The following is a 52,929-nucleotide window of genomic DNA, read 5'->3' as shown; positions in this document are numbered from 1 at the left end:
CTCATTTAATGATTAAAACCACAATAAATTTAATTACTACTACTATTGTATATTCTGAACTTAAGAGAAAAGACATAAGAAGGGATTTTTTTATCCCTTACTTTTTTGATCAATGTCATCAGATTAAATGAATAATTACTGAAATTCATACCAAAACAAGAATAATGATTAGATACTAGTGTGTAGGCTACAAGTGTCTAAGCTACACAGCAAGATAAAAACAATCCAAGGGTAAATTTTATAAGACAGAAAAAAACCACCCCAGAGATTTTACAATAACTGAAAAAGATCAAAACATAAGTAGAGAAAAACCAATTAAGAGGAACCTCTTTATTACACACTTGTAATTATTAAAAATGGAGACCGTTATTTTTTGGTATCTTGTGTTCTGCATTCAATTTTTCAAAACCTGATTTTGGTTATCCAAAGTGTTCTCCCACTTCTTCCCCACTCACCACCATTCAAAGCACAATTGAAGAACAAGCTATTCACTAGGTTCTAGTGAAAGACTTAATATCAAAGAAATTAATCCAACAACACAAATAATGATAGAGAGTTTTCAAAGAAATACAATGAAAGCAAAATATATAAAGCATAATTTAATCTTCCAGATGATTCAGAAGGCGCCTCAATATCCTAGTTCGCCATGTTCCTCATGCTGTGTGTTTACGTGCCTGTAACAGAATTCTAGTCAGTGAAATTTTAGACAAAAAAATGTTTCAAATCCATGTAGCACACACAGTATCAAGTAATCCCACATATAATTTGGAAATTTTGATGTGTATATTTGTACTTTACAGGGCACAATATATATGTTAAGAAAACTTTTAGGCCCTAGCAGGTTGGCTCAGTGCATCAGCCCGGCATGTGGAAGTCCCGGGTTTGATTCCCTGCCAGGGCACACAGGAGAAGCGCCCATCTGCTTCTCCACCTCTACCCTCTCCTTCCTCTCTCTCTCTCTTCCACTCCCGCAGCCAAGGATCCAATGGAGCAAAGTTGGCCCAAGTGCGAAGGATGGCTCCATGGCCTCCACCTCAGGCGCTAGAATGGCTCTGGTTGCAATGGAGCAACACCCCAGATGGGCAGAGCATCGCCCTCTAGTGGGCATGATGGGTGGATCCCAGTCGGGCGCATGTGGGAGTCTGTCTCTCTGCCTCCCTGCTTCTCACTTCAGAAAAATGAAAAAAAAAAAAGGAAAAATAAAGAAAATTTTAAATTTTCAGTTACAAATGAGTATTTTTAGCACATTTAGTCATAGCTACTTGTTTTAAATTATCATTTGATTTTTGATGACCAAATTATATTTGACCATAAACGTAACTTTAAAATAACATTAAAAAACCATGGTTATAACACAACTATGCAACATTCAATAAAGAAAGGAAAAGTCACATACATGTATTGTATGGCACTGAAGTTTTCAAAGCTATTCTTTTGAATGGCTTTCATTCACCTTTTATATTGATTTAAAAATGTCTCCGTTCAGTGTGCTTACAGAAAGGTGCAGTCAGTGTTGATCACACAACTGCCTGAAACCATCCAATGCTGATCACTGAACTAGTATTATTATTTGATGATCCTGACAACCATAACTGTACCACATCTAAATATTCAGATGTAGCTGACTACAACTATGCAACTGTAGAGAAACACTTAACCTAAAAAAAAAAAAATCTGAAGCAAGTGTCAACTGAAAATGGCTGAATCACTGTACCTTTTAAACAAAACCGTCAATCTTATTTTTGCTATATGGTATTTGGTACTCTCTGATTCAGTAGTTGGGGTAAAAAAAAAGTTTCTGTATTCAAACATATCTACAGAATATCAATATAAAATGTGTGAATATATACATTTAATACACACACTCACACACACACATACACACACATATCTAAAAAGCAGCACTTAACCACATCCCCATTTCTCACCAATGACTCAAAGAATCATCTCTTACTTTAAGACCAGCTTAGATGTTATAAGGCTGCAACATATGGCTAGAAAGGTCAAAAACAAGCACCCACACTCAGGCTGGATTAAATTGTTCCTCCTCATGATTACTGACAAGTGGTAATACCATTTATATTAACAACTATTTCAATAACTTAGAATTCAGAGTATAAAACCAGTGTCATTCAACTCCCTTGCTGCTTAAAGAACACTCCCCTCCTTCCACTCTAGTTCCACTAATGATAACAGGGCACACCGAACCAGGCTGCACTGACTTGTACAAACGACCTTTACTCTTAATCTAAACAAACATGTGTTAAAACATTCTGAAATGCTGCATCCTTTGATTTCTTCATTTTTTCAATTGCCCGATGCAGGTCTTGTTGTTGCACAGGACGAATTTCATCTTCATCATGGCTAAAATGCAAACAAAACCACCAAAAATTCAAATAACTTTAGAATACACCTCCCTAAAATATTTTACCATGATTAAAGAATAAAATCTCTTTCCCATCCAAGACCTCAAAGACAACCATAATGAAAAGCTCCACGTAAACTCTTTCGGTGCATACACAGAAATGACCTATGCATAGATAGCATGCACAAGTCTTAACGAGGGTTTTAAAAAGTACTGACTTATAAGAGGTAGGAAGTTAAAATGGCTATCTATTAACACTATAGGTGTGGTACCTAAAATCACATAATTCACACTAAGACTCTAAGTACAGAATATTATATAAAGGTGTGTCAAGTTTACTGACATAGAAATATTAATTCCAGTCAAGGAGTCAAACATAATTCCCATGAAAACTGGAATTAAAAAGTAGCTTTCATATACATATGAAATATATATGAACATATATATGTGTAGCTTTCATATATATATGTGTATATATATACATAGACACACATTCATATATATGTTTAGCTTTTGATGAACTAAAAATAAAAGTCTTTGCTATTAATAAAAAACAACTAATCTAAGTCCTCCCCACTTCAATAATAAGAAAAACAAAATACAGTATATAATGTCTCCTTTGTAATTTATAGGCACTTGGATAAACACTTTTGGTAAAAAAGTTATGCAAACCCAAGTCTATGAGCCAGATTCGTCACACTGAAATAGAAAATTGTCAGGGCTTTGAGGACAGCAGAAAAACAGGACTTTCGTTATTAATGTGATTTTATTTAAGCAAAATTTATTCAGAAGTTGTTTTGATTTTCTCCTCTTAATCTTATTTATAAGAATAAAAAACTCTGGCAGTTAGATTTGCTACAGAGGTCAAAGTATTCCCAACATTAGCTCTGGAGTAGCTGGATCAATCTGGCAATAAATATATAAATGAAGTCGCCCTCTGCATGACAGAGATCAAAGGAGCACTAAAGAAAGGTCCAGAAAGACTGTAGACACAGCTAGGGTTAACAGGGTAGCTTTCATGCAAACCTCTCTAGACCAAGGGAAGCAGTATCTCTTTGGCAATTGAATTCTAATTAAACACAAGAATACAACGGGTAAATCCAGGACACCTGGAGGGAAAGCCTCAGGGGGATGAGGACGTGAGACAGAAACAAAGGGGCAAGAGCTGGAGAACTAACTCATTCAACACAAGCCCCCAAAGGACACGAGCTCGCCAGTCACAGAGTCTCTGTTAAGAAGGCTGATACTTTGAACAGGGGTTTAAAATGCAGTGTCATACTGACTCAGGACAAGCAGCCTTTTGGAAAACTTCCTTAAAGGACAGGGTTCATCAGGGCTGAGTGATTCCAGTAGAATATCATCTTTGCTGGAATAAGGCTGGTACAGAATTGGTTTCTCAAACTCGCAATGCTTTGAAACTGCTTTCAAGTGAAAGTTGCTGCAGTAACAAATGGTTTATTTGTTTAGTAAATACATTATTAGTAACAAATTCAAGTCTAGTTCACAGCAAGGCCCACCATTTACATGTAAAATTTTGGAGGACAATATGAAAAGAATCAGGAATTTAAGATGAAAAGCACCCCTGGACGACCAGAGGGTCCTGTTTTCCTAGTGGAGGTGGGCAAACCCAAGGATCCATCAGCTCTCTGTGGCTGAGTCCATGGACTTTTCAGGAGAAACTTAGCTTTTTTCCCCTATCTCTTCATTCTGGACCCTCCTCAAGACCCCACCTCACCAAACTCATTTTCAGAACTCACCATTAAAAAAAGACAATAAAGTTGGGGAGACTGTTAATCTCAGTTTATCTTTTATTCCATAAGCAGAGTTGGCATTGTAAAGCAAAAACAAAAACTAGCCTAAAAACTCAAAAAGGATTTGATAAATACTAGTGATCAACTCTATACACACATACCTTTCTTCTGATGTAGAATTAACATATTCCCTGACACAGAGGAGGGCAGCATCTCGACACATCTCTTTTAGGTCACTTCCTGAAAACCCATCCGTCTCCTGAGCAACTTCTAGAAGGTCCACATGCCGATCCACCTTAAACAAATATATAAAACACACTTAAAAATATGCTGCAACAAATATATCTACACTCTTCTTAGAATTAAAGAACAGTAAGCATATTGGAATAGCACAGGAGAATCATTAAAAAGTATTTTCAGTTTCTAAAAGTTCTTTTAACCACAACAGCTTAAAACTTAGGTATAATAATGGCACTATTACGTTAAAAGGAAAAATTATGTCTTTTAGAGATAAAATTAAGATATTTACAGATGAGCTATGATGGGAAAACATGGGAGATGGGGAAGTAAATGTAATGTGTGGAGCAGAATTAGCCATGGGGTTGATGGTGGCTCAAAGGAGGAAAACCGCTGGAATACAAGCATCTCTCACTATGGGAAGGAATCTTACCTGATTTCTTAGTTTGGACAGCAAGTTCAAATGGTGAATTCAAGTATGAAGTTTGGGATAGTGAGGAATACATTATGTTATTAAAATATACTTGGTTATTGAGTTTTGGGGGGAAAAGTGGCAAGAGTTGAAAATTCCTTTATAAATGTGGGAGTGGAAAGACCTCTTTAATTTAGATTCAAAATCCAGAAGTCATAAAGGGGAAAAAGGAAACACCCCAATAAAATCAAAAGATTAACTGGGAAAAATATTTTCAAACCATATAGTCAAAATCTCCCTAATATAGTCGAGTTCTAACAAATCTACAAAAAAAAGATCATTGCAATAGAAAACTGAGCAAAGGATATGAATAGTGAATAGGTATTTCACAGAAATATAATCAAGTGGCTCTTAAACATATAATGCTCACTTCATCTCTACAGAATACAAATTAAAATTAAAACTATAATGAGATACCATTTTCTACCTATCATGTTGGCAAGAGGTTCCACAACATTTGGTTGGCAGCGCTACAGGGAGAGAGGGATTCTAATATTGCTGGTGTAAGATTAACTGGGCATGAACCACTTGGCAACAGCTACCAAAATTACAAGTGTCTAGTAATGCCTCTTCTCAAAAACTCACCCTACTAATATTCCTGCACAAGTGTTAAATGACGTATGTACAAGGTTATTCAATGCAGCATTTTATAATAGGGAGAGGTTGGAATCAACCAAGCTGTCCTTCAATATGGCACTGATTATTCCATACAATAAAATCCTATGCAGAGAAAGAGCATGAGAGAGAGACAGGGAGAACAGGTGTGTATGAGCGTGGGGAACAGTAAGAAAACTATTTAATATGGAAAGATTTCAAAGATAAGTAAAAAAGCAATGCATAGAACAGTATACACAGGGCTTATTAATATGGTTTATGTAGAAAAGAGAAGAGGAATAACTGTATTTTAGTGTGCTTGTAGGGAGGGACTAAGACATTTTCCTGAATGCCATTTAATACATTCATTTAATTTTTGTAACACATGACAATATTACCTATTTTTTTAAAAACCTTAAACACAAAAACCATTGAAGATGTTAACTACCACACCTTTTAAAATCTCAATTCCAACTTCAAAAATGTTGCAATTAAATAAAAAACAAAACCCCCAAACTTCTGTATAAAAATAAACATATCTTATATAATTGGAAAACAGTCTGAAAAGTATCAAACAGGGTTTTAATTTGTAGATATAAAAACACATGGTTTTTTTAAAAAACAGATTATCTTTCATTAGTTCAAGTATACCACAGCTATTGAATTACATGATCAGCCAAGAGTTTTGTGTGTGTGTGAATATATATATATCAAGTTTAAAGCAACATTATTCTCAGCTTTTTCATTTCTCTCCAAAACAATTCAATGAACATAAACATAATATTTATAGGATAGGAAAAAATTATAATTTTCTACTTACATTTTCATTTTTCAAGATGAGTTTCAGGATTGCTTCTCTTTGTTTTAGAGCCTAAAGCCAGAATAACTTATAGTTAGCTTTTTAAAAAAAGTAAGATCGACTATTATCCTAACATTTCTTCCTTCCTTATAAACTATCTGACAATACCTAATGAATGACAGAAATTCTGACAGAGGTTATGGAAATACGAACTAAAGTAAGATTCTAACTTCTACAGTAATCATTTGTGGTTGTCCTACTGCACTATGTCTTCTTATTCTGAATCCCCAATGCCTCACACAATGTCTGAGAGAGAACACGCTTTCACATGTTTCCTGAGTGAGTAGATGGACACCTATTACTACCAATGTCTTTCCTCGTCACTCTGCAAATCTCCTTTTCTTCATTTAGGAAAGTTCTGAAAACACCACTACATAAAATTCTTACCAGTAATTGAAAAGATGGCAACAATATCATGTCAGTTCCTCCATTTCAACATATAACTTTCATGGTTCAATAATTTATATGAGTGAATTTTTTTTTTACAAGTTACACATACTTTATTTACTTGGTTGAGAGCCTTCTCAAGTTACACACAGTGCTTTACATAGTTGATCTCAGCTTTGTTCACACTGATGCTCGAGACCGCTCAGTGGCTGCTGGTTTGTTTTCTGTCAGGATGAAGGTGGGTACTTTCAGATAAAATCTTACTTTTTAATTCCTTCTTGGCCATTATTTCCTGGAATCTTAGTTTCGTGTAATTATACCTACAGTGGAACCAGTATCCTAAAGTTACCACGATAAATCCTCCTACTCCAACATTATATGATAGTCTAATTCTACTAGTTAAGAAAAATGTCCAAGGCCAGCTACGACAGGTCCTAATGAACCATAGAAGAGCGAGTCCCGGGAACAGGGAATGTTCTCGACATCTACAATTCCTAGGAGCTTAAAGGGCTCCCTGAGGACTTCTCTGTGCCCTCTTATCCAGTTTCATTTTTTTGTGTGTGTGGTTTCAGTTACCCATGGTCAACTGTGGTCTGAAAATATTAAATGGAAAATTCCCCATATATAAGTGAATTTTTATTTAGTGTTGGTAGAATTTGTTCATATATGTCCTCTCAATGATGCTACATGTTATTATACCAGAGAATAGGAGCTGTTATAGAATATCTTACTTATGGTAAGTATAGAAGCTTTTAAGAATCATTATGGCTGAAATCATCCCTATTCCCACAATCATGGGGGAAAAAAGAGCTGATTACAATGATCAAATCAAATGACCTGAAAAACCAAACCAAATCCTGCTGTTTCCATAACTCAAGTGTGTTAAAAGTATGAAGGCTAATTTGGTCTTCAGTGCTTTTCAACCGCCAGTCCTCATACCAGTCTGCCAGAGATTTTGTGCCAGTCTGTGAAAGGGTTAATCACTCTCATGTATGAAGATTACAGACCCAATGATCTTAGTCAAATTTGTTTATGCTCAGGGTGATTTCTACCTTAGGTGTCCCCAAAATAATTCCCCTATTTTCATTGGCTGCCACGGGTAAAAAGGTTGAAAGCCACTATAGGCGATCACCAAAAACTACTTTTTAAAAATAAACATTTAACTAAGAGAGAAGTTTTAAGGAAAGGTTAATCATATACTTTGATTTCATATAGTTATACAATGAAAAAATTAATCTCTAAAAACAGAATGAAAAGAGTTATAAAATCCCAGTTTCTACATTAACAATATTCAAATTTATAATAAATTTGTGAAATCTGTTACAACTCATTTTGATTACCCACAAAACTATTAAACTTGGAACTTCAGTAAAGTGTACATTCCATGCTGTATATCCTATGCTCTATTCTACCGTATTCTACTTTGTTTTTTATTGGACTACAAGCAGAGATTCTATCTGTGTAATCTCTGTCTTCAAACCACTGAGGTAAACTATTTTTCTGTAAAAATGTCCTGATGTCTAACAAAATAAAATCAAAGTTCCTGTGTGAAGCACACAAAGTTCTCCCTAGCAGTAGTCTACCCATCCAGTCTCATGATCTACTGTTCTTGGTGCCCTAATTTAACTACCCCAAAAATCACAGCTTAAACATGAGCTCCCACAACCTTCTTGCCTTTGTTCATTTTGGCAAGAAAGTCTTTCCTTGTCTCCCTTGCCCGTTCATTCCCTAGCATCCTTCAAAGCCCAGCTGGACTCTAAATTTCGTCAAGTCCTTAGGCAGAATTATTAGTTCTCACAGTTCTTTAAACATACCTTTGTAAAATACTTTTTACGTGATTTATATGTCTGACTACACTGCAACAGTTCTTTTGATAATTGAGGCATGTTCCTTTCACCAGAGCCTTGCTGTTATCTGATACATATTAATGCTCAATAAATACTAGCCATACGAAATAAATTTATATAGTCTTCTACATCAGGTTAAAAAAATCCTCTTCATTGACTTATCAGGTAAATTTTTGAATAGAGTGGTTACGTATATGCATACCTTCAAAGGTTGTAGCCATAGCAAATAGTAGATCAGAGTAACTTTCTAGAGCAGCGGTTCTCAACCTGTGGGTCGCGACCCCAGAGGGGGTCGGGTCAAACGACCAAAACACAGGGGTTGCCTAAAGCCATCGGAAATACATATTTTATTCAATGGCTTTAGGCAACCCCTGTGTTCTGGTCGTTCGACCCCCGCTGGGGTCGCGACCCACAGGTTGAGAACCACTGTTCTAGAGGCTACAACCATCAATCTGTAGGAAACAGGTTTACTGCTACAAACTGATTTTCTGATAAGTTACAAAATATAAAGTGGGATGAACTTTAAGCCAGATTGTAATCAATTATATTTACTTCAATACTTAAAGGAACCCCCTAAAAGTTCCTCTACATATCTATACAGTTAACACACTCATTGTATAGCACACATCTTCTACTTGTTTTTTTTTCTTTTTTGATGTAAAGGCAAAGAAAATTCAAGTTCTGAGTATTCTGTGCAAAATTTAGAGTGTCAATAAATAATAATTATCTACTTGAGAGTACTTAACAAAAGAATGATAGAAAGAATAGTACTATTTCAACACCACCCTCACATTCTCATTAAGTTAAAATATAATATCTTAGCTACTGGGTAATTAATCATTAATCCTGTTAAAGGATTACTACTGTCAATAATTAATCAAATAAATCCTAGTTGTTTACTCTGTCAGGCCTTCTGAACAGAATAGTTCTTTAACCTCGACTCTCTTAATTTCATCCTATTTGCTAAGTCAAAATTATAATTTAGTTTTTCCTATGTATCTCCCATAGGTAACTTGCTACAGTCTAAAGAAAACCACTACCCTGGCCAGTTGGCTCAGTGGCAGAGCATCAGCCTGGCATGTGGATGTCCTGAGTTCAATTCCTGGCCAGGGCACACAGGAGAAGCACCCATCTGTTTCTCTACCTCTCCCCCTCTCGCTTCTCTTTCTCTTTCTCTCTCTCTCTCTCCTCCACTCCTCTTATAGCCATGGCTTGACTGAAGCAAGTTGGTGCTGGGCACTGAGGATGGTTCCATGGCCTCTGCCTCAGGCACTAAAAATTGGCTCTGCTTGCAACTAAGCAATGGCCCCAGATGGGCAGAGCATCGCCCCCTAGTGGGCTTGCCGGGTAGACCCAAGTTGGGCACATGCGGGAATCTGTCTCTGCATCCCCTCCTCTTACCGAAGGAAAAAAAAGAGGTAAAGAAAGCCACTAAAGTGTCTAGACAAACTTTAGGTAAGTATATACTTTGAGGAGAAGCAAATAATATTGGTCTTAGGGAAGAAAGAAGAAAAAAAGAGAGTCTAAAGAACAAAGAAGGAATTATGTAGATTCTTGCTCTATTCCTTCCCTGCCTATCATAAATAAACACTATTTTTTAAAGATATTTAGAGAGAGAGAGAGAGAGAGAGAGAGAGAAGGGTAGGAGCCAGAAGCATCAACTCCTAGTATTTACTTCTTCTATGTGCCTTAACCTGGCAAGCCCAGTGATTTGAACTAGTGATCTCAGCATTTCAGGCCAATGCTTTGAAATAGGTCAGGCAATAAGTGCTGTTGTTTAAAAAGTAATTTCTGCCCTGGCTGGTTGGCTCAGTGGTAGAGCATCGGGATGGTGTGTAGATGTCCTGGGTTCAATTCCCAGTCAAGGCACACAGGACAAGCTACCATCTGCTTCTCCACCCCTCCCGCTCCCCTTTCCTCTCTCTCTCTCTTCCCTCCCACAGTCATGGCTTGATTGGTTTGAGCCAGCTGGCCTCAGGCACTGAGAATGGCTCTGCAGCCTTCACCTCAGGGGCTAAAAAAAGGGCTCAGATGCTAAGCAACACAGCAACAGCTCCAGATGGGCAGAGCATCGCCCCCTAGTGGGCTTGCTAGGTGAATCCTGGTCAGGGCGTATGTGGGAGTCTGTCTCTCTGCCTCTCCTCCTCTCTCTAAAAAAATAAAATAAATTAATAATTTCCTTCTGCCTAACCAGGCAATGGCACAGTGGATAGAGCATCGACCTGGGACACTACAGACCCAGGTTTGAAACCCTGAAGTGGCTGGCTTGAGCACAGACTCGCCAGCTTGAGTATGGAGTCACCAGCTTGAACATGGGATCATAGACATGACCCCCATGGTCACTGGCTTGAGCCCGAGGTTGCTGGATAGAGCATCAGGTCACTGGCTCGGCTGGAGCCCCCCAGTCAAGGCATGTATGAGAGCAATCAATAAACAACTAATACGACGAAACTATGAGCTGACACTCCTTATCTCTCCCCCTTCCCGTTTGTCTGTCTGTCTCTCAAAAAAAATAAAAAATCATTCCCTTCTTGAAACCACAGATAAAAACCTTAAATAAGTGAATATTTAACTGTTCATAACAGCAATTAAAGCCACCTACAGGCTGGTTGATATGAAATCTTGTAGGCATTCTTCTCATTATAGCTGAGTCAAGATCCTGAGGACGATTAGTAGCTCCCATCACTATGACCTAAATATATAAAGAAAACAAAAGTAATAAATTCACCAATAATATTCCTTTTAGGTTGTTATTTAAAAAGGGCTTAAAAATATAGAAATTTACATGATATTTAAACCAAATCTTCTGTAAGAAATCCAATATTAATACAGTACGTATTACTCAAATACTTATTGCTACATATCAAAATTAATCCTAAATAGATCAGGTGATAGCAAGGTTGGCAAGATTTTTAATAAAAATCTACTGTATTTTATAAAATATGATTACTCAATGGCTACAACATTAAACAACTGAAAGCCATTTATGTTATAGGTTAGGAGTATATACAAAGGGATATTTCAGGTCCCTGAATTATAATATTAAGGAGAGAATCATTTCCCGTAAGTCTGACGATGCTAGTAATAGTAACAGATATGTACTTTTTCCTGTACATTTCACATCATTATCTCATATCATATATTAGCACTACAGGTGACATCTTCTCAATACAAGTAAAACCTCAAGCAATTCAACTTTAAACAAGGGCAACAGAATAAGAGTAAACAGGAAAATTATGGGTAGAATTTTTAAAAAAAGTTGGTGACCCTTGCCAACCTCTGGGCTAACTGTCACTTATTAATAAAGGATAGAGATGAAAAATTAATACTAATAAAGACAAAGACATACAAAACAAGTTAATCTCTGAAGGGCTTTAAAATTACCATTACCTTGATATTTCTGTATCACCAATAACAGCACACATTAGCTATACAAAATGAAATTTACTGGTATTCTAATGGAAAGTTTTAATTCTTTAATATTATTTTATTTCAGCTTGAGGTCTTAGATTTCTGAAATACTCAGAAGGCTAGCCCCAACCAGATAGCTCAGTTGGCTGGAGTACTGTCCCTAACCGCAAAGGTTGCTGGTTCGATCCCTGGTCAGGGAGTATAAAGGAACAGCTTGATGTTCCTCTTCCTCCCCCCCCCCCCGTCTCTCCCCCTGCCCCCAATATCACCTCTCTTGCTGATATCAATAAATAAAACATTTTTTAAAAAGTCTAAGTCCACAGCAATTCTGAAAGATCCATTAAATCTTCCATTCTACTTCTATTCTACATTTAATGGTATTTAAGAGCCAAATTACTTTTAAAAACTGTGAGAGGTTGCCACCTAGAGGGGAAAAATAAAAATACAAATATAAACGAGAATGTTAGTTCTATAATCAATTTCGCATATGGTTTAAGTGGTCCTATAAAATCTAAATATTAATGCTTTTACCTGTTTTCTTTATTGACTACAACTCTATAAAATTAATAAAATTTTCCACTAATGTAAGCCAAAGAAAAGTCCTGAAGTGATCAAGTAAACTAACTGCATAGGGTAAAGGATGAATATAAGCACATTTAAGTGTTTAGAGGGAGATTCAAAGTGCTATAGAAGCATGTTGAAAACTGACCATATTAGGTAGCAGAGAATCACAAAAGGACTGTGGGTGAGGCAGTACCTGAAAAAAAACTGGGAACAGGCTGTATTTTGAAAAACAAAACAAAAAACCCCAGTATAAAAAATGACATACTAAAAGTTAGGATCAAGAAATCCAAATAAATCTAGTGCAACATGGTCTAATACACATAAAATAATAATAGTTATTCATGACAAAATTTGCAGTTTCACTTAAACAACTTCTTTTATTTAGAAATTAAATTTAATGGAGTGACATTGATCAATAGAGTACATAGGTTTCATGTGAATATCTGTCGCATTTCAACTGCTGTGTTAAGTGCTCACAAATTTTAAGAAGTGGTTTTAGGGGCAAAAACAGGTAGCCTTAATTTAAACATATTATCTTTATCTAGTATAAATAAGCTAAAAGTCAAAATCGGAAGCAACAGTAATTTTTTAGTATTAAGCAACAAAATAATGCACCTTTTAAGTATAAGTCAAGAGTTTAAAAATCTTTAAAATTTTTATCATTTAACATTTAAAATAATCAGATCTAAATTTATGCCTCAAAACTTTAGGTCAATGTTGCCTCAGTTTATCTCGTACTTTCTTCTCTCATCATCCAACAAACACTAAAGGCAACTTTCCCTCATAATGAAATTGTATTTTCATGAAGGTGATGTAGAAGGAGGGCATGTGGTTTAACTTTCCTCCTGAGAATGATGTATTTTCTACTTCTGATTTACGGTAATGATGAGAGACCACTTCCATAAAGCTGGAACTCATGAAGTACTACAGACTGAGAAGTGATGCAATATTAGAAAACCCACTCAGCAGAGTCAACCTTGGTTCTTAGACAAACATATAAAGACATACACCCATATGAAATTACTGAGATTTCATGGTTCATGGTCAGCTACATGAATCTGCGACCTGAATTTACCTATTTGTGTTGGGGGAAAACCTTAGCAAAAGACAAATATAAAATCCTCTTAGCGCAACAAACCTTCAACATAGATAGCTTCCAAAAATTCACACACAAAGTTCTACCAGATATGATTATTTTCCCCACGAAGTCACAAAACACACAAGGAAATAACCATCATAAACTCACACATATGACAGAACCAGATGGAGGAAAATTCATGAATAATTATTGAATATAGATTATAAAGTAAGTATGCTAATCTATGAATCTATGTGAAGGAATAAAGGAGGAATAAAAAAAATCACATATCAAATATTTATGTAGTAAATATACACAAGGCATTGTTATAAGCACCTTACTCCTATGAGTTCCTTAAAACCGCACAATAATACTGAGGTATATACAATCCTTCCCTTTTTATAGATATTAACTCCCCTACTCAGAATGATTACATAATTTGACCAAGGTCACACAGCTGGTTGATGCGAGGGCTCTGGTTTTCTAATCCAACAGGAAACATGAGTTGATGGGCAGAAGGGCCCATGATAAAGAAAATGGTGATCTTGATAAAGAATCAAAGAATTTCTAGACCTGAAAAACTTAATGAATGAAATAATATACACTATGAAAGGGTTAAATAGCAGAAAAAATCCACCTTAACTCAGAATGATCAAATTATAGAGGTCAAGAAATTACCTAGATTATAGCACAAAGAGAGAGAAAATATAAGAAAGTTAAAACACATGGATTAAAACACATAAGGTACACCCAAACTGGCACTCCACAAGGAGAGCACATGAGGAATGGAAAAGAAACGACATTTGAAGAAATAATTTTTTTAGACGTAACAAAAGGTGTGATTCTAAATATAGTTTTTTTAAAAAAGGGATGAAAACAGATTACAAAGTAGAAAATACCTGATAAAGTTTAAACATTCAAAACTTTTCCAAGAAATGTTTTACAAAAAGAAAAGTAAAAAGGTTCTAGAACTTCCATTTCCAACAATATAGAAAAAAAAAAAAACATGCCAGATCAAATTAAAATTTTTTTCTCTTAAAATGCATCATTTGTCTGATCTATGTTGTGGCACTGAATAGTATTGACCTGGAAAGCTGAGGTCACAAGTTTGAGGCCCCAGGCTTGTGAGCGGATGCTTCCTGCTCCTCCCCCTGCCTTTATCTCAATATATACTCTAAAATCTTAAAAATATATCATATATATATATATATATATATATTCCGAAGTTAGAAGCAGGGAGGCAGTCAGACAGACTCCCACATGCGCCCGACCGGGATCCATCCGGCACGCCCACCAGGGAGTGACGCTCCGTCCCTCTGGGGCGCTGCTCTGTCACAGCTGGAGCCATTCTAGTGCCTGAGGTGGAGGCCATGGAGCCGTCCCCAGCGCCCTGGCCAACTTTGCTCCAATGGAGCCTCTGCTGCGGGAGGGGAAGATAGAAAGAAAGGAGAGGGGGAAGGGTGGAGAAGCAGATGGGTGCCTCTCCTGCGTGCCCTGACCGGAAATCAAACCCGGGACTTCCACATGCTGGGCTGACACTCTACCACTGAGCCAACCAGCCAGGACCTAAAAATTTTTTTTAAATTTAAAACAATAAAACACATTGCTGATCTAGCAAGCCAGTCTCGACTATTTACTCACAGGCAAAGAATTAAGTGAAAATGGGAACCCAAAGAGGTAAACTGAATAATAATAGCTGGCTTTCTCCTTGGGGGTATACCAACGGACCTCCGTTTTGGTTTTCACAGCTTTGGAGCAAAAAGAAACAAACCTAAAACAGAAGACTATCTTATATAAAATCGATATTCTAAAGAAAGGTGCATGTTTCAATAACTAATGAAAATGGTAAAATAAAATTAAGATAAGTAATGTAAGAACTGACAGTAAAGACTATAAGGACGACAGTACGAGTCAAAGGAAACACACCCAGAGCCACCAGTCACTTCCTCTTCCTTGGCATAATGGTCCTAAAAATTCTAAGGAAAGGCTTCAACCTGGGTTTTTTTCTCTTGTTACATCTGTTTCAGGCACTCAGACAATCTATTAACACTTTTTTAAACATGAAGACTTCAAAATGGATAAAAATGTTTATAAATCATATTCTTTCAGATATTAATTATGGAAAAGATATCTCAAAAAAAGCCCCTAATTTTTCTTAACGCCACCAGCACCACACCTCAAGTTTAAGGCACATTTCTTTCAAATACCTGGCAGCTGTGATCAGTATCCAGCCCATCCCAGAGACTCATAAACTGAGCTTTCATCATGGCCGTAGCTTCATGGTCAGAACTTGAACGGTTTCGTAGAAAGGAATCTAGAAGGGAAAAGTCCTTATGTTAGAATTAATGAATTGCCCTGGCCAGATGGCTCAGTTGGTTAGAACACTGTCCCAAAGCACAGAGGTTGTGGGTTTGATCCTTGGTCACGGCATGAGCAGGGACAGATCAATGTTCCTGTCTATCTCCCCCCACCCTTTCTCTCTTTCCCCATTTCTCTCTAACTAAAATCAGTAATAATAATTTTAAAACAATGAATGAATTATTTATTCTTTATATAATTTCAAATCATTTAACCAAAAGCTGACAATTTCATGAAAAATTAGAAGGAAAAGGGTTCAATTATGCCTTTTTATACCTTATTCTGATGTAACAATTTTGGCAAATTACTAGGCAAATTTAAAGAAAAACAACAACCACCAATTCACAATCTTCATTTCTTTCCCAAAAATACATTTGTGCTAACATATAAAAAAGAAGCAATGGGCCTGACCAGGTGGTGGCACAGTGGATGGAGCATCGGACTGGGACGCAGAGGACCCAGGTTCGAAACCTCAAGGTCGCCGGTTTGAGCACGGACTCATCTGGTTTGAGCAAGGCTCACCAGCTTGGACCCAAGGTCACTGGCTTGAGCAAGGGGTCACTTAGTATGCTATAGACCCCCTCCCTCGGTCAAGGCACATATGAGAAAGCAATCAATGAACAACTAAGGTGCCGCAACGAAGAATTGATGCTTCTCATCTCTCTCCCTGTCTGTCTGTCCCTATCTGTCCCTCTCTGTCTCTGTCACAAAAAAACAATTTTAAAAAAAGCAAAGGATCCAATACTGAGAGGCTAGAAAAGGAGCAACTAATGTCTTGGAGGAAAATCTGTGTACTTGGGCCTTAACTTTCCAGATAATCTGTACCCTTTGTGCTCTTAATTATGGTCATATCCTTTTCCTCACACTTTCCCTGGTAATAAATAAATGGCATTAGAAAATGTCAAAACACTATTAAGTGGGAAAATGGTGCTAGAAAATGGACTGAAACATACAAGCTGGCATGCATGTATATATTATTATGCATGGTAAAAAAGGCAGTAACTTTGGTATTGCCTAGTGGCACACTTACGAACAACCTGAATTTCCTGTTTTCAATTATTCTGTTTTCCAAATTATCTACAATGAACATGAAATGCTGTTAAGAAATAGGGAAACATTTTTCTTCTAGAATGAAGAAAACAGGCATGGATTTTTAATTTTAATAAACTCCAACTTAACCATTTTTTCTTTGATAGCAACAGAGAAAAAGGATAAATTACTTACAAAGAAATAATACGTTACAAATATTGTAGAATTCTCAAAAGCAACAAGAAAGACTGAAAGACCATGAACTTCTAGCTTCAAAATGCTGAAGGAAAATAACTATTGTTTAAGAGTGGAGGAAGAAACAACAGATTTTTACAGACAGTATTCACTATCTTTGCTAAAAGAACAACAAACTTCAGTAGGAAGGAAATTAAATCCACAGAAAGAGCAGATACAAGAAGCAAAAGTGAGCAAAAAAACCTGGCAAAGATGTGTCACTAAAAAAGCAATGCCAGTATAAAAATAACCGGTATAGAGGGTATAAAATAAGAAAAAATGCTACCTGACCAGGTGGTGGCACAGTGGATAGAGCATCAACCTGGGACGCTGAGAACCCAGGTTCAAAACCTCAAGGTCACTGGCGTAAGCGCAAGCCTACCAGCTTGAATGTGGGATAACAGACATGACCCCACAGTCACTGGCTTGAGCCCAAAGGTTGCTGGCTTGAGCAAGGGGTCCCTGATTCCACTGGAGCCCCCTGGTCAAGGCACATGAGAAATCAATCAATGAACAACTAAAAGTGTCGCAACTACGAGTTACTACTTCTCATCTCTCCCTTCCTGTCTCTCAAAAAAAATAAATAAATAAAGGGAAGAAAAAAAATGTTAACTAACAACATATAAGAAATGAGAGGAATGATTAGTATTCAAGAGTTCTAATGTCCTTGTATTATTTGGGAGGTAATTATTAGCCTAGACTTTGAAGACAAGTAGATATGCTAAATAATTCTCTTCTAAACTTGTAGCACAGAAAGGGGAATAAAGAAAACAAAACAGTACACTAGATTGGAAAACAAAAAAGCACACAATAATGTGGTAGAAATAAATCTGTCAGCTATCAAAATAAAGGCCAACTGATCACACTTCCAAGTGAAGTGTCTTAGATTAAAATTTCAAAAAAAATCTAGCTATGTTCTTTTGTGCAAAATGTACATCAAATATCCAAAATAGGTGGAGTAGATCGATGAGAAAGATACACGAGGCAAACAAGTAATCAAAACTATATTACCTAGATCTCATTTCTATATAGCCTATCATTACATATGATTATAACAGTATAATTCAAAGTTATAGTTTTAATTACTACAGCTTTTATTATATATATAACTTATTTTACCAGGTACAGAACAAAAATATTAATGATCCATAAAATAACAGAAAAAGTCCACTAATAATTAAAAGCCATGGCACAAATAGAAAGATGATCTATATTGTAAATCCATATGAAAAAGAATGAAATGAGTTTCCTACTTCAAACTATAAACATTTTTTTATTGATTTTATAGAGAGAAGATAGGGATAGGGGAGCAAGAGGTATCAACTCATAGTTGCTTCACTTCAGTTGTTTTTTTATTGCTTTTGTATGTGCCCTCACGGTCAAGCCCAAGGCTTCGAACCAGTGACCTCAGCATTCCAGGTCAACACTTTATCCACTGCGCCACCACAGGCAAGGCCAAGCTATATATTTTTTAAAAGAAGAATATTTATGGGGATAGTGAAAGGATATGTAAACTAGACACAAAAAGTATAAATCATAAAAAAGACTGATAAATGTTTTTGTTTTTTTTTTGTTTTGTTTTGTTTTTTGTTTTTTTTTCATTTTTCTGAAGCTGGAAACAGGGAGAGACAGTCAGACAGACTCCCGCATGCACCCAACCGGGATCCACCCGGCACGCCCACCAGGGGCGGTGCTCTGCCCCCCAGGGGGCGATGCTCTGCCCATCCTGGGCGTCGCCATATTGCGACCAGAGCCACTCTAGCGCCTGAGGCAGAGGCCAGAGAGCCATCCCCAGCGCCCGGGCCATCTTTGCTCCAATGGAGCCTCGGCTGCGGGAGGGGAAGAGAGAGACAGAGAGGAAAGCGCGGCGGAGGGGTGGAGAAGCAAATGGGCGCTTCTCCTATGTGCCCTGGCCGGGAATCGAACCCGGGTCCTCCGCATGCTAGGCCGACGCTCTACTGCTGAGCCAACCGGCCAGGGCAAGACTGATAAATGTAACTACATTCAGATTTAAATCTCTGCAAAAGAAGTAATCATAAAGTGAAAAGTCAAACCAGTCTAGGAGAGTTGCATTCATAATGAACAGCAACAAAGAATTCTAAGAAAACTCACCCCCAAAACCCAACAATTTAAAAGCAATGAAACCCAAATGACTAATCAACTTGTTAAAAGATGCTCAAATTTAATATTAAGCAGGAAAACCCATATTAAAACAATGAGATAATTCATGCTATTAGGTTGGCAAAAAGTAATGATAATGTCTGAAAAAACAAATTTTAGGGAGTATCACAGTCATGAAAGTGAAAACAGGTACATGTAATCACTTTGAAGAACTGCTGGTCCTCGTGAGGGTGAAGATGAACACAACACACAGCCTAATGGTTCAACGTCTAGGCATCTACCCTGGACAAACAGACGTGCTTGAGGAAGCATGAGCACAGATGCCTACTGCATTGTTCCTGAGAGCGAAACACAGAAAGAACTACTGTACTAAGTAGGATAATGAACAGACTCATTCTGCAACACAGAAATTATACACAGCATATCAGGATGCTGGTTATCTCTTCTGTTTATGAAGACCTAAAAAAATGTTAAAAACTTAATCCGGTTATCTAAATACAACCCTTAACAGTGACGTTTTAAAATGCTCCATCAAAAACATAGCATACCTATTTCATCTATAAAAATGATGGAAGGCTGCAGCTTTACGGCAAGGGAAAAAACAGCAGCAGCTAATTTCTGAGATTCTCCATACCACTTATCTGTCAGTGTTGAAGGCTGAAGGTTAATAAATCGACAGCCTGCTTCTTTGGCTGTAGCCTTGGCAATCAATGTTTTACCACAGCCTGGAGGCCCGTAGAGAAGAACACCTGGAAATTAAGATGTGATTTTATTATTTCCTTTAAAAGAACAAGATATTTGCTTTAGTTTACATGATAATCAACATAGCATTAATTCTGCCCACACTAAAATTGTTCCCAATATTCACTTTTTATTAATCTTTTTTAATGAGAAAAGGAAAGAGCCATATTCTACATTCTTTGTCAGTGATAACAAGTATTTGAGATTACAGCACCTTGTACCTCCTCCCTTCATGAAAAGGTCCAGTTCAGGATATAAAAGGCAATCATCTTGACATCCAAACTCACGACACTTGATCAATGGTTGACAAAATCATCTAACACCCTCCACCTTCAAAAGCTAACAGAGCACTACTGCATACTAACAGCCCAGAGAAAATCGACTTCTCCAAAACAGATTGTAGTAAACACTGTTTTGCTAGTGCTCAGAGACTTAAGTTTTAGCCAAAAAGACATGTACCTTTTTCCAAACAGATAATGGTCTCTTCCTAAAAGAAACAGAGATGACCAGTCACTCCTGCTTTAATTCCCAAGAAATAAAACTGTATTATTAACCTGTATCTTCACTGACAGCAGTTTGCTCTAAATACAATTTAAGGCACTTCTTTTATATAAAATAAGGATCTAAACAGGTTGGGGCCTTGAGCATTTTGGGAATCAACAACTGTTTTTCAAATAAAATCAGATAGCATTTTCTAAGCTAACAGAGCACTAAAATTATGGCCCTATGTGTAGATTAAATGAAGCTGAAAACATACAGAATGAGTGCAGAAGCTTGAAATTATTACATTTATCATTTTGATCACACAATTTAATATGGGATGCAGATCTACTAGCAAACTCTTAATTATTACTTGAATCTCCGGGTTTTTAGAACTGTGATGGAACAGTCCTCACATTTTGTAGATTTTGCAGCTACACCATCACTTCATAAACTTATGCAGGACTCAAAATGTCTTATTTGTTTCAAAGTATTCATTTATCACTTTGAATATTTTATTCCTAACAGTCTAGTTTTGGTACTCCGTAGCAGGATTAAGTGTTTCCAATTATTTCTCTTCAGGGATTATAACCAGTGTTATTAATCAAGCAGTTATTTACTAATTCTATATGCAACAAAAGCTTTTGGATTTCATGATCTAGCTGTAATGAAGTACACATGAGGAGCAGTAAATGTTTCCTTTTGAACCGGGTGGTAGTTACATGAGTATTAGCTTTATAATTAATCAACTATTTAATCCCCATTTTTTTATATATGTTAACTTTCACAAAGACGTCTCATCTGAAATGTTCTCAGTGAGTCTAGCAATATTATTATTTGAAAATGGCACCAATCCTTTGTTGAAGTGGAATCCACAGTGTTAATATTTACGGAGGTTGATAAATGAATGGTTCTGCAAACAATGAGGCATTGAGCTGTAATTTTGCAACTTTTCAACCAACTTTTTGAGCTTAGTCTGATATTTTTATAACCATTCTCAGAAAAATTAAAATGTGTTTATCATTTTGTACTCTGCAGAGGTTTGAAAATTCAAACCCCCTTTTAAGATAAATGATTTTAGTAAGGACTTTATTTCATAATCACTGCATGCAATGAAAGATTTAGAATGAGGAAGAAAAGAAGTATTGGGACAAACATCCAATTTTGAGGTAATCCTCATTAGTGATAAGTATATTAATTACCTTATTAGTGACCAACTTTTCTTTCTTTTCTGGATTAGGTTATTGACTTTTAAGCTTTAAATTAAAAACTTGTCCAAAGAGTGGAAAAATAATCTATAAAAATTAAATCTATTTTAACATAAAGTACTCAAGAAGGGAGAATATAGGCCTCTATGGTCTCAAAAACTCAATTTTTCAAAAAGATTTTTTAGGTTTTCTACATTTTTAAGAATGCATCAAAAAGCGAAACAGCATGAAATTCACAAACATAAAACTTACGTGCCAAAATAACTACTGAATTCAGAGTTTATAGAGGGAGCCATGAAGTATTCAAATGAAATTTTGACTGGTGTTAATTTTTAAATGTTTAGGTGAGATAAAAGTTACCTTTTTTTATTATTATTCATTTTAGAGAAGAGAGACAGAGAGAGAGAGAGAGAGAGTGAGAGAGAGAGAAAGGGGGGAGGAGCAGGAAGCATCAACTCCCATATGTGCCTTGATGCGGTAAACCCAGGGTTTTGAACTGGCGACCTCAGCGTTCCAGGTCGATGCTTTATCCACTGTGCCACCACAGGTCAGGCCTAAAAGTTACCTTTTTTATGCAACCATGAATATATTATGGTATGTTTGAATAACAAATTAGTGGCATGACTGCTCCAACTTTGTCTGTATGTGATCTTATTAATTACGATCTCCCATGCATAATAAATAGTACACAATAAGTCAATTCTCATATTATGTTTTATAGTCTGTGAGGCAGTGATCACTTTCAGCCTCGATAGCAGTGAACTAAGGATAACATAAACTTGGCAATAAAGCAGTGACTCTAATCCAGGTAACCTTTTTCCAGTCGAACAACGGACCAAGTGTGGTACATAACTGATTTCATACTCTCCTTCTGTACCCTAATATTTGATTTATATTGTGGGTCAAAGCTAATCAATGATTTTTAAAACTTCTGTTTGTGGTAAAAAAAAATTTCAAAACTACAAAGCTGAAAAAGCTCAAATAGTAAAACTTTAGATTACATAATCAGGAGATACTTATACAACTTTTAAAAATTTAAAATACATATAGGAATCACCTTTAGTTTCAGGTAACACTTTCGAATAAGCAGATTTACACATAACTGTTGAAACAGCCTTTCCTAATTTCCTATTTGCTGTGCTAGTTGGAGCTTTACATCAAGTCTAACTGGTAAAGTCACCCAATTACCCGGACTAGGACATCGCTGATAAGAAAAGCTTTCTCCAACAACAGATAAGAAGACATTTGCCTGTTCTAAATCTACTAATATCGTGAAACTGAGTAAGGAATTACCTTACCCTTTTGATCTGGGCTCAGATAAATCATTAGACATTAACTTTGGGTGGAAAAAATCAAAATAAACTAAATGCTTTTTGTTAGGGGGGAAAAAACAGTTTGCTATTTCAGAAAAGTAAAAGAAATACCTAGTAAACAGCTTTGTTGTTTTAGTTAATGAGAGGAACATGACACTTTGGTGATAATTTGTCATTCTCTATTTACCAAAATCAAAAATTATCTACTTTATTAAAATGTATATGTATTGGCTTCCATTACCTTTAAAATACAGCTGCAAAATTAGTAAGATTATAAGCAATTACAACTTATACAAAGTACTATTTTGATACCTCTAAAGATCCCTTTTTCTAGAGAGAGAGACAGAAAGAGAAAGAGAGAGAGAGAGAGAGAGAGAAGTGAAAGGCATCAACTCATAGTAGTTGTTTCTTATATGTGCCTTGACCTGGAAAGCGCAGGGTTTCGAACGGGTGACTTCAGTGTTCCAAGTCAGTGCTTATCCAGGCAAGATCTTATTTTTTGAAAAATATACTTGCCTAATAATGAGTTCAGTCTTTTTTTTTTTTTTTTTTTGAGAGAGAGAGAGAGAAGAGATGAGAAATATGAACTTGTAGTTGCATCACTTTACTTGTTTACTGATTACTTCTCATACGTGCCTTGATGAGGGATGGGGGGACTCCAGTCAAGCCAGGGACCCCTTGCTAAAGCCAGCAACCATGGAGTCATGTCCATGATCCTACGCTCAAGCTGGCAACCCCAAACTCAAACCAGAGACCTCGGAGTATTGAACCTGAGACCTCAGTCATCCTGGTCAAAGGTCTATCCACTAAGCCACCACCAGTCAGGCGGAGTTCAGTCTTGACTATCAACATAAATCAAACTTACCTAGTTTTGGCAAAGCAATAAAGGGAAGCTTCCACTGGATGAAAATAAATAAGCTAGACTGTACCATTTGTATCTGAAAGCCATGGTAACAAACTTCTATTTCACTGTCAAGTACTCTGATTAAAATTTGAATAAACAATAATCAAAGCATTACACTTAAGGATGCAGTTATAAGCCCTTTCAATTCTTGAGTTCCAAGGCTTTCAAAGTGATTGCTAACTAGGAACAAGAAAATGATTCCTTTAAAAAGAAAGTGTATTTAATGTCTAGTTCATCTGTAGTTTAATATTTCCTGTAAAAAAATTAAAATCCCTGCACTAAAAATAATTAAGTCGAAATAATTAAGAGGGGAAAAAGATCACTAGAATTGTGAAACAATAAAAGGAAGTCTTACCACACATTTGAAATCTATATAATTTTATTAACCAATGTAACCCCAATAAATTTAATTTATAAAGTTTTATCTTTAACACAACCAAAAACCAATGTTGTGACTTTGGATTTTTTTTTTAAACTTGATTTCTCCAGTTTTCATTTACTTGTTAGCAACTAATGAGCTTCATATAAAGGGATTATTTTGCAATGTAACTATAGGGGAAATATATATTATACTTTACCTTTTGGAGGCTGCAGAAGCCTGGAATTTTCAAACAAATGCTTCTTTTTGATAGGTAAGATGACTGTGTCTTTCAGATCCGTAATGACATCGTCTAAACCTGCTATATCACTCCAAGTAACCTGGTAAAGGTATGGTCAGCGTCAATTCTACAACTGATGGATATATACCCACTGAAGTAAAAAAATCCCTCCAGAATGGCAAAATATAATCTGATAATTATACATAAATAAAAGATTAAAATTATATATTGTGAGTCAAGACTTTTCATAGCAATAAGAAAATTTAATTATTATGTCACTGAAAAAAAAGAATTTAATAGTCCACTACTTTTTAAAAAAAAAAAGCATTAAAATTAAAAAACTTAATAAAATAGCAAAATTTAATTTAAAAAATATTTTGAAATTAAAAAGTACTAGGTCTGGCACTCAAAACTCTTCAGGGACTTAAGTGAAATTCACTCCATTTAAGAGGAGGAAACACCCTGCCAAGAAGACTGAGAAGCCCCTCAGTTAACTGAGCACTGTTGAGCGGGAAGAGTTCACCAGAAGTGTGCCTAATTCATACATGATGCTGTCAAACGTAACAGGAATGAATTTTAGAAATAAAGCGTATACCCATCAACTGGATTTCTGAATTCTATTAATCTAAAGTAAAACTGTGTTAAAACTTGCCTTTAAAAACAGTAAATAGGGGATACTTTCAAAATAGACCCAGCTTACATATTTTAAAGTCTTCTGACTCAACTTTAAAAAACTTTTTTGGAAAATAAACTAACTGAAAAGACCTTAAAAAAAAAAAAAAAAAAAAATATATATATATATATATATATATATATATATATATATATATATATAAACAAACTTAACTAATATGGCTGAGTAAAGGGTCTGAACATGGGGCCAGTAAGAAGCAATATTCACAACAGACTTACTTTCTATATAACAAAAAAAAAGTGAAAAATTGCATCCAAATCCAAAATAATCATCATCTACTCTCACTGAGCTATAACAAAAACCCAGTCTGTCAGCACAGCTTCTCTCAGAAGTGAATATATGTCAGGCCTCAAAAAAGTACCACTGTAAATTTATAAATGGTATGAAAATGGAAAATTAATTTGGGGGGTATATATGTCTTTGTGCACACAGATAATAACAGACATTGCAGATTTTTATTTTCTAGATTTGGGAATAGAATTATCATATTTCATTCTATTTATTTATACCTCTTATTATAAAATATTCACATATGGGCAGAGCATCGCCCCCTGGTGGGCATGCCGGGTGGATCCCAGTCAGGCGCATGCGGGAGTCTGTCTGACTGCCTCCCCGGTTCCAACTTCAGAAAAATACAAAAAAATAAAAAATAAAATAAAATATTCACACAGGCTTTTATAGTTTATAAATAACATTAGCCTGATTCTCAAAATAACCCTTTTTAAGTAGACAGAGCAGGTATTAGAAACATGCGATCCAGTATAATCCCCACAAGGTAATTGAGACTCAAGATGAAATAATGTGCCGAGGCCCTACGTGGAAAAACCGGGATTCAAAATCTTGCCTTGCCTACAATACTTCATATGAAAATCTAAATTTAAACTCCAAATTAAATATCCACTTATGACTTAAAGCAATACATTTTATATGCCACAAAGATAAATATAAAAAAAGCACAAGTTTCACTAAACAAATATACACAAAAGGAAGTAAGTTAACATAGCAAGACTAAGATTATTATCCTTAGAAAGGCCTGCTTAGAAGGCAGGCCCCAGGCTGGAGTATGGGAACTTAGGTTTTAGAAGCATTCCCATCATTCCCTGATAAGAACAACTAACTCACTGTGACTAAACTGTTTGTGCAAACAATATGGTTTATGGCAAATACCTGTCTTCTTACAGAATTTTGGTAGATGTTAGAAAAGTCCACACGACTAGCACCAATTAAAACTCTGGGCATGGAGTCTCTAATGAGATCCCTGACAGATAGCATTTTCCATGAGTGTCACAACTTGTTACGAGAGGAATCAAGTGCATCCTGTATGACTTCACTAGGAGAAGATTCTTGGAAGCTTGTGCCAGATTTCCTGTGGACTTTATCACTTTATCCCAGGACCCTCTTTCCTTGCTGATTTGGCCTTGTATCCTTTTGCTGTAATAAATCACACCCATGCGTACCACTACGCTGACTCCTGCGATTTCTCCTAGAGAATCATCAAACCTGGTTGTGGCCTTTGGGACCACTGAGACAAAATTCTGGACAAAAAAAAAAAAAATCTTAAATAAGATTCACGATACATACATGCATGTTAAGAGGGTCTACAAGATGAGCAGCAATACTCATTTCATATTCTGAAAGCTTCACATTTTTCACACCAATTTGCTTCATTAATTTCTCTGCCTAGAAAGGAAAAAAAAAGTAATGTCCTTTAGTTTGATATTTAATACTGACACTTCAAAACAGGTATATGTGAAATCTAAAAAGCAATGAACAGACATACAAGAATTTTCCAGAAATGTTCTAAGCTCCTTGATCTCATCCTCTCCCACTGCAAGTCCTTTTGGTAAAGAAAAATTTGATGGTTTACTTCACAAAAATGAGGACAATTTAAACCAGCTCCTGGAAAATGAGGGGAAGTGAGATAACAGAGCTTGTGATTGAAGAGATATATACAAAGCTTCACACTGCTCAATGAGACTCTAAGGTCCAACTTTATTTCTTTCTCCCAGTAGGATCATCATTACAGATACAGATGAAACCTCAAAATAAAAGACTGAGGAATTAAGGATATCAAGAAATGGACAAGTAGAATTTCTTTACTTAAATTAACAGAGTATACCTGACCAGGCGGGGGAGCAGTGGATAGAGTCTCAGCCTGGAATGCAGAGGACCCGGGTTTGAAAACCCAAGGTTGCCAGCTTGAACACAGGCTCACCAGCTCAAGCATGGGGTTGCCAGCTTGAGCATGAGATCACAGACATGACCCCATGGTTGCTGGCTTGAATCCAAAGGTCACTGGTTCAAGTAAGGGGTCACTGGCTCAGCTGGAGCCCCCTAGTCAAAGCACATATGAGAAAGCAATCAATGAACAACTAAGGTGCAACAATGAGTTGATGCTTCTCATCTCTCTCCCTTCCTGTCTCTCTCTCTCTCTCTCTCCACTTACTAAAAAAAAAAAAAAAAAATTAACAGTATCTAAAAATAGGGGCCTAACTTCTTTCAAATTACCCAGAAATCTACAACAGTTGATCTAATTTCAAGTTGTTCAGAGACGCTATGCCTTTTAAAGTCAATTCCTGGGACTAGGCAACCAAGTATAATAAAAATACTGACTTAGAAGTATACTTACATATATTTTTAGAGCTGTGCAAAACTAACCTTAAGCCTATGAGCTTTATCAATGCAACAGAATTTTCAATTAAAATAAAAATCATGATAATAATGATAAACATTTACCCAGTGTGCCAAATATTATGTCAAAATACTACAAGTAGATTAACTCATTGAATCCTCAGAGTGAGCCTATAATATAAGATAGGCACAATTTTTTCCCACCATGGAAAAGAAATATCCAAATTTAGCTCCGTAAGTAATTACCTTAGGTTAAAAGTGAGCCAATGAAAGAGGCAATATACGAATCCAAGCAGTCCAACACTAGAGGCCATACTCTAACCATCACACATATTACTTTGGTCCACTAACAAGTTTTTAATAATCTGTAACACGTTCAAACTTCAAATAAGTTAGCATTTTTAGAAATGAAGGTACTCAGCTAAATCATGTATTTAACTAAATTTTTGTGTCATCTTGTTAGGGGTACTCTTGCTCTAAAAGGAAATTTAAGCCTGACCAGGTGGTGATGCAGTGGATAGAGCATCGGACTGGGATGCAGAGGACCCAGGTTTGATATCCCAAGGTCACCGGCTTGAGTGTGGGATCATAACCATGACCCCATGGTCACTGGCTTGAGCCCAAAGGTTGCTGGCTTGAAGCCCAAGATCACTGGCTTGAGCCCAAGGTCGCTGGCTTGAGCAAGGGGTCACTCACTGTGCTGTAGCCCCCCTCCCCATCAAGGCACATATGAGAAAGCAATCAATGAACAACTAAGGAGCTGCAATGAAAGTTGACGCTTCTCATCTCTCTCCCTTCCTGTCTGTCTGTCCCTATCTGTCCCTCTCTCTGACTCTGTCTCTGTCAAAAAAAATAAAATAAAATAAAATAAAAAAATATATATATATGAAGAAATTCAAATCACACTGTACTCTAGTTATAGACTGGTTAAAAGATTAGGATGTATGCTAATCATATCTTAGTAATAACATTTTTTTTTATTGATTTTTTAGAGAGAGAGGAGAGAGAGAGACAGAGAGAGAGAGAAGGGAGAGGAGCAGGAAGCATCAACTCCCATATGTGCCTTGACCAGGCAAGCCCAAGGTTTCGAACCTGCGACCTCAGTGTTCCAGGTCGACGCTTTATCCCACTGCGCCACCACAGGTCAGGCAGTAATAATATTTTTAAAAAGTGCTATGAACCACATATTATTCCTATTTCAGCCATTCGCCTATAGTTAAAGGATAAAGCTGCCTTTTCCAGGTCCTTTTATTTCTCTCTTATAAATATCTTCTCTTTCACTGACTTTAAATCTTTTATGTGTCAGCTATAAAAGGTATCCAATTTTAGTATCTGTAATAACATTAATTTCATTCTTCTTTTTCATTATGATTTTATAAATGTAAAGCCATCCCACATGTGTTCTTTTTGGGGGCAATGCTTTAAATCAGTGATTCTAAATCGAGGGGTGACTTTTGCACCTGAGGGGACATTTGGCAAAGTCTGGAAATACTTCTCATGGCCACTTGGGTGAGGGGAAGGATGCTACTGGTATCTAGTCAGCAGAGACAGGGATGCTGCTAAACATTCTAGGAAGCACAGGATAGCCTGTCCTCTACTCTCCCCACCAAATTATCTGGCCCCAAATGTCATTAGTGCCCACTTGAGAAACCCTGCGTTTTCCCCATTGGGTAGTTACCCTTAAATTTTTACTCCAGGCCAAAATTTCCTCTTGCTTTAAATAACAATCACCTTTATTTATATCTAGGATTTCCTAAAAGAATTTAGGAAAACTATGTTTTTTACCCTATAGAGATAGAAACAGTAGCCTGGCCTGTGGTGGCACAGTAGATAAAGCATCGACTTGGAATACTGAGGTCACTGACTTGAAACCCTGGGCTTGCCCAGTCAAGGTACATATGACAAGCAAATCAGTGAACAACTAAAGTAAAGCAGCTATGAGTTGACACTTCTTGCTCCCCCACCCTTCTTTCTCCACTCTGTAAAATCAATAAATAAAATCTAAAAAAAAGAGAAATTGTTAAAGTCAAGTTAACTAGAACCTTTTCCCACAATAGCAGTTTCATTCAGCAATGTGTTCAGGTTGCATTAATAACATTGACAGAAAAGAGAAAATAAATTAATGTTTATTGAGCATATACCACATGCCTGGCACTGTGCTGGGTACTTTAGAATCAATCCTTTAAACCATGCTGAGAACACCTATTATTACTCTCATTTCTCAGATAAGGAACTCAGGGTCAGTTAAGATATTACAAGAACTGCAAAGACTACACAGCTAGAAACTGGCATTACCAAAACTCAAACCCTAATTTATCTAAATTCAAAGTTCATGTTCAGCTGAAACATCAATATTCCTCATTTAGGAGTACAGAACATGGTTTAAAAAAAAATAAATGAAGCCCTGGCTGGTTGGCTCAGCGGTAGAGCGTCGGCCTAGCGTGCGGAGGACCCGGGTTCGATTCCCGGCCAGGGCACACAGGAGAAGCGCCCATTTGCTTCTCCACCCCTCCGCCGCGCTTTCCTCTCTGTCTCTCTCTTCCCCTCCCACAGCCAAGGCTCCATTGGACCAAAGATGGCCCGGGCGCTGGGGATGGCTCTGTGGCCTCTGCCTCAGGCGCTAGAGTGGCTCTGGTCGCATCATGGCGACGCCCAGGATGGGCAGAGCACCGCCCCCTGGTGGGCAGAGCGTCGCCCCTGGTGGGCGTGCCGGGTGGATCCCGGTCGGGCGCATGCGGGAGTCTGTCTGACTGTCTCTCCCTGTTTCCAGCTTCAGAAAAATGAAAAAGAAAAAAAAAAAGAAAAAATAAATAAATGAAAAGAGAACACCCCAAAACACCATACCACTACCAAACTCTGTCCCAGGAATCTGTCAGCCAATCGTCTAGCTTTGACACATTTAACTGAGCCTGTATTTCTAAAATGTTTTAACTAGAAAAACAAAATTATAATTGGACTACCCTAAACATGGCCTATGTTCATGTGTTGATTTATCATTTACAGATTAATAACAATTACATTTTCTAGTCACCAACATCTGCTTGGTTTTGAATGGGTCCCTCCAAGTAGTTGTCTCTACGGAGGGAAAATGGTGAACTGGGTTCTGAGGGGAATCAGAGGGAAGAGGTCACTGACCTCTTATATTTTACTGTAGACCCATCTTTTTAAGTCTTTCATAGTATTTTTTACTGATTTTAGAGAGAAAGGACGGAGGGAAAGAAAGAGCGAAACATAGATTTGTCATATGCATTCACTGATTGATTCTTGTATGTGCCCTGACCCAGAGGACTGAATCCCCAACCTTGGTGTATTGGGATGATGCTCTAACAAACTATGTAAACTACCAGGCCAGGGCTGTTTCATAGTATTTTTTATTCTTTCAGGCTATTTCACTTTTTCCTCCATGTAAACTATGATTTTAAAAATTAAGAATTGGAGTAGGATATAGTAAACTAATATTTTTGCTTAAAATGGGGGGAAAGAAAATGGAGAATAGAGCAGAAGAAAAGAAACACTCATTTCATTCAGGTACTAAAAGATTATAAAAATTTTTCTTTTGGAAGAATAATTTTAGAAAGTTAGAAATGGAATTAACAAGTGAAGAATATAAAAAGAGTGATAAACTATGTAAATGTAGGTTCAAAAGCATTTACTGAGGTCACAGCTAAAATACTTCAATTTAAGTGTAGACCGAGGAAATCACTGATAAAGCTTTTAAAACGTATTTAAATAGAAATAGCAAAGAATTTGAGTATTTATCTTTATATTTAAATTCTAGAAAATATACTTTCTAGACATGTGAAGACAATCATCTTAGGGTTAGTGCACTTAAATCTCTTCTTTCCAATTTTAATGTATGTATTCTCAAAGTTATTTGGCAAGACACCCAAATCAAATATCATCTTCTCCTAAACTTTCCCTATCTACCAGTTTCTAGACACCTATAAAGATATAATGAGTCTTTGAGGACTCCAGACAAATCTTGGATTCATTTGTAATATATCTTTTTTCTTTTCCCATATCATCACAAAGTCCTTCCAACATCCATTATTATCCTTTTCACTCACTCCATTCATGTTGTCATCTTACTATACCTAGGTCTTTGCCAGGACTATTTCCATATCATGCACTTACTCAAAAATTCTTAATGGTATACTACTGCCTATATAGAGGACTTCAACTGGTCAATAGCATATTTCAACAGTTAGCCAGGGAGGTAAGGAAGGAAAAAAGGGTAACAGAGAGGCTATATAGCCCCTGACCAAAAAGAAAGCATACCTCCTTCTTAGTTCATGAACTTCTCAAATGCTGTGGCATTTACCAGCCTGTGTCCAACCACCAAACATTAAAAAGACTAAGGAAAAAGTAGAGCTCTGTTCTCTGACTTCACAGTGAAGGTCCTTTATCATTTAGTCCCTTACCTTTCCCTCCAAGTTCTACTAGTTAGTTGCATAAACACTCGCAGGGGCAGTCAACCTTTTTATACCTACTGCCCACTTTTGTATCTCTGTTAGTAGTAAAATTTTCTAACCACCCACCGGTTCCACAGTAATGGTGATTTATAAAGTAGGAAAGTCACTTTACTTTATAAAATATATAAAGCAGAGTTACAGCAAGTTAAAGCATATAATAATAATTACTTACCAAGTACTTTATGTTGGATTTTCGCTAAGTTTGGCAGAATAAATCTTTATAAAACTTACTATAGGCCCTGGCCGGTTGGCTCAGCGGTAGAGCGTCGGCCTAGCGTGCGGAGGACCCGGGTTCGATTCCCGGCCAGGGCACATAGGAGAAGCGCCCATTTGCTTCTCCACCCCTCCGCCGCGCTTTCCTCTCTGTCTCTCTCTTCCCCTCCTGCAGCCAAGGCTCCATTGAAGCAAAGATGGCCCGGGCGCTGGGCATGGCTCTGTGGCCTCTGCCTCAGGCGCTAGAGTGGCTCTGGTCGCAATATGGCGACGCCCAGGATGGGCAGAGCATCGCCCCCTGGGGGGCAGAACACCGCCCCTGGTGGGCGTGCCGGGTGGATCCCGGTCGGGCGCATGCGGGAGTCTGTCTGACTGTCTCTCCCTGTTTCCAGCTTCAGAAAAATGAAAAAAAAATAAAAAAATAAAAAAAAAATAAAAAAATAAAAAAAAAAACTTACTATAGTTAAATCTATCTTTTTATTTATACTTTGGTTGCTCCACTACCGCCCACCATGAAAGCTGGAACGCCCACTAGTGGGCGGTAGGGACCAGGTTGACTACCACTGAATCAACCCGACTAGTCTATTTACTGTTCCTTTAACAAGTCTTGTTATTCCTACATCCATCATAATTCCGTTCATGATTTTCTTTCTACTTAAAATTGTCCTTGCCTATCCTAGAGGACAAAATTTTTCATGAAGTCATCCTCAACTGACTCAACCATCAATGAAGGCTTTCTCTAAATGCCATAGTTTGTCTTCACTACTCATCAGGCCATTAGGATAATCTACTTCTAAATATAATTTATACTGTCATGAACAGGTCTTTTCCCCCTACCATGGGCACTTATGAGAACAGATGGCATTTAATACTTTATATACCTGATATTTTGAACAGTACTATACACATAATTTATAATAAAGACCTACTATATTCAAGTATTAAATATCTATATTTAGCTTTCTGTATGTCCTCCACATGTGTATTCCAGGGCTTTTAGAAGCTAAGAAAATAAATGACAAAATTCTGTTTAAAAATCACATACTATTATTAAAATTTTTTTTAAATAATATGACTTGTCAATAATTTGACCTCAGACTTAAATTGAGTTTCATGATTCAGGTGGTGGGGGGGAAGCTACAATGTAGGCTGACATATGAGTATACTCAAATTCACTTTTATAAAAATCTACACTGGTCAGACTTCCTACAGTAATGAACTGACTGATATGATGATATAATCTAGAGCCTGATTCAATTATTTTATAATCAAATTCAGAGAACAGACTCACAACTGTCCAAATTGCTTTTCAGATATATACAGTAAGCAATATTTAAGAAACTACAGTTTTCACTGCTTTAAGAGCCATACATAGCACTGTAAAACATTCATTTCTTTACATCCCAATTTCTCACACCAGCCCACAGCATTTGAAAGAACAAGATTTATTCATCTTTTATCCTTAGCACCAAGCATTTGCTAGTAGCTCAATAGAGGTTTACTGAATGCATCAGTCACAACTCACAAAAGAAATCTAAAAATCCAAGAATAAAACATTTTGCCTTCAAACAGCAAGAAACATTTGAAAGATCCTTGAAGGCTTTTGTTTTTTAAAAATAGGAACCAAAACAAATAGATCATGTAATGAGATGACCACAAGAGGCAGTAGCTGAAAAATAAAACTACAAAAACTTATATTAACAATACCATTTTTAGCAACTCCTTAATTAGAAATTAGTGTCGTTTGTAAGTCTAAGACTGACAGCTTATCAGTATTATTCACATTTCAAATGTCATATAAAGCAAATATATACCTTATTAAAGATAAATTGTTTCATCTGTTGAAAAATTTTACCTAGATTCCTTCAGGTAACAAATAGCTGACAAAAATAATCTAATGAGAATGATCACAACCAAATATTGTAATATTTTTATTCTTCATTATTTTCTCTTCTAAGTTACCTATATATCAAAAAGGATTTGAGAAACAAGTAACTTTTAGGAATAATGAAATTAAATATAACACAGAAACATTTTAATGTGAATCTTACGGAATTTGTTAACTTATAATTCTGAGTTTTATGGAACAATATTTGCTAGCTACAAGAAAAATGATGCTGAAATATTTTAACCATACCTGTTTCTGGGCTTCTACTTTCTGTTTTCTGGTTGGATCAATTGCATCTACCATCCATTTGATTGTAAAGTATGTTACTGCACCAAATATTGTCAAACGGAAAATTAACCCAACAACCTCATTCCGAGTCAAGGGACGAGAAAAGGCTTCAGCATGTACCATCTTGGCAGTTAACCTTAAAAAATAAACAGAAATGTTACTAGGTAATAACTAGTCATTAAAATTGGGAGGTTTAGAAGTACCTTAATTTAAGCAACAAAAAACTACTAGTCAAATTCAACTTTACCCTTAGTGTTTTACTTTGAAGAGAAATAGGGTTTTAAATGGTAAGTAAATAAACACACTTGAAATTCCCCTTGAAAACGGAAGGGACATACTAGAAATTGGGGCTTATTTATTAGAATTTTTAATGAACTTTCCTAAAAGCTCATATAATTTAAGTAGAGATTAATTCTATTTGAAAAATACAATAAACCTATTAAAGTATTTACTCTTCAACACTTTTAAAAGAACTATTTCAAAGCCTAAAAAAATAATGACTATAACACTATCCTAACTGAGGCAAGGCAGCCAACAATGAAATGCTTTCCTAATGTGATGGTAAGAATTATTTCTATTAACTGTAATGTAAACCAAGAAATTTTTTAGGGAAATTCAAATTGTGAATTGACTTATTTCCTTATATTTACTTTTTTTTTTAATTTTATTTATTCATTTTTAGAGAAGAGAGAGAGAAAGACAGAGAGGGGGAGAGAGAGAGAGAAGGTGGGGAGAAGCTGGAAGCATCAACTCCCATATGTACCTTGACCAGGCAAAGCCCAGGGTTTCGAACCAGCGACCTCAGCATTTCCAGGTCAACGCTTTATCCACTGTGCCACCTATACTTACTTTTAAAGGTTTTCAGGGCCTACTTAAATTTAAACATGCCATTTCCTTAATAAGTGACATTAAATTTTTTGAGTCACATTATTTCCAACAACTTAGCTAAATGTGAAGCAACAGAATATTCAAATATTTCTGAACCAAAAAATACAGCACATACCCAAGATAGAGAGGAAAACAGAAGGCAATGTGCCTACTTTTACATATATCCATGAGAAGCTACATCGATCACAGCTAGTCTTATAGGAGGCATGAACACCCCTGTCATAAGCAATGACTACTCGCCTGACCTGTGGTGGCACAGTGGGATGGGGCATCGACCTGGAACACTGAGATTGCTGGTTCGAGACCCTGGGCTTGCCTGGTCAGGGCACATGTGGGAGTTGATGCTTCCTGCTCCTCCCCTTTCTCTCTCTCTCTCTCTCTTCTCTCTAAAAATCAATAAATAAAATAAAATAAAACTAAAAAAAAAACTTAAAAAAAAAAAGCAATGACTACTCAAAAGAAGTTGTTGGGGACAGTGTAACTATCAAATGATAGAAGATGGGATCTTAGCTTCAAACAAGCTTTATACTCTCATAGCACAGGACTGTGTTGAGTGCTATGTGACAAAAAGGGAAAAAACACAAAAGGAATATATATATTTTACACTCGCGTAAAGGGAATAAATCAGAATTTGTACAGATGGCTCAGTAACAGGTAAAAATTAGGTACTCCAGAGATTAGTATCTATGGTCATTCCAGCTCTAAAATTAATCTTCTCCCTACCACCACTCAATTAAAGATCCTCTTACTGTCTCTCATAAAATAGTGCCAATAATTTTGAAATTCTTTTCAGATACATCTCACCCATTCAGAGTACATCCTCCTCTCTAATAAAAAGACCCCAAATCTTTCCCTTTATTTACAGGAATCCCAACCATTCAAGACTATTCTTATCTAGCCCCAAAGACAAACTTTTAAGCATTTTTCTTCTCACCATTTCTCAACAGGAATTCTTAACAGCTGGTGTCAACAGGATCTGAAAATGCCCCAGGTCCTTTCCCTCCCACCTATCTACCTAGTATCCTCTATGGCAGGGGTCCCCAAACTACGGCCCGCGGGCCACATGCAGCCCCCTGAAGCCATTTATCCGGCCACTTCTGGAAGGGGCACCTCTTTCACTGGTGGTCAGTGAGAGGAGCACATTGACCATCTCATTAGCCAAAAGCAGGCCCATAGTTCCCATTGAAATACTGGTCAGTTTGTTGATTTAAATTTACTTGTTCTTTATTTTAAATATTGTATTTGTTCCCGTTTTGTTTTTTTACTTTAAAATAAGATATGTGCAGTGTACACAGGTATTTGTTCATAGTTATTTTTATAGTCCAGCCCTCCAATAGTCTGAGGGAGTGAGCTGGCCCCCTGTGTAAAAAGTTTGGGGACCCCTGCTCCATGGGCATATCCCTCCATTCATCTAGGATTAGTCAAGCTCTATCCAGACTCCAAAAACTTCACAGGCTCCATGAAGCTCTTCAGATCACACTAATCCTCTATACAGTTGTCCCTCGCCATATCGTGGTTCACTTTTCACAATCTCACTGTATTGTGGATTTTTAAATTGTCTATAATTTTGCATCACGAATTTTTTGCTATGATTGCAGGATTTTGTGGTATTTAGGTATTTTTATATATTTATTATTTTAATTATTTCTGTGGTAAAATAAGCATTTTCTAGCCTAAAAAAATTGAAAACAAAAAATATATATAAAACATTAATTAAAACATTAAAATGTTAAATTGAAATAAAATATGTACCATACAGCAGATGAGCTATAACGCTCTTCTTCTTGGATGTACAGTACATTAATCTCATCATCATCACCTTCATCATCATTAGTACTGCCCAGCTAATACATCATCATCTTCATCATTCAAGTTGTAGTATATTCACTGGTGAGTACCCACACAGAATTTTATGTTGTTAAAATTATATAGGTTTAAGAGTGTAAAGTGTTTAAGAGCATAGGAAGTGTTTATAAGAGTGTGGGAAAGGTTAATGACAGTGTGGGAAAGGTTTATAAGATTGTGGGGTTTATAAAGCCTTAAAATATATATAAATAATAAAATAAATATAAGGTCGCCACTTTGCAGATTTTTGCCTATTGTGGAGGGTTCTGGAACCTAACCACCACGATGGTGAGGGACCACTGTATTATTCATCTGGCTGTATTACTGAACATATTGATATGGATTCTACTCCACTAGAGGGTTTTTTTTTGTATTTTTCTGAAGCTAGAAACGGGGAAAGACAGACTCCCGCATGCGCCCAACCGAGATCCACCCGGCACGCCCACCAGGGGTGAAGCTCTGCCCACCAGGAGGCGATGCTCTGCCCCTCCGGGGGGTCGCTCTGCCACGACCAGAGCCACTCTAGCGCCTGGGGCAGAGGCCAAGGAGCCATCCCCAGGGCCCGGGCCATCCTCGCTCCAATGGAGCCTTGGCTGCGGGAGGGGAAGAGAGAGACAGAGAGGAAGGAGGGGCGGGGGTGGAGAAGCAAATGGGCGCTTCTCCTATGTGCCCTGGCCGGGAACCGAACCCGGGTCCCCCGCACGCCAGGCCGACGCTCTACCGCTGAGCCAACCGGCCAGGGCCCACTAGAGTTTAAGCCCTTATATACAGGATTTACATCTTACCCATTTTTATAATTGTCATATACAAAAGAGACTATTCAATAATTATTTGTTCAACAGATAAATTGCAACTGCAAAAAACCTCCCCATTCAATCATTCCACCAGAATTGCTGCCAGATTTTTGAATAATTTCCAAAGAAAAGTCAAAGGTTCCACTAACTTTACTTCTCTATTCCTAGAAGCCATTCTATTTACAACAGGACATTATTTAATTTAAACTTAATTAATAATTGAAAGCCTTTCTTTGGGGAGAATAATCTTTGGCCTAGGAATGTTAAGTATTTAATTCATACTTTTTAACTTGTATATATAATGCCTACTATATACTGGATATACAATAATGGCTAAGATATGATTACTATAAAGAATGCAGTCTGGTTACTACATTAATTGAAATTTTCAAAATGAATCTAGGAAGAAACTACCTAATTAAAATCTTTTTTCATGTAACAAACGACAATGTGTGCTTTCTTCCAACAGCATGATTCCTAAAAATAGGTTAACAATATTCCACTTTTTTTCAAATAAAACAAAGTTATAGGATATAAAATCAACTTCTCTAACCTTTCCTCCAAAAGAGTAAATCTGAAAATGCAGTTGAAATACATGGTATCATGTGGGGAAATTATTCATCGATAAAAATAAACTAGTAGCCAAATAAGGGTTTTATTAACTTAATCTGTGAAAACTAGAGATATTTGAATAAAAGGTTTTAATTTATTTAAAGTTTGATTTAGTAGGATAAAACTGCCATCTACTGGATGTTCACTGAACTAGGGTTATCAGTACATCCCAGTCATCAAGATAATAACAGTTTTAATCCTATAAAAAATATCAAGATGCAAAACCTCTATTAACTATATATTTACTGTAATTCAGTAGTCTACCTATGGCCACTTCTAAAATAGTACTCCATCTTTTAAAATGTCCTCAAAATCCTGAAATGAAACTGAAACTTCTACTTGCAGGTTGTAACTGTATATACTTTATTGTACACTCATCTATCATTCATATGACATTGATATGCCTGCAATGTAAGGCCATTACAGTAACAAAATCATTACTGCAGAACATACAATAAAAGCTGCATGTGCATAAGGCAGTTAGGGAATGTATTTCAACCTTGTATAAACATTAGGATCAACAAAATGAACAATTTATGTACGTAAACATAAATGATGCTGTGCACTCCAGATAATGGTTTCATTTGAGTTCTCCATTTCAAGGTAGAAACCTTTGAAATCGTACTACCTCGTCAATAAGCAATTCACTGACAGGTTAAGAACTGAGTGCCATGTTCATACTAGAGTATTTCTCTCCAGAGTCACTGCAGTGTTTTACAAAGTTTTTCTCCATCCCAAAGTTCCAGTTTCGCAGACATCAAGGTCCTGTTAACACAGCCTTATGTCAATAAAAGACTGCCATCCTTCACAAAAAGGATAAGTTAAAATTAACATCATCCTCTGCGAAAGTGTGCACAGGCCTTAAGAACCACCTCCGTTTTTGCACGAGGTGATAGCAGTACCAGTACAACCATCAGACCCAGTTCACTCCGGCCGCCTGTGCCTAGGACCCCGGTTCTGAGGTCGCCTGGGCCGACTGCAAGCTCAAGCAGTGACCAGGCTGCCTAGAGACCCCCTGTAGGAAACAGCATAACTCCTGGAACAGCGCTAACAGAGGCCTGAGGTCCTCGGCCGGGCAGAAAGCCAAGGGGAGGCCTGGGACGCCCTTGGAGGTTAATCGGCGAGATACCAAGGGTTGGGAGAAGCTGGGGGGCGGCACCGAGGTGAGACATGGGAGGAAGGGGAGGCGACCTTTCCTGCTGGGCTTCGCAATTCCGAGAAAGAGCCTAAAGGAGCTCAGCAGGATCCCGCGCCCGTACCACACCAAGCCCCGCGGGAACCCGCTACTCACCCACAACCAAACACAGCCGCAGCAAGAGCCCTTAGCTAATCTCACACAGGAAGGAAACGCCACCGGGGGGAGAACGCTTCCGGCCCGAGCCGCAGCCCACCCCGTCGCACGGAGCATGCGCAGTCCGCGGCTGTCGCCTAAGAAGGGGCGCGTTTCCGGGTTTTAGGACTGGTTCAGATCGCTTCTCGGCCTTTTGGCTAAGATCAAGTGTAGGACTGGTTCAGGATTGGCCGGAACAAGGTCGCACACTGGCCTCTTAACTTGCTGTCTGCTGGGCTGAGGTTTTTTCGAGTAGCTCGTGTGACATGTCACTTAGAATTCTTGCCCTACTCGCAGGCTCTGGGCGCAACACTGACAAATCGGGGAACCCTCTTGAGAGTGCAAAGAAAGGCTCTGTGACCCCGGCAAAGAAATTCTTCCCTGATGCCTTCTTGATCCTTTTCACGCCCTTCATCCCCTAACCCCTTGTGCAAACTCACACGCCCCTGTTCTGTCCATTAGCCTAAGCACTGACGCGCCCGGCCAACCTTCACCATATGCCTCCATCTGCCTTTCAATTTCTAGCTTGTTTAACCTCCTCCCGCGTATCTGCATTGACAAACATCTGGGAGTGGCGCCTGAAAATCTTATAGCAGAACGCTTGTGTCGCTCACCCAGGCAAGCCCGGTAGTGGGGACAGAATAGGGCATCTGGTAACAAGTTTTGCATTTAGATAAGGTGACCAACTTTTTTACAGTGAAAAGGACAAAATTAAATTGAAGAAAACAATATCGTAAGTAAAAGAAACATTTTATTCGTTGCAACAATAAGGCTAATATAAATGCATAATAAAAACATTTGTAATATTTTATATTGTAATTATGCTTACATGCCTATTAATTTTTAATAATAATTGTAAGAGAAAAGTACTCATTTAGATACAAATACGTCACATCACACGCAATAGATCGACTCTGCATCGATCGAATACGGACATTTACAGATTAGTCTTCCAATATCAAAAAGGAGGACATGTAGGAGGACACTTTTCGAGGGAGGACAGAACTTACAAAAGGACTGTCCTCCCTAAAGGAGGACGATTGGTCACCTTAATTTAGGTGACTTCTCTTTTTCTTTACCCCTTCCCCTTTCCAGAGTAAGAGACATGACACAAGAAGTCCCTAGGGAGCAAACCTGAAAGACAGCGCCTCCTGAACATATTGCCAGGGGGCAAAATGACGTTAGACACTGTCTTCAGATAAAGACACTTTACTTTTTCCTCAAGTAAAGGCCGTGAGACTGAAGTGATGAGACAGTTTCTTCTCCTACCCTCTCTGCTTTGGGCATCATCTCCAATAGCTAGAATTCTGCAGCCTGATTGTTGAATTTAGAGAATGTTGTCATTTCAAAGCTTCTGATATTGTAGTGAGCATAATAACTACAGTCTTTTGAATGTGAGTGGTAGGTGTCAGGCAATGTGCTTCTGTGTGCTTCACATCGTAATCTAAACTCCTCCAAACAAAACCCAAGCCTCTAAAATAGCTACTATTTTCTTCTTTTATATAGATGAGCAAATTTTAAAATGTAGATAAACTTTCCTAAGTTTATACATCTAATAAGGAGCAAAATTTCATTGGAAACTAGAGCTATTTAATCCAAGCCCTACACTTTATATATTCTCTTTGAGATAGAAATTTAATACCAGTTAAATTTTAAAAATCTAGGTGAAAAGTAAAAACATGAAATGGCAAAATCATAAGGCTTTATTTAAAGCATAGGGTGGAATTACAGGGATGCGTGAACATTTAAAAACTGATTGGAGCCTGGCCTGTGGTGGCGCAATGAATGGTTCAAGCATCGACCTGGAACACTGAGGTTGCTGGTTCAAAACCCTGGGTTTGCCTGGCCAAGGCACGTGTGGGAATTGATGCTTCCTGCTCCTCCCCTCTTCTCTCTCTCTCTCTCTCTCTCTCCTCTAAAATGAATAAATAAAATAAAATAATTTTCTTTATTTAAAAACTGATTGGAGTTGCCTGATCAGGTGGTGGCACAGTGGTTAGAGCGTTGGACTGGGATGATAAGGACCCGGGTTCAAGACCCCGAGGTCACCAGCTTGAGCGTGGGCTCATCTGGTTTGAGCAATAGCTCACCAGCTTGGACCCAAGGTCGCTAAATCAAACAAGGGGTTACTCGGTCTGCTGAAGGCCCATGGTCAAGGCACATATGAGAGGGCAATCAATGAACAGCTAAGGTGTCGCAATGTGCAACGGAAAACTAATAATTGATGCTTCTCATCTCTCTGTTCCTGTCTGACTGCCCCTGTCTATCCTTCACTCTGACTCTCTCTCTGTCTCTGTAAAATAAATAAATAAATAAATAAATAAAAACTGATTGGCGTCATTGACAAGAATCAGAATGGAAATTACTATAAGTGGTTCATGTTTTACATCCAGACCATTTTGTCTATATATGTGTCTACATTCCTAGTATAATATTTTTAAATACGATACTACTAGACTGATTACTTAGAGAGGAAAATAGAACTCTGAAAAAAATGGATGATTATGAGACCTGCACATATTTACAAAAAAACACAAGCCACTTAGCAATCATGGAAGATGCTCTCACCCAGATCCCTGGGAATATCGTCACTCTGAGTCATTGCTTGGGATGCTCATGGGAACATGCCTTGACAGAGCTAAAAGGTAGAGGTTACTGAAGGAAAGAACAGTATGTTTTGTGACCTGCTAGGATAATCATACCCACTGGTAAAGAAAATGAGCTGAGAAAGTCAAGATGGTAATGGATGATCATCATTCACTAAGTGAAACTGGGTCAATTAAGAACCTCACCTGCCTTGCTCTAAGGATCACGGTGACCAATCTACGCAGTCTGTCTGACATTTAAGGGGGTTTGTGGAACATAGGACTTTCAATGCTAAAACAGAAAAAGTCTCAGGCAGACCATGAGGAGTGGGTTACCCTACTAGGGACATCCTAAACAAGTTCTAGAATGAGGTGGGACTCCCAATATGGTTGCAGCTAATCTCAATTCATCCGCCTATTACTGGGATATGATTGCATAGGAAAGGCAATTGTTGGGTAAAGTAATCAAGTCTGCCCATAAGGGTATACATGTCCCCAAATAAATGCTGTTTCTTATTCCTTTTTCTAGTGGCTTGGCTATAAACCAAGGATCTATCTATACCTTTTGGACCTAATTTTCAGTTTGCAAATCTTTAGGAAGTCTCCTATTTCTGGGCCCTCAAACATCAAATTACTGTTTTTCCACATACCATACATGTTCATTTCCAGCAATCACTAAATCAAGTAGGTTCTTTTAGAACAGAGTACAGTGAACATATGCTTTTCATCCCAGGATAGCTTTATATAATCCCTGGCAGCACAAAACACCATATTTGGCCCACAGTAGGAGCTCAAAAATAATTCATTACGTGTAATACTAATCAGGAAATTATAACAACAGATTTTTTTGTAGCCTTCCCTCTGTGATTGTTAGAATCAAGATATTTAAAATTATTATATTTATTGTAGAAAGTTTTATTTAAGCAATGCCTCTTAAAAGAGTTTATGGAAGGTCCCCTGCCCCCATAGCACTAAATTCTCCTTGTTTTTGTTAGTTGTGTGAGGGTGTTGTTAGTTTGCTCTGCAGCCAAGGTTATTCAGTGCATAAGACCCTGAAAGGAAAAGGATTCCTGAGGTTTAGGGGGTTCTCAAATTTCACTGTGGATCTATACAGACTTGGATAACTGGGAAAATGCAGATTCCCAGTTCCCACTTTAGAGGTTCCCATTCAACTGCTGTAGGTTTTGGCCCAGAGATTTACATTTTGAATAAGCATATGAGGTGATTTGAATAACCATAGTTTTAAACTACACTGTGAAAGGTCCTACCTTAGTCAGTGATAATTTCAGAAGTATATCTACAAATATCTTTACTACCCGGGGCCCCAAAGCCTATCTGGTCAGCTGAACCATCAAGCCAGCTGGAATACATTATACATCTAGAAATCAAAGCAAAGAAGCCTTATGATGAGATTCAGAATAAAATCTCACCTGATTCGTGGTGGCACAGAAAATAAAGTGTTGACCTGGAATTCTGAGGTCACTAGTTCAAAACCCCAGGCTTCCCTGATCAAGGCACATATGGGAGTTGATGCTTCCTGCTCTTCCCCCACTTCTCTATCTCTCCTCTCTAAAAACGAATAAATACAATCTTTTTTAAAAAATGCCCTTTGTAAAACAAACAAAACAAAGAATAAAGTCTCTTTGGAAGAAAAACAAATTTGAAATTTTTGGACCCTATTCATTATTCATTAGAAATGATTCACTTCACAGTGATTTAGAAAGAGGAGAACTTCAACAAATAGGTAAAATTGCATAGCAGTAATTATGCCAGTATAATAGTCACTTGGTAACCTTGGTTCTTTTTAAAATATTGCATCAGAAAAGAATAATCATAATTAGTATTTTGACAAGTTAAATTAAATAGAATGGAAGGAAAAAGAACGTAAAAGCAAGAATATGAAGCTGTATTTGAAGCCATGAAAGCACTGGGAGAGACAAAAATTAAGTGCTTAAAGTTCCAATTGAAATAATAAGATGAAATCAAGGCAAAAATAATGGAAAATTAAAATTGCAATAGATTGCCTGACCTGTGGTGGCACAGTGGATAAAGCGTCAACCTGGAATGCTGAGGTGGCTGGCTCAAGACCCTGGGCTTGTCTGGTCAAGGCACAAATGGGGGTTGATGCTTCCTGCTCCCCCCTTCTCTCTCTCTCTCCTTCTCTTTCTCTTTCCCTCTCTAAAAGGAATAAAGTCTTTAAAAAATGTTTTCAACAGATTGAAAAGAGTGAAAAGATGAGTTTTAGCTCCATTCTATTTAAAAGCACAGAGAGCTAAAAAGATGCAACAGCGAAATTCAGAGAACATAATATTGTAAATCTTTTTATGCTTCTATATTTTAACACTGTACACATAATTTGAGTGTATGTAAAAATGAGCATATATGTAATTTTCTCATATTGTCAGGATAGCACTAATTCACAATCTTACATTGCTACATAATTCTTTTCTCAAGCATTATTGCTAATTGTATATTTTTCACAGTTTATGTTACCAATAAACATTTCCTAAAACTTAGATATTTCTTTTAAATCTTCAATATTTTGTTGTTTAGCTTTAATACAGTACTGAAAATATACTATTCAAATGGTAACATCTATAGAAAGTCAGGTTTGATCAAAACAGGGAATTACTTGGGAAGATGTCTAGCCTTACTGCAGTATATATAAATATAATCTTATTAGTAAAAGTTTTAAGGAGTAGATGAAAGAGTTATCTCCCTGGGATTTGTTTGGGACCTTCACAGTTTCACAGTCTTTTTTTTTTTTTTTTTATGAGAGAGGAGATGAGAGAGATTGGGTAAGAATAACAAAGACATAAATTCATCAGCAGAAATAGAAGAAACAGTACTGTAGTTGAAACATTAATTCTCAATTCCTGTAACAACAGATTGATAGATGAAGCATAAAGCAAGACCAGATGCTGTGGTTTCCAGGATACACTTGGCTTCCCATCCTTTATAACCTGGAGCATTTTTTGCTGTAAGTAGGTCACTTGTTCGCTCTCATTTACCTGATTCTAGAAAAATGCCCTTGAAAGTATTTGGAAAACAGTGTGTGCTGTGTTTAACATTTTAAAAATTAAGACTGCATTAACCGCCCCTCCCATGTCTCTATTAGTTAGAGTAACTTGTAATCTTGAAGCATAAGTAAAAGTACAATGGACAAGAACAATTTGAGACCTTTCATTTTCTAAACACATTGAAGTATAATAAAATCTGTGTCTATTCTGTTGGCTCCTGTAATTCACTATACTTAGCACTAACTAGTACTCATCTCACAGAATTGTAATTGGAGTCTAAGTTTTTCTATTCTTTTATCAAATGTGAACTTCTTGAAAAAAGAAGATGCCTAAGACATAGTAGGGGCTTAACAAATGTTTTAATTGACTGATTTCCCCCCCAAAATCTGACATATCTAATGGGGCCTTTCAGGACCCATTCGTATAGATTCAATGGGATGGGTGAATAAGGAGGGAAACACATGACTATCAGAGCACCAGAGCTGCAATTCCACATATAAAATTTAATTCATTTGAGCACAACACATTGTGTTAAATTTTTTTAACTCCTAAACTTGAGGGGGTTTTACTGAGCAAATAAATGATATATCCCATTTAAAGACTTGAGCACATGGCTTCCAAAGGCAAAGGCAAGAACAAAACTTGCTGTTTTTACGCCAAGGTTGCCTGCTTGAGCATGGGCTCATCTGGCTTGGGCGCGGGCTCACCAGCTTTAGCGAGGGGTCACTGGATTAAGCGTGGGATCATAGACATGACCCCATGGTTGCTGGCTTGAGGCCAGAGGTCACTGGCTTGAGCCCAAGGTTGCCTGCTTGAGCATGGGCTCATCTGGCTTGGGTGTGGGCTCACCAGCTTGAGCGAGGGGTCACTGGATTGAGTGTGGGATCATAGACATGACCCCATGGTTGCTGGCTTGAGGCCAGAGGTCACTGGCTTGAGCCCAAGGTTGCTGGCTTGAGCAAGGGGTCACTTGCTCTTCTGTAGCCCCCTGGTTAAGGCACATATGAGAAAGCAATCAATGAACAACTAAGGAGCTGCAATGAAGAATTGATACTTCTCTCTCCCTTCCTGTCTGTCTGTCCGTCCCTATCTGTTCCTCTCTTTGTCTCTGTCTCTCTCTGTCTCTGTCATAGAAAACAAACAAACAAACAAAAAAACTTGGCTCTTTTTAGATGTTGAAGCATAAAATTTCTACTGGACCTCTTCTCTCACCTTAAACAGAGGCCCAGCAGTAGTGCACTAGTCTGCTAACATTAAAATCACTCTCCCTACCTTTTTGTTGTTACTGTTTCTGGTACCAGAAAAAACAAAACAAAGGGGTAAAAGGAAAAAAAAAAGAGAGAGAAAATAAAGCAAAGTTTGTAACTTGAGTTACAGCAGTGCAGAAAACAAATCAAATATACTAAGTTGGCAGTGCTCAAAGTCCCATTCAACTTCACAATAATATGCGTTACTCAAACCTTTCCACTTTCTAGTCTCCTGCTTATTAACTATAAACCATTCTGAGAGCTTTCAATGCCAATTAAGGCCCAGTGCCAGAAGTATGCCCCAATCCACACCCATTTCTTTATGTCTTCTGAGTTCTCAGGGGAAGGAGGGATCAGAAAAAGGGATGGTAAAGGAAAGAAGATAAAGAGGTTGACTCCCCAACAGTTTTTTCTTTCCTGCAGTGTTTTGCAAAAAGCTGAAGAGATGCTAATGGTGCTTAAGCAGCTAAAAGCAGCGTTAGAATTCTGTCTAGGTACTATTGAACCTCTGCCTGAACAGTGTTCCACTTTCCATATGCCAATCTATCATTCAGTCCTACTTATGCTAGATGTACTGGCTTTCTATAGTTTTTTATCATGTCCTCACAAATTAGTATTCAAGGAGCCTTCACTTACCCTTTCCTTGGGAATTTTGAAAGCAAACGGGAAATAGTTTAAGCGAATGGTGATTAAAGTCATGAAATACAGTGATTGTTTTGGGGACTTTTTGAGGGGGATGGGAGGAGAGAATGAATAAACATATTTCTTCAGTTGAGTGAATCATAAGGATTTCCAGCATGTAAACTCACACTCATAGGCTAAGAACAGAAGACAACTAAACATCTTTGCAGAAGACATTTTCTCCTCATTCCATATAAAGGTAAGTCCTTGTCACTCCGTTTTGTTTTTTTGTTTGTTTTATTTTTATTTTTTGGCATTTTTCCAAAGCTGGAAATGGGGAGGCAGTCAGACAGACTCCCGCATGCGCCCGACCGGGATCCACCCAGCACACCCACCAGGGGGCGATGCTCTGCCCATCTGGGGCGTCGCTCTGTTGCATCCAGAGCCATCCTAGTGCCTGAGGCAGAGGCCACAGAGCCATCCTCAACGCCCAGGCCATCTTTGCTCCAATGGAGCCTGGCTGCGGGAGGGGAAGAGAGAGACAGAGAGGAAGGAGAGGGGGAGGGGTAGAGAAGCAGATGGGCGCTTCTCCTGTGTGCCCTGGCCGGGAATCAAACCTGGGACTCCTGCACGCCAGGCCGACGCTCTACCACTGAGCCAACCAGCCAGGACCCTTGTCACTCCGTTTTAAAGATCATCCCCACATTCTATTTCTGTACCCAACACAGGAAAGTGCTGCCAAGTAGAGAGTGTTAGGCAGCTGAAGAACCAACACAACCTCTGTCAAAATAGTTTAAAGCATGCAAGATTCAGATTATTGAGGACAGTATTTGAGAAGTTCTAAATTATGACAGTACTAAATGAGAGGGCCAGGTCTGTGACCTGTCACACATTAGGTAGCCTTTCTGAGTTTCCTCTTCTGAAACTGAGATAGTTCTATCACCTTCATAATTCATGATTCTGTCATTTGTTTCTTCTGGCCTGAGCATGAAAGAACTTTGGTTTGATTTTTTTTTCTCCTTTTGCAATCCAACAAATGAACACTAAATTTAAACTCTAGGTTTGGCAATATATTTTACAATACAGTACTAAAAAGTTGAAGATCAAGCCTAGAAAAACCAAGACCTTCTTTTCTGGATGGCTACTAAAAGTGTTGCCAAGGCTTGAAAAAGTGATACCAATGAGAAAGTAAATGCAATAAACTATTAAATATCAATACAGAAAAGGCTAATTCAAGAACTTTGTAAAAAGAAGTGTGGGTAGTATAAAATAAACCCCATCTTCCACAGCAGATCATGGCTTTCAGAACCTGAGTTTATGAACAACTGGGGGAAATGATTCTTTGCTGCTTAATTGGCAATTTTATTTACTTACCGTCTTATAAATTACCTATCTTCTGTGAAACCTTGAATTCACAGTGAAGGTTTTACCCAACATAGCACTTTTCAGTAATGTAACCACCACCACCACTCCCAGTTGGTGAGATTATTGTAACAAATTCTGAAAACAGTCACATAGATTCTCATGAATCATGTTTTAATTGTGAGTTAGCCAAAGAAGAATGAGTGGGGAGGAGAAGAACATAGATTTATCTGTACTATTTATGTGCTCATTTGCTACTTTTATTAAGAGAAAAAACATTTTACCTCTTTTTTTGAAAATCTCACTCTCTAGAAAGTAGATTCAGGAGTAAGAAACTCCATGACTGTTCTGCATAGTCCAATGTATTGTTAATTTCATTGTCTATTGACATCCTAGTTGGTGTGTTAGTTTGGAACTCATCTCTGTCACAGAAGTAACAAACCAACATTAAGGAAGGAAAGACACATGCATCTTTTCCTTGATAAAGATAACTGCTCCTGTGTTATAGAAATGATTAGGGAAGATCTAGATATGTCTAAGAAGATATAATTTCATGGAATCACACTCTCAGGATTGAAAGGAATATTAAATGTCATTGACTCTTCAACCAGAGGCAGTGTAGAATTGTCATATAAGTTAAATTGTACAGGATATAAACTGCTGAGATTGGCTCCTTTTACATAGCATGCCTTTGAGATTCTTCCAAGATGTTACATATGTCAATAGTTCATTCATTTTTGTTGCTGAGTAGCATTCTACTGTAGTGATGTACCATGTACGACAGTTTGTATATCCATAGCTATTTAGGTTATTTCCAATTTTTTATAATTATGAATAAAGCTGCTATAAGGATTTGTGTGTAAGTTTTTGAACAGAAGCTTTTATTTTCTTAGAATAAATATGCAGGGGAGGGATCACAAGGTCACAAGTTAAGAGTATTTCTAACTTTATGAGAAACTGTCTAACTGCTTTCCAAAATGGCTGTACCACTTTGCATTTCCAAAAGAATATATGGGCATTCTGTTCATTCTGTGTGCTCACCAGAACTTGATATTATCAGTATGTGTGTGTGTGTGTGTGTGTGTTTTGTATTTTTCTGAAGCTAGAAACGGGGAGAGACAGTCAGACAGACTCCCGCATGCGCCCGACTGGGATCCACCCAGCACGCCCACCAGGGGGCAATGCTCTGCCCACCAGGGGGTGATGCTCTGCCCACCAGGGGGCGATGCTCTGCCCCTCCGGGGCATCGCTCTGTTGCGACCAGAGCCACTCTAGCGCCTGGGGCAGAGGCCAAGGAGCCATCCCCAGCGCCCGGGCCATCTTTGCTCCAATGGAGCCTTGGCTGCTGGAGGGGGAGAGACAGAGAGGAAGGGAGGTTGGAGAAGCAAATGGGCACTTCTCCTATATGCCCCGGCTGGGAATCGAACCCGGGTCCCCCGCACGCCAGGCCGACGCTCTACTGCCGAGCCAATCGGCCAGGGCATTATCAGTATTTTTAATTTTAGGTATTCTAAAGGGAAATGGGTGTGAGTGGAGGTAGAAGAGGTTAAAGGAGAAATAAGTGGTGATGGAAGCAGACTTGACTTGGGGTGGTGAACACACAGTACAATATACAGATGATGTACTATAGAGTTGAACACCTGAAACATATAAATTTATTAGCCAATGTCACCCAATAAATTTAATACAAAGTAAAAAACAAAAACAAAACCCTAACCACTGAATTTCTAATTAGCTTTCCTGATAAGACAGCACTTCACATGTGATATTACAACTTGTTGCTGGAGGAATTAAGCCTGTCCTGTGTGACTTCACCAGGAGAGGACTCTTGAAAGCTTGCAATTCATTTCCTTTGGACTTTTCCCCATACACCTTTTCCTTTTGTTGATTTTGCTCTGTATCTTTGCTGTAATAAATCATAGCCATGAGTGCAATCATAAAAAACAAACAAAAAAACCCCAACTGGATTGTTTGTTTTTTTATTGTTGACTTTTGAGAATTCTTCACATATTTTAGAGATGAGGCATTTGTCATTATGTGATTTGTAAATATATGCTTATAGCCTATACCTTATCATTTTATTCTCTTGCTATTTTCTTTTGTATAGTTTTAAATGACGATTGAGTTAAAATTACCAATTTTTTTCTTTTATGGGTCATGTTTTTGGTGTCATGTGTAAGAACTCTTTGCCTAACCACGGGTCATGAAGATTTTCTCTAAAGTTATGTTCACAACTTATAAAAATCAATTGGCCATATTTGTATGAATCTTTCTGGGCTATCTGTTGTGTTTCACTGATCAAAGTGACTATGCCTTTACCAATACTACATGGTTTGGTTAATCTAGCTTTTATAGTACGATTTAAAAATCTGGTAGTATGATTCTTCCAATTTTATTCTTCTTTTTAAAACACGTTGGCTTTCCTAGTTCCTTTGAATTTCTATATTAATTTTAGAATCAGCTTGCCTATATCCACAACTTATAGTTTTATATTTTAGATTTAGACCTATGATATATTTTGAACTAATTTTAGAAGGTGAGAGATTTAGGTTGAGGTTAATTTATAAGAATACAAATGCCTGGCCTGACCTGTGGTGGCGCAGTGGATAAAGCGTCGACCTGGAAATGCTGAGGTCGCCAGTTCAAAACCCTGGGCTTGCCTGGTCAAGGCACATATGGGAGTTGATGCTTCTAGCTCCTCCCCCTTTCTCTCTCTCTTTCTCCTCTCTGTCTCTCTCTCTCCCTCTCTCTCTCCTCTCTAAAAAAATAAATAAATAAAATAATTTTAAAAAAAAAGAAAAAAAAGAATACAAATGCCTAACGGATCCAACATCATTTGTCAAAAGGACTCTTCTTTGGGCCTTATTTTTTAAAAAGAAAAATTTTCATAAAATTTATTAGGATGACCTTAGTTAATAAAGCTATGTAGACTTCAAGTGTACAATTCTATAATACATCATCTGAATATTGACTGCAGTGTGTGTTCAACACCCAAAGTTAAATCTTCTTCCATTACTTCATATGTGTGATCCCCTTTACACAATGCTACCTCCCCCCAACCCACCGTGCCCTCGGATAACCATCATACTGTTGTCTGTACCTATCAGTTATTGTTTGTTTGTTTATTTGTTGATTTCAGTTTTATATTCCATATATGAGTGAAATCATGTGGTTCTTAATATTTCCATCTGACTTATTTCGCTTAGCATGATATTTTCAAGACCCATCCATATTGTCACAAAATGGCAGTATTTCATCTTTTCTTATGGCTGAATAGTATTCCATTGTATATATGTACCACCTCTTTTTATCCAATCATCTAGCAAAGGACACTTTGGATTTTTCCATATCTTGGCCACAATGAATAATACTGCAATGAACATATGATACATATATATTTACAAATAACTATTTTCAAAAATTTCAGGTAGATACCCAGAAGAGCGGTTACTGGATTATATAATAATTCTATTCTTAATTATTTGAGGAAACTTCATACTGTTTTCCACAGGGGCTGTACCAGTTTGTATTCCCATCAGCAGTAAATGAAGATTCCTTTTTCTGCCCAACCTTTCCTATAGTCGTTATTGCTTGTTTTGTTGATAATAGCCATTTTAACAGGTGTGAGGTGGCATCCCATTGTAGTTTTGGTTTACATTTCCCTAATAGCTAGTAAAGTTGACCATTTTTTATATATCTGTTGGCCACTTGTAAATGTTCTTGGGAGAAGTGTCGTTAAATCTTTGGGCCTTTCTAGCCCTGGCCGGTTGGCTCAGTGGTAGAGCGTCGGCCTGGCGTCCAGAAGTCCCGGGTTTGATTCCCGGCCAGGGCACACAGGAGAAGCGCCCATCTGCTTCTCCACCCCTCCCCCTCTCCTTCCTCTCTGT

General features: G+C 37.5%; 1 protein-coding gene across 1 annotated transcript; it reads right to left on the bottom strand.

The window, feature by feature from the left end:
* Positions 1-315: 315 nt before the first annotated feature.
* On the bottom strand, positions 316-40,303 carry ATAD1 (ATPase family AAA domain containing 1). The gene is made up of 10 exons (XM_066243936.1): positions 40,169-40,303; positions 34,700-34,874; positions 26,828-26,926; positions 24,532-24,652; positions 19,856-20,056; positions 15,773-15,879; positions 11,115-11,204; positions 6,240-6,290; positions 4,278-4,411; positions 316-2,364 (listed from the first exon to the last, which is right to left on the bottom strand). Exons 2-10 carry the CDS (start codon positions 34,859-34,861, stop codon positions 2,244-2,246), a joined length of 1,086 nt encoding a protein of 361 aa, XP_066100033.1. The 5' UTR covers positions 34,862-34,874; positions 40,169-40,303; the 3' UTR covers positions 316-2,243.
* Between the last annotated feature and the right edge of the window lie 12,626 nt (positions 40,304-52,929).

This window comes from Saccopteryx bilineata, chromosome 9, assembly GCF_036850765.1.
Source record: "Saccopteryx bilineata isolate mSacBil1 chromosome 9, mSacBil1_pri_phased_curated, whole genome shotgun sequence".
Taxonomy (NCBI): Eukaryota; Metazoa; Chordata; class Mammalia; order Chiroptera; family Emballonuridae; genus Saccopteryx; species Saccopteryx bilineata.
Note: the sequence above shows the minus strand (reverse complement) of the source record. Positions and strands in the feature narration are given on the sequence as shown.

Coding starts and splice junctions, on each gene's coding strand:
- ATAD1 (XM_066243936.1), bottom strand. CDS start 34,861: ATGGTACATGCTGAAGCCTTTTCTCGTCCCTTGACTCGGAATGAGGTT. Junction 11,205..15,772: donor ATACTGATCACAGCTGCCAG/GTATTTGAAAGA, acceptor TTATATATTTAG/GTCATAGTGATGGGAGCTAC. Junction 4,412..6,239: donor TCATCTTGAAAAATGAAAAT/GTAAGTAGAAAA, acceptor TATTTGTTTAAG/GTGGATCGGCATGTGGACCT.